The sequence below is a fragment of the Tauraco erythrolophus genome, chromosome 5 (genome assembly GCF_009769465.1).
Source record: "Tauraco erythrolophus isolate bTauEry1 chromosome 5, bTauEry1.pri, whole genome shotgun sequence".
Classification (NCBI taxonomy): domain Eukaryota; kingdom Metazoa; phylum Chordata; class Aves; order Musophagiformes; family Musophagidae; genus Tauraco; species Tauraco erythrolophus.
The window spans coordinates 77,217,244-77,268,695 of record NC_141469.1 but is presented as its reverse complement, the minus strand read 5'-3'; the positions used below and the strand labels follow the sequence as shown (position 1 = coordinate 77,268,695).

At 42.6% G+C, this 51,452-nt stretch overlaps 2 protein-coding genes across 5 annotated transcripts; one reads left to right on the top strand and one right to left on the bottom strand.

Moving 5' to 3' along the window:
- The first annotated feature begins 5,708 nt into the window (after positions 1 to 5,708).
- Positions 5,709 to 11,197, top strand: HGSNAT (heparan-alpha-glucosaminide N-acetyltransferase). The gene is made up of 9 exons (XM_086612101.1): positions 5,709 to 5,869; positions 6,235 to 6,350; positions 7,055 to 7,176; positions 7,772 to 7,898; positions 8,045 to 8,131; positions 9,483 to 9,560; positions 9,678 to 9,748; positions 9,888 to 10,000; positions 10,969 to 11,197. The coding sequence occupies exons 1-9, from the start codon at positions 5,722 to 5,724 to the stop codon at positions 11,148 to 11,150; spliced, it is 1,044 nt and encodes a 347-aa protein (XP_086468227.1). The 5' UTR covers positions 5,709 to 5,721; the 3' UTR covers positions 11,151 to 11,197.
- Positions 11,198 to 12,353: 1,156 nt separating this feature from the next.
- Positions 12,354 to 34,172, bottom strand: INTS10 (integrator complex subunit 10). 4 transcript variants are annotated; one of them, XM_086611359.1, is made up of 18 exons: positions 34,011 to 34,172; positions 32,875 to 32,942; positions 32,510 to 32,613; positions 31,364 to 31,503; positions 30,405 to 30,486; positions 29,947 to 30,087; positions 29,357 to 29,528; positions 28,731 to 28,900; positions 25,007 to 25,140; positions 24,069 to 24,225; positions 23,148 to 23,230; positions 22,144 to 22,296; positions 20,892 to 21,000; positions 20,467 to 20,546; positions 19,839 to 20,001; positions 18,702 to 18,795; positions 14,689 to 14,766; positions 12,354 to 12,754 (listed from the first exon to the last, which is right to left on the bottom strand). In XM_086611359.1, exons 1-18 carry the CDS (start codon positions 34,170 to 34,172, stop codon positions 12,598 to 12,600), a joined length of 2,247 nt encoding a protein of 748 aa, XP_086467485.1. In that variant the 3' UTR covers positions 12,354 to 12,597. The 4 variants fall into 4 exon arrangements, with proteins under 4 accessions (XP_086467485.1, XP_086467486.1, XP_086467487.1 ...); XM_086611360.1 differs by having other exon boundaries at positions 24,069 to 24,222; positions 34,011 to 34,139; XM_086611361.1 differs by lacking the exon at positions 14,689 to 14,766 and having other exon boundaries at positions 34,011 to 34,139.
- Positions 34,173 to 51,452: the final 17,280 nt, after the last annotated feature.

The window sequence follows — 51,452 nt, the reverse complement described above, 5'->3', positions numbered from 1 at the left end:
TGTGAGTGACAGAGAGCTCTGCAAGTACGTGCCCTAGCCCCAGGGAACACCTGAATAGCTCTATCCACTATTTTGGGTATTTTTCTGGAAGCCATGCACCTATTTATTACCTGCTCATCACCTCCTTTTTCCTGACTGTTTAGACCTAGAGTTTGGTCTTCCCTGCACTGCTGTAACAGTGGTGTACGTTGTAATTGTGCTGGAAGGATCTCGGCACACGCAGGAGCTGAAATGGTGTGCGTTGAGCCAGCACGTGCAAGCGCCTGGTTTCTCCTGCAGAGAGCCTGTAGTTCAGGAAGACAGGTGATGTAGTCAGCAGTGCACGTGTGGTGGATCATCTGCGTTGGGATAGCGGAGGGTAATGCTCGGCAGAGGCAGAACCAGGCAGCTCCTTGCTGGATCAGGCTGTTAGGCCGAGTTTTCACCCTGCCTTTCCTACAAGCGTGCAGGCTTACAGCCCCCCAAATGCTGCTGTGGTACCTGCATGTAACAGTGATGGCTCAGCAAGTTTTGTTTCCTTTATCCTTTGCAGGATTCAGTATCATTTTGGAGAGTTTGGCAATTATTCCCTTGTGGTAAAGACCCTAAGTACAAGCACCAAAACTGTTTCTTGTGACCTAGTCATCAATGAAGGCCCTATCAACAGCTACCTCCGTATGTAATGCTCTGTTTTCCCCTTTCATTCTACAACTCACATGTCTCCCAGCAGAACCAACTTCCCCAAAAGTCTGTGCAGCCACTCATGCTGTGCTGAAGATGTGTCATGGGCTTGCTCCTCTTCCCTCTCAGCATCTTACCTCCTTACGTTTTATACACCCGTCCTGAGGTCTTGACCAGGATCAGGCCTCTTCACATGATAAACTGTATGACTACAACCTTTTTGCAGCAGGGATTAGCCCAGAAAAATCAGTGAGTATGTGTCCAGAGGGAGATATTTTCAGTTAGTTCCTGTTTCCCTGCATGTTTATGTATGTACCCAGAATCCTCCCTCTTCTTCCCTCTGTCTTGCTTCTCTCACAAAAAGGGAAACAATTCATCCAGTGTTTGGATTTTTGTTTGTTGTTGCACTTTTAATTTTAAACCTCACGTCTTGCTTTTTTGTTCATCTCTTTTCCAGGGCTGTTTCAAACTCTCGTCTACATCTCTTCCATTCTTTTCCTTTACATTAGGTTAATCTTCAGTCTTTCCAGTTTTCCAGCTGTAAAGAAAAATTCTCCATGCTTGCAAACTTGGTGTTTTACCCTCTCCCCTGCCTTCTTCATGTTGAGACTGTTTCCAAATCTCTAGTTTCTTCTTCAGAACGCGTGGCATTCTGACTCTTTTCTCACCGTTGCCTTGTGATGCAGTACGGTTTTATTTTGCCTTTTTTATACTGAGGTGTGCAGTCACTGAGCTGCACTTTGAAACCAGTCTGCTCTTGTTTTGGGTTGTTTTGGGGTTTTTTTGTGCTCATTTTTTTCCTCTGAGACTCAGGCTGGGGATATGTATTGCATGGAGAAGGTGGTGTGATGATTGGTGGGTTGGGCTTTTTGTCATGTTTGTGTCACGCTTGGCCAAGCCCAGGCTGCTGGATGGTTTTGTTAGATCATTTATAAAGTTGTGTTCTTCTGTCTTTCACGTAGCTATTCTCTTTGCTTTCCTGGTTTACATGGGGATCCTTGCTATCCTGATTGTTGGGCGCCTTTTTATGAAGTAAGTGAACAGTACTGTAACACCTTCTCGCACATCAAGTGGGGCCGCCAGCTTGAAACCACACGTCACAATGTGATAGTGCTCCAGAGTCCCACTGCAGCCCTGCTTTAGGTCAGATTCTGTTATCAGGCTGCCATGTACAAGTGAAGCTGTGATAGCTGTCCGTGTGATAATAAATACAGAGTGGTATGATTTCCCTGTTACCTTGTGTGTGGAGCAGTTACTGCCGACCAGCTGACGTCCGCTGTAAGCTCGCACACACCCTGCCTTACCCTCCTGAGACCTGTTCCTGGTCTAGCCCTGAACTGGCAATACAAGTCAGTGGGACCTAAGCGTGTGCAGCATATGCAGCCTTCCATCCTGTGTACTGAATGACCTGAGTCATCCCTACCTGTAAACAACCTTGGAATAAAGCCCCCGGACCTGACCTTGTGGCAGTGTAATTACGTAGCTGGAGTTAACTGAGGTCCCGGGTACTGGTGAATCTCAGTATTACGTATGTGAGCTGGGGAAACAGAAATGGAGACTGTCCCAACTTCTGATTTCTGCTGCTAAATGGTTGATACTAAGATGAAACTGGCCATAAAGTATTTCTTGTTTTCTTTTGTGTTTTTAACTGTTACTCATTTTCAGAATTGATCCAGTCAGAAATTGGGTTTACAAGAAACTGAACCCCAGAGAAACTGATCATCTGATTAATTCTGTGAGTGACCACAATATCTTTAATTTGCATTCTGTAGTGTTGTCATCTCTGAGGAACACACACTATCCAGACATCTGGGGACTTGTTTATTGCTAATCGTCTTCCCCTTTTTGCATATTCCCCTTGGCAACTCTGGTACTGATGCCAGACAGGCGATTCTATGTCAATGGAGAGTGCTAGACTGGGTTTCCACGCAAGTTTGGTGGATTCCCAGTAGAGCTCTTGCAAGTCTTGAACATACGGCTTTGTGTCCTCTTTAGTTCCCTTGAAGCAAATGCGCTGGTGAAAATACTGTCCGCTTCTGACATGGATAATGTAAGGGAAGGGAAGAAATGTCAGCTTCTGTGTCTGCTTCCAGCACAGTAGGAATTTTAGCAGGATCTACACTTAAGTCAGGATTTCTCTGGCAGCCCTAGGGCTGGCATTTCTGTGTGAGCCGTGTTTTGTACTAGAATAGATAGATCATAGTCTGGGCTTCACATCTAGGAGGTCCAAACCTGTCTAGCATCAAAAGACTTGGGAGCAGAACTCTGCAGCAATTCTTGTAGTTGTTCATCTCCATAGCTGTGTTACAGTGATGTCTGCTTCTTTCTGCTGTCGCTGGGGCTGATCAGAGTGATTTAGGGAAGTCAATTGGAAAGAAGCCACTCCTGCATTTAAAAGGATTCATTTTCTGCTGGTTTAGCTCTCTAAACAGTCTCTCTGTGGTATCAGACAAGTACCGATGGGATCGGATGGATCCTGTTTGAGTCAGCAACTGGATCTGCTCAGCTCTGTTGTGAAGCAGCGCTCACAGTGACGGGAAGTCTGTGGCTGATTTGGACTGGACCCAGCTCTTCTGAGTCTCAAACACAAGTCTCTTTTCACTGCATTGTTGTTTCCACTCTGGTTAAAGGTGGAGTGTGGAGCATCTGCAAATATTATTGCAATATGGTGGAGCCTTGAAGGGGTTAGAAGTAGCAAGTGGGGAAACAAGGAGGAAGATGGGGAGAACAAAGACAAACACAGTATGTGAAGTTTGCTGACCTCTCTTCCCTAGGCAGCTGATGCAGTTGCTGACTTGCCTTTTGGTGTCTGGTTTATTCCCAAAGGAGCTTGGGTCCCCGAACACAACAGACTCCGTTAGCAGTGATCCCACCCACGTTTGTGGAGCAGAGCCTCTCGGCAGCGGCTGCGTTCCCTGGACACGTTCCGAGGGTAAGCATAAGATCTTGCTCAAAAGCAACTCTTCCAAGGGGAAAGAGATTTTTCCAGTGGCAGTTTGACAGTGCATGGAAATATGTAGCAGATGGACAGTTCAAAGGGGTCTGTTTTACCTGGAAGATAATCAAGGTTTTAATTCTTGGATTTTCTGAAACACTTTGCAGTTGATCTAGTTTGAGGAAACATTAAAGTTATGGCAGAGGGTGGAAAAGAACAACATATGTTCAGCGCGAAAATGCTATGTGAAGGAGCATAGCTCCTTACTTTGGTTTGCTGCCACCCCCAATCCTTGAAACGCTGCTTCCTGATTGGCAAAGCTGGAGATGTTGTAGTACATAATCTTGCTTTTAAAATAAAATAAACCAGATCTCGCAGTTAGAAATGTTTTAATGGGGGTAAACTTTAACTGCGCGTTCATATTTGTGTACTTCATTGACATGTGATACTTCGTGTGTGTTTTTGTATTTGTCTCTTTAGGCTCTCTCTTATAATTATGGTGTTTGTTAACTATGGAGGAGGAAAATACTGGTTCTTCAAGCACGAGAGTTGGAACGGTAAAGTACGATGGAGACAGTTAATCTGGTTTTCAGCTGCAGCGGTGTCCAGATACGGTTAGCTTTGCAGCTTCTGCAGCAAGCTGCTGCTCAGCTGAAGGCTGGGACCCTGCGCCAGTTTGCTTCAGCAAGGTATCAGGCCTGTTAGGTTAATGGGCAAAGCAGCTTGTGCTCCTGCTTATCACCTAGTGACGGGATCGTTTCAGAGCGCAATCTGTGCGTAACCTTTTCTTTTTGGACACAGGTTCATATCTTTAACTTTTCTGTTTTGCTTAATGACCACAGTCAAGCTGACGGTGCTCAATGCTGTACAAACATAATGCCTTGATTGGCAAGCTGTTGGGGAAGGGCTCGGGCATCATGCTGCCCTAGTGGAGAATAGCAAGGATCCCATCCCCGAAATCTTTCCCAAGACCCAGCAATCAGTTCTGACCCTACTTTTGAAGTATGGTAAAAGCAGTGAATCAAGATGATTAGCTCTTTGTAAGTTTTGTTTATAATGTGGTTTAGATTTTGGGGCATCAGATAATTGCAAGTGGCCTGCAATTCCTCTGGAAACTCAACAGCAATGTTTTTAAAATTTAGGGAGAGTTCAAGGTAAATAATGTGTTCCTTCGTATTTTTCTGTAGGATTAACAGTGGCAGATCTGGTGTTTCCATGGTAAGTCTTCCTGAAGCACAGTTCTTGTGTCAAGTGATTATGTTAAGGATGGCAAGGAGAGCATTGTGTGCACCTCACCTCCATGTGGAAATGTATTTGGAGGGGTGGATGGTTGATAGGAGTCTGCCCCTCCAGGTAACAGCCTCATCCTTATGAAGCAGTAGAAGAGCTAAGTGCTTCTGGCTGCCCTATGTCCTCCGTCCTCCCCACACACAATGTCGGTGGGAGGCCCAGGCTTACCGTGCCGGTGGAAGTGCAGTATCCCTGAGGAGCTCATTGCCACACTACTATGTTGAAGGCGGTCGATCTGACAATATTCAAAGCTGGACTGATGTGTATCCAGGGATACACATAGCCAACGGAATTTTGGATTAAGCTAATCTCACTATAACCAGACAGTAGTCTTACGGGGATGCAATTATCCCATCTGCCCCTAGCAAGCTTCTCTAAGTTACACACTGGTTGTGGTTACTCTTGGAGATGGGAGCTGGACTTGGACTGTGAACCTAATCTACAGGAGGGGAGCTGGTCAGTTCTCAATTTGAATCTTAAAGTTGCAGCTTGTGTTTTACTGCTCTGAAGATGATGATTTAATTTTGGGTAATGGAATTTTTTGGTGGCATATGTATTGCTGCAGAAAGACCAGAATGCAGTTACTTCCCTGAACTTTATTGCCTGAACTGACCACGGAAAGAGGTAGAAAGGTCCCCTAGTGCAAGCTTAATTGTCTGGAAATTCCTAGCAATCAGAGGAAGTAAAAGTTGTCCAGTTTCACTCAATGCATGCATTTCTGTTGGGCCAAAGCAGGCTACTCTGTCAGCTCTAGTGTTTGCTGTCACGCACATGTGTGATGAGCCATCTGTCAGCTCCATTTCCCATCTGCTCTGTTCTCCAGGTTTGTGTTCATAATGGGGACATCGGTATCGTTGTCACTGAGCTCTATGCTGAGGTGGGGAAGTTCCAAGGAGAAAGTGCTCGGGAAAATCCTCTGGAGGAGTTTTCTGCTAATCCTGCTGGGAATCATAGTCGTGAATCCCAATTACTGCCTTGGACCATGTGAGTGGAACTTGCTCTCTTCCTTGTATTTCTGCAACTGTTGTTCCTGCCTCCTGGGCTGGGCTGTTGAGAAAACAGTGTGGGCCTTGCTGTACTGATCAGTTGCACGCGGGCAGTTCGATAGTAGAGTGCTGTTCAGTTCTGCACTGACGCAGTTCTTTCTGACCCCTCTGCCCATCACTGTTAATCATCTTAGTGGTGCCTGTCCCAGGGTCAAGATGTACAGAAAGTGGGGTGGCAGAGTGGAGGTGTCCCTTGTACCTGAAGGGGCAGTGGGTCTCAGCTCTCCCTGGAGAAGGGTAGCTTTCCTATTTACAAAAGAACCCATGTCTGCTCCTCTTCCACATTGCTTGCTTGTTTTCCAGTGTCCTGGGATAACCTGCGTATTCCTGGGGTGCTCCAAAGGCTGGGTTTCACGTACCTGGTGGTTGCTGCTCTCGAACTCATGTTTACAAGAGCTGGGGCTGAGAGTGGGACCTTGGTGAGTTATGCGGGGAGATCGCAAGTGATACTGAAGTAAGGTTTGGGAGCTTCTGCTCTTCGTTGGGCACAAAGAACACATGAGACATGACAAGAACACATGTAGCATCTTACCTGATGCATAGTGCAGTGTGACCTGGCAAAAATTTCAGGGAACATGCACCCTTCAGTGTCCCAGTCTGCATTTTATCACATCTAGCTTTGCTGTGTTTGAGGATTTCACCGATCCATTCAGATGGTGCTTAGAAATAGGCATTCTCAGGCACTTTTGATGACTTTTCACCACCAAGGGACCCCAGGGACAGGCATCTCTATGCTGACTCCTGTGGCCTGTGTTTTGTCCGGTTAATTTTGGCAGTGTTTTTTCACAGCAGGGGAAAGTAATACTGCTTTTTGGCCTTTCTGGAGTCTGTTTTCCCAAAAGGCTTTTGTTCTACTCATGAATCAAAATTCCTTTTGACATTTTCCAAGCTAAAAAACATTGTGGGCTTTTGTTTTGGTTTGTTTCTCCCCCTCCCCCACGTAACTGAGTGCCTGGAAATCATTCGTGAAGATGAAAGGTCTATTGGTAGAACCCAGTTTTGTAATGACAACAGCTCCCTCTTGTATCTGGGGAGCTGCCTGCCAGGAAGTACAGGATGTCCCCAAGGGCATGGTTTTTACTTGCCAGCTAATACCCACCCCCCCCTCCTCCATCTCATGCAGGAGACGCCATGTCCTGCTCTGCAGGATATTCTCCCCTACTGGCCACAGTGGATTTTCATTCTGATGCTAGAAATGATTTGGCTCTGCCTGACCTTTTTGTTACCAGTGCCAGGTTGTCCCAGGTAAGATTGTGCACTCAGAATACTTTCTGTGGAGCATCAGATTATTTTTCTTCTACTGAGTAGAAAATTCATTTTATTAGCCATAGGGAGAGTATGAAGAGGAGAGCTTTTAGGCCAGCGGGGTTAAGGGAAGCATTCTTCATGTGAAAAAACTTTACTTTGGTACTGAAGTACCAGGTGTTATTGAGGTGACATCATTGTTCCTTTGTATCTAAAGAAGAGGATGAAAATCTCCCTGAGGTCTGTGTAGAGCGATATATGATCGTTGCAATGTCATCCCTGTCTCTGTCTTTGCCCCTTTAGAAGGACACGTCTGCAGGACAAGTAGAGCAGCTGACTGGGTAGCCAGGGCTGAACTGAAGCATTGCTTTAGGCTCCGGATACTGCCTGTCCCCTCATGACCCATCTGCTCATGGCATCGCGATGATGAGAACAGGGTGGCCACCAGCCAGCTGTCATGTAGGACCTGTGTTTCGCTGAGTGCCTCTGGCCAGGGAAACCATCGGGCATTTAGTGTGCTGGGCTGGTGGACCAGCTACTCTTCAGGTGGAACGTACTAATGCTTTGTGCTAGAACCTGTTTGCTTCTGTCCTAGGGGCTATCTTGGTCCTGGGGGCATTGGAGACTTTGGAAAGTATCCCAACTGCACTGGAGGAGCAGCTGGTTACATTGATCGTTTGCTTCTTGGAGAAAACCATATATATCAGCATCCCTCTTCAAGTGTAAGTAGCTTTTGGTTTGTGGTATGAAGCTGCAGGTGAGCACTGAACATAGGTGTCGGGAGGGGCTTAGGAATGATACATGCAGGGGTGGAAGAGAAAGGAGGTCGATTGCTCAGGTGCCCTGTAACAACTGTTTTCTCTCTAAGGTGATTTACCAAACAACGATGCCATATGATCCTGAAGGGATCCTGGGGACCATAAATACCATTTTCATGGCATTTCTGGGACTGCAGGTACCTCTTTTCTTTCTGACTGTGTGCTATAACAGGAAGATTAGGAGGAGTCCTGGAAGTGCGGAGGCAACTTGGTTTTATTTAAGGCTGAGACTGGTTCTAACAAAACCTTTTCCAGACCAGTGCTTTCAGTCTGACTTAGCCTAAGGTGAGTGTCAGAGAAGTGGAATCTAACCTGGCAGTAGCTTGCATTAGATAAACCAAGACTTTTTCTCAGTTTTTGTTAAGAGACAGACACCAGAAGTTTGCAAAATATCCACCCGGAAACTTCCTTTGCTTGTTTTAAGGTTGAGCTTGAGCTGAGGCTCTGCATGTTGGAAAATAGGGCCAAGAAATGCATAGACTTCCCAGCTTCATTTTAAACACACAATTCTAAAGGTCGCAGCTGTACGTGTTCCCCGTTGCTAATTTTCTGCTTGACGTGCAATGTCAGCCATCTTGCATAGGTGCTATGGGTGTGCTTACCTTCCCAGACACGAGGGAGGCAGGGGTCACGTTGGTGTTACCAACATCCAAAGCTCACAGCTCAGCACCGTGTTTAAAATAGGGCATCATGATGCTTTTTGATGCGGTTCTAGTCATTGCTGGCTTTTGTCTTTGCAGCAGCTGTTAAACAAAGTGAAATTCTTGTGCTGGGAAAGCAATGTTACTGCAGGTAGCGCTGGGTAAAAATTGAGTTGGAATCTCTGCGGGGCAGAGCTTGGAACAGAAGGGTGGCAGTGCGGAATGAGCCATCAAGACGCGTTTCACAGCGGTGCGTGAAGAGGAGCGTGTGCTCCAAGCAGGCCAGGCAGTGACACGGCACTGCGGAGACGCTGCTGGGGCTGCTGGGGAGTTGACATGGCGCTGCTGGGGCTGCTGGGGAGTCGACATGGCATGGTTCATAGATTCATAGATTCATAGATTTCTAGGTTGGAAAAGACCTTAGAGATCATCGAGTCCAACCATCCCTAATCCCCATTAAACCATATCGCTAAGTAGATCATCCACCCTATTCTTAAACACATCCAGGGATGGGGACTCAACCACCTCCCTGGGCAATCCTTCCTGAGGGAGGTGGAGCTTGAGTCACGTTGTGTTAACCTACTGAAGCTGCTTGTCCCCTTCCTCAGTGTTAATGTAGCAAAGAAGGGACAAAAGGTGCACCTCTATTGCCGAGTGGGTTGCATTTATGTATTTTCCCCATCGGTGTCAATTCTTTGCAAAGAGTTCCCATTCTGAGCCTTTCAGCCCCTTAGTCGATACAAACCCTGTATGTCTGTGTTAGCACACGGTGGCAAACGTATCTGGCTCTTGAAATGTAGCTACATTTATGGGCGTTAATTCATTTTTTGTATTCTTTTTATATTAGGCAGGAAAAATTATCTTGTTCTACAAAGACCAGCACAAACAAATCATGAGTCGGTTCGTCATATGGAGCATAGTAATGGTAAGTCAGACAGCTCTGCAGCTCTTTAATAGACATGTATTTTTCTTCAATGCAAACTTTGTATTTCTAGAAACATGTTGCAGTGGTTATATAAACTTTAGCAACTTTCTATTTCAGGGAATTATTTCTGCTATCTTGACAAAGTGTTCTAAAGAAGAAGGGTTTATTCCCATCAACAAGAACTTATGGTAAGCAGAGAGAGAGAACTTTTAGTATGATTTCATTAAAGTACTATTTTATCGTGGAGAATGTTTTACCTGTCTTATATTCAGATCTGTCTGTATCACATAGTTTTGTAAATAATCTTTCTACTGAAAACGTGTGTAGGTCAATATCATATGTGACAACCATGAGCTGCTTTGCCTTCATCCTCTTACTGCTGATATATTACCTTGTGGATGTCAAAAGACTGTGGTCGGGTGCTCCATTTTTCTACCCAGGTCAGTAAAATCATGGCAGGAAATGTATTCCTTCCAATTCTTTCTGCACTGATACTATCCTTTTATGTTTTCTGTGCTTCCCTTGTCTTTTAAGAGTTGAGATTTGAGAATGAGGTAACCTGAAGGACACCAGAATGATTAACTTGAGCTGAATTTTTGCGTAGAACTGGGACACTGGAGACCAGGTATTTAAGAGAGAGGGACTGGAAGCTTCTATTGCCCAGTGACCGTTCTCAGTTTGGTGTTAAGGTCCCAGGGAACAGCTGCCTAGTACCAAGCAAAATACCACAGCTGGTTCGTAGTTGGTTTTGGAAAGGACTGCTGAGACTTGGGTAACCACTTCTGAAGATGTGGAAGATGAAATCCCCTGGGCAGCTGTGTAGGTTCTGCCTCTGTGTTTTTAGATAAGCCTGTCTCACAAAGCATCCCACTGCGGTTTTAACCACACTGGGCTCTTGACAAACCTTTGAGTACAGAATGCAAACCCACAGCAGAGGGAACCTTTCAGCAACTTTGCTGTCTGGTGTCTGGACAGGAAGACGGGTAGGGTGACAGCATGGTATCGTATCTCCTACCAGAAATACCAGAGCTTTGAAGGGCAGTCAGCATTTGTTTGTAAAGGCAGCAGATCGGACCAAATAGGTTGGCACTCGGCCACCCTGAAGACAATAACTGTGATTATTCTCCTTGTCAATAAAATTGCAGGATAGTGATTTGGTTGTATTCTCAATTTAGCATATAGGTTGTCTGTATTTGTTTTCAGTAAACATTTTGGGGGAAGAGAACCCCTCAGACTGTATTTGAAACCACACGTGTGTAGCATCTTTGGGGCAAGTAACAGCTGCTGTGATTAGCTGTTGTCCTCTTGGTGCCGCTCTGTTCCATAAGCCTGGCAAGCTTCTGCCTGCTTAGTCTGAAGCAAGCTCATACCTGCTCTTTCCGACGGTATGACCTGTCCTTACTTTCAGGAATGAACTCAATTCTGGTCTACATTGGACACGAAGTGTTTGAAAACTACTTCCCTTTTAAGTGGAAGATGCAAGACAGTCAATCCCACGCAGAGCATCTGACTCAAAACCTCACTGCGACAACTCTTTGGGTCATAATATCGTATTTACTTTACAGGAAAAGGATATTCTGGAAAATCTGATAGAGGTGGTCAAGGTATAGCAGGCCTAGATTCTGATGGGGCATGTGCATAAGGTGGATTGGCCTGAAACACTGCCACTCATGCTAGGCTGTGTTACTAAAAAGGGACACTAGTTTAAGTTTACGGTGCCGTGGAAGTTATCAAGACTTTCATGTGACTTAAGGGACAGTATTTTCCTATTTAGCAAAAACCTACTAGTCTGCTGCAGTTGCTCTCTTTCTGTTTTCTGTATTTTGTAAATATTTTACTGATCTCCCTCCTTCTAATAGAGAAAGTGAACATACTGCAACAGTTGGGCAGTCAAAGACAGCCTGATGGTGCTTACAAAAGGAACTGCAAGGGATGGGGGCAGTGACTGCAAGGGGTTATCAGAACGGGACTCTGGCAACAGTCGTTGCATCTGACGAGGCACCCCCTAGCTCAGAGATCTGGGGTTTGTATATACCCTTGGCACCTGCCGCATGCCTGTGCCATGCTGCTGCTGGCACACGTTTAACTGGGCTGGTTTTGGACTGAGGAGCACTGGCAGCATCCTCAGCCCTGCACTCGGGTCAGCAGTGCAGTGACTGTCTGGGAAAGCTCAGGGGCACCTCTGTGCTACAGCGTGCTGCGGAAAGCGGTGACTCAACTGATCATTCTCCATTGTGTTCTTCCAATTTGGTCTTGGATCAAAACCTTAGGTTTAGGATCCTGCTGCCAAAGATCTGTTCTGTTGGCTTATTAATCGGCATGCTGCTGCTACAGGTTTAGCAGCCCATCTGTGCACGTTCTGGGCCTTTGTGTTACATTCCTCCCACATGGATGAGGTCCAAATTTCACATGCTGCACTCTAAGAGCGCAGAAAAGCCAGTTCCCATTGACTTTGTATAATCACTTAGATATTACCAAGGGTCAATCAAAGCAGTTCTCTTCATAAATGGATTTACGTAAGGGCCCTGAATCTGAAAACCAGCAATATAGGTAGAACTCAGCCAAAAAGGAAGAGCGAGCAGACCAATTCAATGTAAGATAATAGTTTTTGGAAACTAAGGAAATTCATTCATGCTGTGATTTCCAAACGAGTGTTAATAAAAAGCCTGAAATACCCTGCTGTATCCTCTGTGTATGCGTAAAGACAAAAAGAACCAAGACGCACACCTTAGTATAATGCTATGGGAAAAAAAACCAACAATTTTTGGGGACATTAAGGATGTTACAGAAGACTTCTTAAACAAAGTTTTATTTATAAAGTTTGATCTACCCACATAAGAAAACTAAGCCGTGAACCAACACTGAATAGTGTTTGTGTATTGCAGAACCTGTAGCTCATAGGGAACTTCTCTGACCCTCTGGACAAGCGATTTTCCAGTGCCACACTGCTGTTCATTTCCAGTGCCAAGCTGCTGTTCAGGCAATAAAGAGCCTTCCCCTCTTGCCGGAAGAGACACTGCATCATGGTCCAGTCCACTCAAGCCAGAGTCTGCAGCAGCAGTATTTTCTCATTAATGCAGAACCTATGCAAGACCACCATGAGGTTTTCCCCACAGCGTGAGACCTGGCGCTCCATGGCCAGGCGGAAATCTTCTTTCACTCCTTTAGTTATACCCCGGGTAACTGTATGATGCCTTAAGCCACGAAGGAAAGAGAGACAGACAAAATCAAACAACGGTTATCTGGTGCACTGCAGTAATGTAAAAGGTGCTGCCCATCACTATGTAGCTACTGTTCATACCTGAGTTTACATAAGGGGAGCCAAACAGCCCATGCTATACTATTTTTTTAAAATCATGTGTTTAGTAGCTTACAAGTCTTTCAACAGTTAGAAGTTCCATAAAAATCTATGCTCTCACTGCATAGTTATGCTTTGGTTATGACTGTTGAGGGGAAGAAAAACGTTGCTGTTGGGGCTAACAGGAAAATCTGTTCTCTTAACCCAGCATGTACAGAGTTCTCCTTGCTCAGGGAAAGGAATTATTTTTTTTCTCTCTCTACTGCCCAGGCCTCTTCCTCCTTGTAATCGCTTCTGTAAGTGGCTGGGGTTGAAAGAAGAGTGAAAAGATGAACCTCCTTTCTCTGGAGGAAGGGGACAGATGGCTGCCACTGTAAAGAGCAGAAGGCATCTTGTACCAGTAGGAAAGTGCAGGAAGGAGCTATATAATCCTGTGGGCACCGGTAACTCTGACTAATGAAAGGTGCAGTGAACACTTCACAGACCAACAAACAGCCCACATCACGTCAGGCTGTGAGTCTGCGTCGACAGAAGCCAGCTCTTGTGGAGATACTAGACACCAGGCAGGGATTACATTTATTCTGCGTGGAAGTTCAGGACTTGTTTTCAAACAGAACAAAGGTCCAGCTACTGAGCAAGCTAAGCGATGCTGGCTGGGGAAACTCTTGGGATATTGCCCTGTTAAAGGCCATTCTTATGAACCGTTCTTTATCCTCACACTGGCCTGCAGCACTCGATACCTAAATCTTGTCCTTAAAACAACGTTATGCAGCGCCAAAGCACTACATTTACTTGCACTGGTCCAGAACTGGGTAAGTAAGGTCAAGACTTCGTAACATCTACCTGCAAGCCCTACTTGGGAAAGGAAGCAAAAGATAGGCCCTGAAATGAGAGCCTTAGGACTACTAAAGGAGCAGCATAAATTAGAGATAAAAATCATAATGCTAATGTTGAGACAAGTCCTGAGTCATGGACAAGAAGGGAAGAGCTGGGCCGAACCCAGCAAACACACTGAAAGACAGAAAGGAAATAAAAAATAAAAGGTGAGGACATCTATGTCAATCCAGAGATGCTGGAAATGAGAAAGGGATAAGTCTGGGAATTACCCTCACCAACAATACCACCCCACCGTCATGTAAATCAGCAAGTCCAGCATTTGAGAAGAGACTTCTCTGCCAAAACAGTAGAGACCTCTGTAACACACGGAAAAGGCAAAGAAGAGACTAGCCTGGAGCCTCCTGGGCAATTGATAAGCTAGGCTGAGTGAAGCAAAACTGTACCGAAAACACTCCAGTGTATTCACAGGTTATGGGGTAAGCCCTGTTTTCCATCTTTATTGTCTTAAACATTGCTGGCAGCCAAGTGCTGTGGTCAGTTATAGCCTAAAGGAAAATACGCAACCTACAGCTACTGAATAAGCCAGCAGCGCCTTTGAAGATGTGTGTCATGTAACAGCTGGAAAACAGAAAACAGAACTACTTAAATGAAGAAAAGTAGCTACAAATGGATCCAGTAACTAGCATCTTGAAAAGAAAGGGTTATACTGTTGCTAATACGTGACTGAACATCGGTATCGTTTTGGGGATTTCTAAATTTTTCTTTAAATTCAACAGTGATTAATTATTAAATTGAAAGGACACGGATACTGGCAACTTATGGGAAAAAGAAAAAGAAATGTTATAATAGAACAACATGGTTTGCCAGGCAATGTAGGCACAAATGGAGAAAAAAAAAAGATAAATATTGAGTAACAAATTGCTGAAAACCATGGGCAGTAAAACATGTTGACAAAACACAGCACACTATGAGCAGGGTTTTTCCACTTGGTACCTGTCAGCAGTCTGTATGCTGGGCTGTAGCACAGGTATGAATTCCTGCTGCAGTAACCCCATGGGAGGGCTAGAAGTCCTTTAAAAAACAGCAAATAGCAGCATTCAAACACCCACACACCAACTCCCCCTCCGGTGCAAAACAACTCTCCAGAAAAAGGAGCATCAAAGAACGAGGGTGCGACTGCGTAGCTGTATGATCGCCGAGCAGCCGAAGGGGTGCGGGACCCTGACAGCATCAAACATGCAAACATCCCCAGCTTTCATTGCAACTGTGGCCTAAATACAGACACACATTTTTGGACAGGTACACGGGGAGAAAGGGCAGCAGTAGGTGCAAAACCAATTCACAGTTGTACTAGGATGAACTGTCATAGCTCTTCTAAGGAAGCATGTCAATCAGAAAAGATTCAATCAGTGGAGCAGTGCAGATACCAGAGCTTCCCTGCAGAGCCAGCAAGAGCACGTCAGCGAACCAGGAGAGCCCACAACTTGGAGTTAAGGGATTTGCTGCTGAGCCCAAGCCGAGTGCATGCACAGCGGGTATCGGCCAAGTTGAGTACATGACAGTGTTTGTTACAGGTTGCCTAAGTATCTTTTCATTAGCCCACAGATGGCCTTTTTCACCTTTTCAAATTCAAACTGCATACAAAAATGGCTGTTAGAGGATGGCACAATGTTAGAGCACAAATGGCCACTCAGAGCAACCTCTCATTTATGACCAGAGCCACACAAATTAGCCACCAAAAGGTATCTCAGCTGAAAGACAGTTTGTCTTCTCTGTGAAGAGCTTATCTCTGTGCGCTATGTGCTACATAACAACCTCACATGTCCAGCCTAGAGCAAATCCAATGCCCCACCTAGGGAGAAATGAGAAATTTGGTATACAGAGAACAGGTCTAGTTTCTTAATCTATGTCTCTCAGAATAGAGAGACACCTAAATCTTATCAGGCACCTGAGTACTGAGTGCACCGTTCACCCCTAGAGATGCCAGGAAGGGAGCAGAGAAGCAAGACTCGCACTTACATGCCTGTCATGTCAAGTCAGGTGCCTACCTTCAGATCTCACAGGTGGGCATTTTGTTAGCATCTATAATTTATTAGTAAATGTGGATGGAGGCTATGCTTATAAAAGTCAAAGACAGGACATTTTAGTACAGAAGCACCCTACAATACAGCTACAATACCTGAAATAAAGTATTCACAAGAATTATTCAATCAAAACCGATAATTTTGCATTTGGCATGAATGAGTCCAGTACTTGCAAAAATGGACACAGGGAACAGAAAATACAAAGGAACAGCAAGATGTTATTGGTCCCAGGGTGGCAGATGTTTGCAAAAGGATTCTGCGCAACTGTGTCTTCATTACTGTTTACAAGATCCACCGTCAGAACTAAACACAGCCAAGTGCACAATCAGAATAAAAACTACACTTTCAAGATACTTTGTTTCACTTCAACTGAGCTTTTCCTCCTCTGTCCCTGAGGGAAGACGGGATGGGAATGCGAGCAGAGGCAGAACACTCAACAGCTTTCATATCAAGTTCACGCAGTTTGGTGGGCTAAGATTAGACTAATTTTAGTGAGATTTATCAAAAAGGAGCACAATATTAATCAATCATTTCTTGAATATTGTTCTTTTTCCTCTTTAACCTCACTAGCTAACGCTGCCACTACTGATACTTAGCAAAACTATGAAACTTGGCTTGGCTTGTCTAGAATGGAGTTCAGAAGCATTTAGTGGTTGAATTCAGAGCTCATCGAAGTCTTGTTGACACTGCAAACAGAATGAGCTGGCTGTAACGCCAGTAAAAAACAAAACCATGGACCTTCATATTGCCACAATGAATATAAGCAAAGGGAAAGCTTACAAGCTGTATATATATTTTGCAGGACTCGATTGTAAGTCTGCAGGCTACCAGCATCTTACTTCCGCTGTTGAAAACCACATTGCAGTTTGCTTTCCTGGGTTCAGAGAAATGAATTTCCTATAAAGTATAAGGTTCTGAGGAAAATTACTGAAGAAGAATGTGGAATTCACCTGGGGAGAAAGTGTCCTATAAGTCACAAACCAGAAAGTAGTCCTTATAAAAACCCATATAATATCTGTAAGACGTTTCCCGTTGATTAAGATGCAGGATTGCCACGTACATTTATGCTGAGGGAAGATCAGGCAAAAGAGCAAGTGTTCCATCTTTGGGCTGCTGTGGCAAACTCGCAGAGTCTTCCTGTGTTTGACTGAACAGATCTGAGCTGCCTCTGCTAACAGTTACTGGGAGGGTGGTACAACAGCTCATACAACCAGAACTGGTGACAGTTTTGAAAGATGAAAGCCAGTCAGATTTTGAGCCTACCAACCACTGTCCCAGGAAGCAGGGCTGTGCTGGTCCACTTTATCTACAGCCCCAGCTGGAGGAGGCCGTGATCTAACCAGTACTGCTGAGGTCAACGCTGCTGGGTGAAACCATCCCCTAGCCTCACAGCCAGTCCAGCTAAAAAAATATCTGGGGTACGAAGGGAGTAGACATCATCCCTGATTAGCGGACTACATCCTGAACTCTCCCTCCCATCAGCTCTCTGATCGAAGTAGTTCCTGTCCTACACATCTCAGCCACATAAAAGACACTGCACATGGCTTTCAGCTGGATGGGATATTTGACTGTTTTGGCTCAATAAGCACAAGGAAAAGGACCTCTCTTCTACAAGCGTTTCCATCATTCAGGAAACATAATGCTGGTCAAAAGGAGATCAAAGAGAGATTTGTCTTGTGAGAAACACTGCTCACTACCTACTTCCTGACTGGTGGGGTCAGAACAGTAACTAACAGCTACTGCGCCAATCAAAATACAAGCCGCGATGCAGAGAAACAGTGCTGAACCATTACAACTGACTTGACATAGCAGCTAAGAAGGTACCAGGTGTGATCTTCAGCACTCAGCCCTCCTGCTGACAAAGCTTATTACTTAACATCACACACAGAACAGCATACCCCGATTCTTGTTTTCATACAGCTGGTTAGAAGCACTGAGATACAGCAAGGTTAAGAGTCTGAAAATCTAGAGCTTAAAAGAGAAAATCCTCTGCCACATCATCATGCATGTGTATTTCTTCTTTTTCTTTTCTTTAAGTACACCTAGTACCTCATTTTTGAATCGATTACCTAGAACTCTGGAAAATCTATTACCAGTCCAAATTTGGATCCAGTTGCCTAATGTTAGGCTCTCATTTTTTGAAAACTCTAGCCCATTTCTAGTCAGTGAATAGCCAGAATACACTGACCCAAACTGGAATTTCAACAAACTTCAGCAGTCCCCCTCTTATAAAGCAAAATACCACAAGTTCTAATAAACAACCACGATATTCCAAAACATTCTGCCACTAAAACCCTGCAGCAGATACTTGTTCAGTCTTGTCTCAAAACCAAGAACACCTAGGAAGTTAATCCAAATTATTAATTTCCTTCAGCATCTCATAATAAGCTAAGCAGAATAAGCTTGTTCAGTACATGGCAAGAGATGATCTGCTACTTCTGACAGAAAGGTTATTAGAGTTTACCTGGAGTGTAATTTAATTTATGTTTTTCACCTAAGTTCTTCATCATTCAGTGGTCTTTCATAACTTTGTTTACAACAAATAGTGGCTTCTGTTCAGCAAAATTAACACCACATTGCACTCATGCCTAATTATTTAAAGAATTCCTGCAAAGTGCAAGTGTCTAGTTGAAAGAGCAATACTGTAATCACTTTAATAGGAATCATTCTAAAGCAAACGACTTGAAAATAAAGTTCTGTAAAAGTAGAAGTTTAAAGTTGAAGAACCCTAAAAGGAATTCACAGATCAACAGGAGAGTCAGAAAAAGAAACTTGTTTGAACTCCTTAGCTAACTCCTTAAATTTAAACTCAAAGACATGACAAACTTACTATCCAGAAGATTACATGAAAGCAAAGACAAGCAGAACATACTCCCTTTTTTTTTTTTCCAAAGAAAACAGTAAATGCTTTTTTATCCTTACTTGATCAACATTGCTTGATTTGGCAGCAATTCCAGATGAATTTTCCCTCCTTCCTGTGTTCTTAAATAAGCAAATTCCTCTAACATATCAATATCTGAAGAAAACGTTAAAGATTTGAGTAGGCAAAAAATAATAGAGAACATTCCTTTTTGTCCCTCACATCTGAACCTGCACTGCTGAAAGGACAGTCAAAATGAACAGCTATTGAAGTTTATTCTGAAAAGTGATAAAGATCACAGCATGTATTCCTAATCCTCCACAAATTCACGAGAAATGGCTTTTTGAAGTGCAAAATACACACATCAGCCAATTAATTGTCTTTCTTCATTTCTTTGTTTGTACAGTCAGATAGAAGTAAAGAAAGCTCATCTCTCCCAACAAATTCCCTGCTTGTTTTTACTTCCTTTTCCTGCACTGCAGGTTATCAAAGCAGTGCATACTGAGGCTGGGACTGAAGGAAACACCACCATGGTGGCACACAGTACCCGTTTTAGTTTTCTATTGTGATCCCTTGTTTAGCTTTTCTTTTTATTCTCTTTCCTTTAACAAGAGCTTTTTTTGTTGTCTCAGGTAGGAGTTAGACCCCTTGCTTCCTGAGGATCATGTCTATTTAGGTTAAACACTAAACTGCCCACGTGCGTGTATCCTGATCAAAGCAAACGTCAGATATCAGAACACAGAAATCAGACATGCTTTGCGTGAACTTTGAGACAGCTCATTATCTTACTTAACCCAAAGATCTTACATGTACAAGGCATTTCATAAACAGTAGCCCAAATCATTCAACTCTCTGAAGCACAGGTACAGCTTTGTCGTTTTTGTTAACCACCCCGTTGTATAACGCCCTACTGACAAGGCTGCCATCACTGGCACGAGCAGCCTCAGCTGCTGCTGTTTTTGTGAAGTGCAACTGCAGTGTACCTAAGGGTACTCTCAAGTGCCAGTGCAGGTGACAGGAGCCATATTTATAGTCCACTGTGCACTGCCACCTATGACAAGAGGCTTGCATGGTATGAAAACATATAGAGCATATGATTCATGAATAAAAGCTGCTGCTGAAACTATCTTAACAGCTTTTTCAACACCACAGCACTCAGTTTTGGATGTGAAATACATTCTTGGTTAGAGAAAGGATACTTGTGACATAGTTGAAAAAATTCTCATACTGGAAGTTTCCTTGTTGGCAGATTTTGTTGATAGCTTTCAGGAACAAGTTCTCACCCCTTGGCCACTCATGCTGAAGCAGAACAACTACGTGGCCCAGCGCCATATCATCTCTGCTGTCTGTAAAAGCTCTGAGCTTCAGGGAAAAAAAACGACATTGAGACAATCAGGAAACACGTGTTGCTTTTATAAATACATGGGATTCATCTCACCTACATCTATGCAAATACAAAAGTTCTTTAGGAGCGTATTTCATTCTGCCCTAATATATGCATTTAAAATAGGCTGGAAATTTCCAGCAAAACCACCAAATTCTCTCCGGTGACCTAGAAGGGAAGTCTGAATACAGGCAAAAATATTTATCTCCTCCGCCCAAAACTAAAATGAATAGAAGAAAAAAATGAGAGAACAAACTCTCCCCCATCAACACTTCCTGCCTCTCCCAAAAAAGACCTTCCACAAACCCATTTAGGTGAGAAGCACTTGAGGCACAGCCCTTCACACCTCATCACACCAGTGGGATAAAGCAGTTTCAGGACCCCAGATATGTAAACTAGGCCTTAGAGACAAAAGAGAACTTGAAGCCTTGGCTGTAGCTTACCTTGAAAGAAGCTAACAATAGATGAAGGCAGTAAGGCATGATAGCTCTACTGGTACATGGCCAAAGCTTCAAATCAGACCCTGCAACAGAACAGTTTATCACACACTTCAGAGCTCTCACGATTATTTAAGTTTGAAAGAAATTAGAATGGAACAAAACAAATCTACAATTTTCAAATCTCAGGTAGGGAGGAAAACTTAGAAAGTAAATCGTGATTAATTCAAAACGTGTAGTTAGACATTGTAAAATTTTTCCTTCATTTCTCTTTTCCTGTGGTAGGACTTTGTCACAAATATACTTTAATAGGTACCAGCAGGAAAACCACTCACGAAAACAAGAGGGGATGAAGAATTTCCTCCCTTTTTGTAACACAAAAAGAGAAGAATTGAGCTGATGCTGAGTTTAGGGTAGTAGCAACTCCATACCTTTCCTGAATTTAGACTTTACTTTAGGTTGCTCCTCTTGTACTTTACCTCCTTCTTGTATTGGAAGTAAAATACAGCACATGAGGTCGAGCACTTTTTCGCATGATTGCTATAAAAGGAAGAAGAGAGACATGATAATGCTAAGTCTAAATTAAAGTTCTTAAAATTCAGGGATGTTAATAATGATTAAAAATTTCAGACACCACAAAGGAAAAAAACACAGTCACAAAATTCTCTGCTAGAACTTGAGTGAACTTAATGTGTAACTTAGTTTGGCTGAGGAAAAAGATGTAGCTGCCATTAAACAATTCTGAGAACCTACCTAAGTCATTTTAATTGTGAAGAAATATGTATCGTCATTCTTCATTTCAGGAGTGTAAGATCAATACAGCTGCAATCAAAAACTATTTTATTTTGAAGGATTAAGTTTTCAAATGAATTCTTAGAATAGTTTTTTTAAGCTTGTTCTGGCCATGGTAAAAATAGAAAGGAAAATGGCAATCTGACAGCATGACAGAAACGCGATGAATTTTTAATGCTATTTCCTAGAGACAGTAAGAGGTCTGTGGGAATATATTACCACATTTCCAATGAAAAAGGAGCAAACTGGAAGGGACAAAAAGACTTCTTCAGTTGTACTAGGATGACATCAGATCCTAAGAGACCCAGCCTTTATTATTAGTGCTGACACTGACTGACCTCAGACCACCACGCACTCCTGTAACACTAAAATCACAAAATACGTATCACAAAGGTAAAGCAAGTTCAGAGGTCAGGCCGAGCAACATTGTTCTCTCGTCTCTTATACTGTGAGTTGATAACCAATTATTTTCTAAGATAATCACAGAAGTTTCTTTTTTATAAACCTTTTCTCTCCCCTGCCACACGAAGCCTATACCTAGGAATTTTCCCTCCATATTTAAAACTGTTTCAATAAAGTTAAGGAAATCAAATTTAAGGTTACATTTACAGATAACTCAAACACTTGTAGCTATGGAAAAATCACACCTAAGCCTCCCAAATCATAACTACCAAACAGTCAAAATTTTTAGGTCTATTTGCTAATGGACAGTCAGTTAATGTGCCAGGAGATGCAATTTTTCTCCCTGTGAAGCACAGAGTTTTCAGTAGACCCTGGCTTATGTTCGATACCCTGCTGAAAACAGGCTAATGGCAAAAGTCAAAGGAGGAAACCAAACAGGAACCACAGGGCCAGATGATGAAGGACCAGTGTGTGGAATGCTCTACGTACCCGATACTCTCCAAGGGCAAAGTGGCAGGTTGCTAATTGGATTAGTGCTCTCTGGCTTTCTAGTGATCCTTGTCCTGTAATTTGCTGTGGAGAATGAGAGCCCTGAAGAGCTGCCAAGTGATGGAGGCTGCTGATGGCTTTTTTGTACTGCCCCTTTAAAAAAAAAGGTATAAGACAACAGCGTTAGGGTCTTCTGTAAAATGGGTAGAGAGATAGAAATAAAATTCCCTTACAGAAAGGGAATTTCTTCAAAACAGAGCATGTCCAAGTAACAGGGCCTCAAAATTTTCATCTATCAGAACACTCTCCAGTGATGTGCTGTGTACAGGAGTGTGGATCGATCGCTTGCAAGGCAGTGAGAAGACAAACAGAATGCTGTTTTAAAAAGCCTCTTACAAAATCACATTTCTAACTGAAACAAATAATCATGTTCTTCAGAGTTAATAATTACTTTATTTAGACTAATAAAGTTTGAAATAGCTCTTGTTCAGGTGCAAGTATAGGAAAAAAAATCCCAAGACCCCCAAAGGAAAAATATAAAAGAACAAGCTTTGTTCTTTAGCTGGTACTTGGAATTAGTACAGTCAGCCTAATGTATGAGGAGAATGATAAATTTTAACTGAGACATGTTAAAGTCTTGTGCTGTTTGAAAATTCTTCTCTCTGATTGTGTTCTAATAGAATGCACTGACAGACGAATAAAATGCAGTTTTCTTCCATGACACTATGTATTATCTACTGGTTAAAACGCCCATGCAGAGGTCTTTTCCATATGGCAAAACTATCTGGACTCAACAAACAGCTACTGAGACAGGAATATCCTAAGTAGGGTACTTAGACTGTGGTAGGAATGGTATGATTTCATCCCCACAAGGGTCATGCTTTAAAGTGTGAAATCAGTAGACACTTAAAAGCAGTCAAACTGGCTAATCAGAATAGCTATTGACTAGAAGGAAGAGAAACATAATGGTGTCATTTCTACCAGGTTGTTTTTTTTTTTTTTACCTGGTAGATGATCATGTCTGTAAGAAAGATTCTTAACCAAAGCCAGGTGTCTGTCTTCCATGACAAACAAATTCTGGTGAACTCTGCGTAAGTGGTCAGAGAAGACAAAATAAAAGAGAAAATGAAGCACTTTGGGTTAAAAATCAACTCCCTAGAAAAAAACAGCTGAATTTAAAAATGAAAAAACAAAACAGTAAGAGTGAAATCTTTCACATGTAGGATACTCTCTTCCTAGACAACCGTATTCTCATTATACTTCTCTTCACAGTGTCCAACAAATCTAATAGCAGCTAGGTGGTACTATTTGCCTGCTTTTTAGAAGAGAAATTTGTTTTCCAGATTATCACACCAGATATTGAGAGTTGTAGAACACTGGAACAGGTTGCCCAGAGAGGTGGTGGATGCTCCATCCCTGGAGACGTTCAAGGCCAGGTTGGATGAGGCCCTGAGCAACCTGATCTAGTTGGAGATATCCCTGTTCCTTGCAGGGGCGTTGGACTAGATGACCTTTGAAGGTCCCTTCCAGCCCTAACGATTCTATGATTCTATGATATCATCAGAAAGGGAGAGACACAGTAAAGACACATCTTCTTGGGCATGAAGTAAAGCAGCCATTAGCAGCACATCCTCACTGAGTATTATCAGCACTACTACTAACCAACTGCTCCTTCAGTAAAAGCTGCTTCCAAGAGAAGTGAGGGTGAAGGAACAAAAATGCATGAAGAAAGAAACAAAATCCAGGAACAAAACATTCAGAAATGCAACAACTGATAAAGCTTCTTATTGGAATTTAGATCAAAAATACTCAGGACTCAAAGTAAATTTAATTTTAAGAATTCACAATGACAGGAATTTTATTTTAACAACAGTAGAATTACAGCAATGAAGCCTAAACGTGACTCTGCCTGCAGTCAGCCTTACCTTTGTCGAGTGACTCCAGAGAATAGAGCAGCTCCCAGCTCTCTCTTGCCAGTTTAAAGCTCTCTAATACTTCAATAGAGTTTGCAAGATCTGCCTTGTTTACTGTAATATGGCGACTTCGTGCCTTCCCAGAAGGATCCTCATCATCTGAGCTCTGCTTAAGAGTCAGGATTAAACAAACAGATTCACTTCCTAATTTACACTTATTTCACAGGATTCTGAAGTCACATAAGTTCTGCTGAACACAAGAAAACAATTCTGTACTAGGGATGCCGAGGTCCTAGTTTAAGTGCCTGTAAGTGACTTTTCGCTGAGCTTGTTGTAACATGGGAACAATCTGGTTTGCTACCAAGAAACTCAGTCGCACAGGGTGATAAACAGTATCCCAAAGGGATTCATTCTGTTAAATGCAGGATACCACCACTGAGCTCCAGCCAGATTACCCGTTAAAGTACATACATACGTTATGCTTTATCACTCAGTGTAAACCTACAATGGCATAATGCAAAGGAAATTTAGTTCTTGTGTAGGTGCATATTTCTACCAGCAAAGAAGTTCCATAAAACAGTGGGTCTCTACTATTAAAGAAATAGATGTATTCACAGTTCCAATCATGAAAAGTCAATTAATTTGGAGGTTTAGCTGTAGAACATGACTGCTACAGGTACCATTTCTAGCAGCTTCTGCAGTCTCTGCTGAACTCCTTCAAGTTACAGTATACAGATCAGCACATACGTGTCTACACAATTGCTACAAAAATTGTTTTATTCTTGCTGACTTTAGCAAAAAAAAAAATCTGTTTGCAACTTGTGGTCATAAATAGCTATTCCACGGTAGCTCTAAAAATACGTCTATTACATCTGCGTCAAAACCACTATTACCTAAATTCCAGTACCAATATCATTCTTGTTACAAACAAAAAGGTCTAGAAAAGTTACCATTGTTTTTTCTCTTCCTTCAGCAAGTTTCCTCTTTTTGTGTATGTGTTTGTTACGATCAATATCTGTATCACCATAGATGTTGGTCACGTCCTCGAGAAGAACCAGTGGAGCTTGGTTTGGAGCATTTGGACCTGGATTTAAAGATAAATTATTCAATTCAAGATTGCTCTAAACTGATCTGAAAGGTCTCATGACTGCATCAAGCTGGTTTTGTTTCCTTCACAAGTAATGATTATAATGCTAGAGGAAACAATCTGAAATTAATTCACTTAAGTTGCATAAGCTTAAAATATGCTGGTAAAGCTATGGTTTTCTCAAAGCAACCTTACAGTAAAGGTCAGAATGCATTTAGCACACATCATAAGAGTTTGCTCGAGAGCTTCAGAATATCTTTGAATCCTTGTCTTATGGAGCAGTCACAAGATATACTCAGGCAGCAGGTGTTCTCTCATCAAGCATTATTTGATTTTATGTAAGTACAACTACTCAAGAGGTACACAGAACAAACGGCTCTGAAGTTAACAGCCACAAACATGGCGAAGCACAGCAATATTCTCAAACTGTTCTCATGAGAAACCAAAGCAATATGCTGACAGGCACTGATGCCTCAAAGGAGTGAGTGTATTTTATCACAAGATTTCCCCGGTAGGATCACTCAGTGTCAGCTTTGCCCCCACTGATTTCAGTGTACAGAATTAAACCTTTAACTGATTGCTAGAGCCCATCATCACTCCCCAAAGACTCTAGAGAAGCCTCATTTTGAAGCACAGAAGACTTAATTTCTACTTCCACTGGTGTCACAGAACATCTGGTGGGATCTGGTACCTGTTATTTCAGACCTCAGTGCTCAGGTTTCATTAGCTATAAAATAGGAATGACATTTCTTAAGCTCAAACAGCATTGGTGCATGGCCACTACTGAGAAAGTTTTTCTTCCAAAAACATTTTCTTGTTTTGTACAGTCAACTTGTATATAGATGTGCAAAGCTGAGATAAAAAGAGAAATATAAAGGAAAGAGGAAATCCATAAATCTGTTTTCCCATTTTGAAACCTGCAGACAAGTATTTTCAGTATGCGCATTTCTTCTGTTTCTATTTGCAGAAAGATACGAGGCTTAAGGCCTCATTCATAATTGCAAAGAACTAATCTGAGAGCTTAGTATAAGGACAATCCATTTCATCTCCTGACATAAAAGAACCCGTACTAAGCTTTTCCCATCTACTCAGAAGTGATGTGTAAGGAGTCCACTACAACACAAGTTAACATTACAGGAATCAACCAACCTGGCGTTGGTTGACCAACCAAATAATATTATCTCCTTTGAGTAAGTTCAAACTAAATACCACCATTGAAACGTCCCCTACACAAAGGCTACAACACATGGAAATCACCTCTCCTGTACCATCATGTATTCCATTGTGTTGGAATCTAAGCCGTGTGAACTGAAAATAGAGCCAAGTCATAACGTAGAAAACAGCATCCGTGAGAAACAGATACGAAAATACCACAACTGGGATGCTGGAAGTCTTACCACTAGAATCTTAAGAGCTGCCTACTTCTAACACCTGAGAAGAAGAGAGTAGTTTTTCTTTTACTCATACCGATGTGAATACCAGTTAAGTGCTTGCTTTCCAAAGAAATAGGCTCTTCTCAGTAGCAAACAAGCACACTGTAGCCTTTATTCCAAAACCTCCAGTCCTAAAACAAAACAAAAACTAACCTCACCCTTGACTTGGGCTGCAAACCTGCTCTTACATTACTGAAAGTTACACAGCCATACAAAGAGCAATATTGTGGTTTTCTGTCTAACCAAGATCTAGAATTTAAGCTTACAGAGGTTTTAATTGATTTTTAGCACACAGTGTTATAAATAAACCCCTAAAAGCATCAGCCCAAATAGCAACTCCTGCCAAGCCTGCAGGCAGCCTGAAAGTTACGAGAAGTGTGAATTGTCTCATTCATTTCTCAAGTCTCCAGCAAGGCAGATATGAATTACGTGTAAGAAATGTATTGAAAAGTTTCCTCTCAAGAGGTTTCTTGCAAGTCCATGCACATGAGAAGAAAGTCACAGATCAAAACTCAGAACTACTGGATTAAGGAGGAGACAGCTTTTTTCCCCACCACGACACTTCCAAAATACATAGGATTCTACATTTCTACAGTGAGCTCTCCACAGAGAAGGAGGAAAAACCCTAATGATTGAAAAGATATGAAAGGCACTGAATACCACTGGACTTAAACACTAAAGCAGAAATGAGGAAAAGAGATCTTGGAAATATTTCTAGATGTCAAGAAACAATAAAGGATACCAGAAATGCTGCGCTGAAGGAATCGCGCTCTGTTGTCTCAGTATACATTCTTTTTTGGTGGATCAGTCTGAAAACACGAGCTTTAACACACTCAGTTGCACAACTTAGAAAGGAACATTTTCACCAGTGCTTTACTTCCTTTCTTCCTCAACTCAGAATCAATCACCTAAAACTGTATGCACAGCTAAAGTACCCCACTGTCCCACCATAACTCTTCTTTCCTCCGGATAAAACAAGAAAACGCAATTAGTTCCTGTATTTTTTTAAAGTGACTACATGTTGTCATGTCATTTGTCTTCTGTGCTTAACTACCTACTGACATTGTTCAACTGATTACTGAACTTTCTGTAAAGTTGTTTAAAACCCATCATTTGTATTGAGTGTTTCATTACTCAAATGATCATTTGCTCCATGCAGGAAATTGTGATGAAATTTATGAACACAACATAAAGAATTAAAATTAAAATTGTAATTCTATCACAAATCAGTAATTGCAGTATTACTAAGTATTAATTACCTGTGGTGTCAATTGTTACTGTTGCAAGGAATTCCCTAGCAGTGAGTGAAGCAGCAGGAAATGCACACTATCAAGATTTGAAAACTCCTTTTTATGATGCTGTTTATTTCAGTAAGTTCTAAACAAACTGGAGGTTAAAGGACTTCCCTCAGCTTCTGGGCCATGTCTGAAAAATCCAGTCAATCCCTGAAGAAGCAATCCAAGGTGCTCCAAGCAATTTGATATGGCCCAAATGCAGATTTGAGTGGGTAGGAAAAAGCACAGGTAACATTCATATTTTAAATGTTCAATTTACAAATTAATTACGAATTAGGATTAACGTACAAAGTAGACCTTAAAGATTACACTTAAATTATACAAAGAAAGCCAAGTTGGAAGCTTGTGAATTTCAGGAAATCTTTTCCTATTCAGTTTTTATTTGATTAATTATAAATTTGTTGTGTGTTCCTAATGCGAAAATATCTTCACTTATTTTGTGGAAGCTTTTTGTACAATCTTTTGACTGAAGGAAGCCAAGAAAACGTCAGCTTCGAAGAAACAGAATCAGAGCAGAAAACAAAACAAACATGATGCTGATGGAAGAGCAGGAATCAACCCTAGGGATGTTTCTCATAACTTCTGATCTGTTAACTTTTCTCTTTGCTAGACAGCTAACTGCTGCTGGCCAAGGCTGAATCCACAGTGCTAAGTTAGATTGATCTTTGGTCTGATCCACTACAGCAGTTGTCAGGAACTACTTCTGCTGGTAAAACCAATGGCTTGGGAGAATTGTAAAAAAGACCCATGTCACTTTGTGAGGTGATGGTTTCAAAAGACTAATGAGAAAAGATCTTTCAGACATTAGCAATGAAATCACAAAGAACTCTTTACAAAAGTTGAAACATTAGAAACTAACCTTGAAAGAGCGATGGCTGGATGTTGCTGACATACTGGAATGCATTTTTAAAGAAGACCAACATCGTGGAATACACTACTTGATTCTTGTATTTAGCGTGTGCATCACTATCAAAGTTACTGATATATCTGCACAGGTCTTTCATTCGATGCAAAATATCACCAAAACTTCTGAGGAAGAAAGACAAAAAGAATTCAGGATGTTACACAGACGCCAAAACTAAAGGAAATAATGCACAGTGAATATGAAAAACTAATGTTTTGGCTGAGGAAATCCCCCAGCTGCAAGTCAGTGGAGGCAGGGAATGCACGGCAGAGAAACTTCACTAAACATTTACCATGTTTCTCTTTGCGGAGGCACCTAGGGAAGGATACCCCACAGTACTGTAGTTCTTACAGGGCATGAATCTCATCAATGAAGATTAAGATTACGGACTAGTTTGAAAGAGCTCCCTGGATCCACGTTTTTCCTTTGCATTGTACAGTCTTGAAAAACAAGCTGCACTGAATTTACACAACATGTCCTCGTGTTAAAATCCTTCTTCAACCCTTCCTCCCATCTCCTTAAGAATTCAAAAGCCAAATTCCCCTTGAGAAGAAATACTCAGAAAAGTACACATTTCTCACCTTCTTCCCTTATCCATTTGCCATTCACACCTCATTCCCACCACAGAAAGTATTTTAAATAGCCTCTCCCAAGGATCTGTAATCTGGGATGATTTCTCTGTGAGACCATCTATTACATATTTCTGAGAGCTACGCTTGCTTGGAGACATAATATCAGAGGAATCTTGTGAACCTAGGAAAACCAGCACATTTTTCTCTTCATAAAAAAATCAAACCAACTGATTTACTTTCAAGGAGACATGTAAAACTGTACATGGGAGCTTTCAGGGTAACCATTCTTCACTGAGAAGGCTAAGAGGGAGCAGGAGGCATTTCTGCCTCCTCATACAAGAGAGCTGATAGGCTCGATAAGGAGATCTTGGACATTCTGTCCTACTTCTCAGTACATACACTGAAGCATCATGAGCATCCTAAGTAGCTGAAGTATCATGAAGTATTTTCGTATCAAAGAACTAGGAAACATCAAATACGACTATTAATCCTTGTCTATGGGATACATTACGTAAAAGTAATGCATTCTTTTATGGATGTCACTTCAGTAACACTAAAATACCTTCTACAAAAGGTTAATTCTGGAAAAATATTCTTACCTTGATACTGGCTTTCCGTTTGTGTAGATCTAGTTACATAGTTAATATAAAATTCTGCTGCTTTATTCAGATATTTATATAACAAGCTGGCAGGAAGTCGAACATCAGGGTTGTTAATTATTAGAGGAAGAACGTCACAAACTAAAATAGAAAACAAACCAAAAAATCCTTTAGGTTTGTGGGTTTTCTTCTTCTATTTGTCCTAAGTCAGGTTCTCAATCAGCAATGTAGGCCTCCATCTCTGGCTGACCATACACCACAAAGGACCACACAGAACCTCACATGAATGACTATAATGCCAAGTTGTACCGTATGGTCAGGCTCGTCTAATATGGCCCAAGCCTCGCCTGACTAAAGTGGTTTTCTGATCTTCACATCTTAAAATTAGTTTACTGAACTCAGAATCCTGCTGTATTAAAAAGGTGTATAATAAAGCAAGAACGTTAATATTTTCTTACCAAATAATTTTCTAAAACAATTCACTGGCGATTCTTGGTCTTCGATACTTTCGGCATCTAACAACGTTTCCCCAAGGCCTACCTGTGCAAGCAAAGTGAAAATTAAACACTGGACCAGCGCCTTTAGAAACTTTCTAAACTGTGATTCAGTGGGGCTGAACAATGGCTCAGCGGACGCGTGAGTAAAAGCAATTCACTATACGGCAACTGCACGTGCTAGTCTCTCAATAATTAGTGAAAGTCTCCCTACTTAATAACAGGTGAAAAGCAATGCCAGAAGGCAGAAAAACAAGACCAAGAGGAAAACTGGGCGTGTGACTGTATCGGTAAAGACGTGCGCAGACAGGTGAAAGCGATGGAGGTACCAAGCCTCAAAGTTACAGCTTGTCACCTGAGCCGTAGTAACTGACTGTGCACTCTGCCTGATGCTAGTACAACTAGAACACGTTAGTGTAAGTCAGTCTCAGAACAGGTTTTGTAGTCTTTAAACTATTTTTAAACTATCCTTAAACCCTCCTTAAATAAAGCAGATCATCATTTACAGAGCTCCAACTGTAGTTCTGCAAGTCAAAGTAAACATGCTGCTCGTTAAAGAGTCCAGTCATAACCTCAAAGCACTCTGCCCTCAATGAGAGTTTACTGACAAAAAGCTGAAGCTTTATTCTTTCTTAGACGATAATACTCCTCTAGACACTTTTTTGTGCCATTCTGATTTTTCAAAAAGCATGGAATATTCTTTGCATTTACAAAACAAGAAAATGTTTCATTTGCTTCCATTTGTTTTCTGCCCAATTCTTTCCTGGTGGTAACCTCAAAAGACAGCAATCTGAACTATGAGCCACAATTAAACATGAATAAAAAGACTCACCCTCTCACCAGGCAAAGGAAAATACATTTCAGCCAAAATCTCAAGAACAGAATGCCAGTATCCTGAGTACTATAAGTTTCTCTTCTCTTACCCCGTGTTGCACCACAGTCTCTGGGAAACGTCGCAGAAGCAGTAGCAGCATTTCTGCCCTTTCTAATGTGTTAAAGCACTGCTCAGTGGCCTTCAGTAACATCTCACACTGGACCCGACCAGGAAGGGTTTCAAATAAGCCTTTAAAAAAAAATTAAAATGTTTAACTTGTCATGTCTGAATTGTGAAGATGACTGACAAAAGGTGAAGGACTAGCCAACATCACCTTGCCACGCAGCGTGAAAGAGATTTCCTTATACTTTTTTCTGCTTTTAGTATCTATGCCTGAAAAAAATGGCTGTTTCTTTCAGAGAAGACCATGTGAATATTTATCTGTGTTTATTTGGGTGCACAGAACTTCAATTAACAATTAAGACCGCTCATGAGTGGAATACTGAAAATCCTAATACTTAAATATTGGACATTTTAAGATGCTTTTTCAAGAATGTTAATTTACTTTTTTACTTACATTCCGCTTCTACAATTAATACTTTCATTGTTAAAAGGTAGTTTTTCAATTTAAACTTCCAATGAGATACTAGAAAGAAACCAACAGACTATCCCTGTAAGTTTTACGTATTCTCTCTGAAAAATAAACACATCCCATGAAAACGCAAATGGTTTCCTTAACTGGAATAGCCTCTACTCTGACTTACACACTACTTACCCCTAGAGCTTCTGAAGCACATATTCAAGCAGCAGATTATAATTTGACAGGTGTAAATTCTGCTTTCAAAACTGCCTGTGGTTGCCAGCAGTGAGCGCCAAGCCCTTCTGGTCACTGTTCATTTTCATAACCCTCACTTCATACGTATGAATTCACCCCATTTTTATGATCATTCATTGTTCTCTGCAACCAGTGGGACAATGATTCATAAGTCCCATTCCACTTATTCCCTATTTCTAAGTGCTTAGTCTACCCATATCAGAGATAAAACAATGAGAATCAACTTCTCCTGTCCCTTTGTGTTTCCTAGGCCCAGCGCACTGAGTGAAGTCTCTAAGGCTTAACTAAGCAAAAAAAAATCTGCAGCCCACAAGCAAAGTTAAAAAGACTGATGTTTACTTGCCACCTCAGATATGTAACCAGAGGGCTTATCTTTAGATTCCTTCAGGACTCTCCCTATTGACTGAACAGAATCCTTACCTCTCAAAAATTGCGTCTGCTTGTCCTGCGAGTCGTTCCTTAATGCTGATGTAATAACACTAATCTCCCTCCATACAGCAGGTTGGTCTGGAAAATTCACAAACCTGTAATAAAGTTTGAGGCAACGAATGCACAACGATCTCAAAATCTGTTTCCAAGACAAAAACTTCCTATGAAAGAATATGCGTGGGCAAATGGAAAATAAAATTTTCCTTTTTACTATATAGTTTTAATTAATAAGACCTTTTCTGCTTAATTTATCCACGCAGATTTCCAAGAACACTCACATCATGTTTTTGGAAACTCTGACATTCGTGGAAACAAGCACCTTGTATAATTGTAGAGTTACAGCTCGGATCACTTACATGTCATAGAGCAGCCTGCCCGCAGATGCTGTCCTTTCAGCATTCCTCTCAATAGTGTACATCTCATACTGCAGGATGGAAGAACAGAGCGTTACCTTTCTTGAATACATTTATGAATCAAATTAGTCCTTCCACTCTAAAAAACGGTCCCAAAATTGCCACAGCAGACTGAATAATGGAAAATGAAAGGATTGCAACATCTGCTGTAGAAACGAGGAGCTAAGTTTAAACTATCTAATCATATATTAAATTAAGCATAAACTTCTGTATGATAAGAACTCCAATATTAACACGCTGGCTTTACTTTTACACAAATATGAAACTTCCTGAGAATTCAAAAAGCTCTTTGACCTGGGTTTGTTTCCAGTCAGATGCAATGTAAAACCCAAGCTGATATAAAAGCCATAGGTAAAAGAGGTACTTTAAATCTCTGTAAGAAACGGCTATTTTTTGCAACAGAAAACCCCAATATTTCACCACGTGCAAACACAAGAGGCTGAAAGGGACCTTCCCCTCAGTTATTAAAACCCAACGCTTTCACAGAGCATTCACAGGAGTGGATTTTATTGCAGTGAAACACATGGACCAGTTACAAGCTCGCCGCTTTACTTTTAAACATCGGTCACCACGGCCAGAGGCTGGGCACCTGCGGCGCCGCTGCCGCACGGCTCTGCGTTTCCCAACAGCCGTCCTGGGCGTTCAAGGGGGAGTGAAAAGCGACAAAGAAAGTCTGCAAAAGAGTGTTCGGCTGCGGAACAGGGGTGCAGAGTCCGGACCCTGTCACGGGTGCGGGGTCGGACCACTCTGGCCATGCTGGGCCAGGCCTCTAGCCGGGTGCTAGGCCCGGCCGCCTGTCGGGGAGCTCCGCCGCGGGTGCGGTGCCTGGCCCCCGCCAGGAGACCCGCCCTCCTCCGCGCCCCCTGACAAGGCCCGGCCGCCGTGAGTGACGGACGAAACGGCGCCGTTCAGACGCTTCCGGGCCCCCGGCACCGCGGCAGCCGGCCGCCCCACCCCTCCGGCCGCTACTGGCCGAGGCGCCAGTCAGTCAGTCAGTCAGTGAGGCAGCGCCCGCCGTACGGCCGTGCGGGAGAGCGGCGCCCCGCGCCTCTGCATTACCTCGGGGCGGCGGCGCTCACCTGTATGTTGAAGTCGGCGGGGTAGAGGCTCCGTGCCGTGATGAGCCAGGCCTTGGCCGCCCACAGGTCTCCCGGCACCAGCTCGCGGGCCCGCTTCACCAGGAACTCGCAATCCCCCTGCGCCGACATCTTGGCGCGGCGCGGCCGCCGGGCGGCGCGCATGCGCCCCACTGCCCCGGGGCGGGCTCGCGCTCGCTCCTCCGCCCCGCCCCGCCCCGGCCGCCATGTCGGGAGCGGGCGGGCAGCGGGGCGGGCTGGTGGTGCCGGCAGGGGGGGTGCGGCGGGTGCCGGTGCTCCGTCTCCCTCCATTTCACCACAGAAATGCACCTCGCCCCCAGCGGCCCGGAACTGAGATCCGCTCGTTACCATCAGTCTCCAGGGTTAAGATGCTTGATTGCAAGCCTGTCTCTTTCCGATGCTTCCCTAAAATGTAAATTTCTCCATTTTTATCCTTGTCACTTGTTCGCTCCTTTGGAGTAGGCTGTGCCTTTCTGGTGTAGCAACAGACCTTAGTAGGCTTTGAGCTTGGGAACTTCCACTGAGCAAATCCACACATTTCCATGTCTGGGAGTTGGTGTAATACTCCAATTAGCAAACAGTTTTAACAGACTGTCGACCTCTGCTGCGGGTAAGGGGCAAGGTCCCTGTTTTCCTGCTGAGGTGACTGTGCTATGTTTTTGCCTCGTCCTTCTTCAGTTATTGCACAAGGCCCACAGATGCCTCTTGTTATTCCGATGGGAGTGAAAATGTGTTCTCACGGCGCTGGGCTGCCACAGATTTGCGACTGTAGAGTCCCTGTTGAGGGCTGGGAACTTGGCTTCTCAGCTCCTCTTCTTCATGCCCTTGTCAGTTCCTCCTGTTCCACCAGCAGTGTTATGTGAGGAACTTCCCATGCTCTTTTGGTGGGAATCTTACTTTGATTTCGCTCTGTGGCTGCAATGTTGGGCTGTGCCTGAGGGAGAGAGGCTGCGTGGGAATTGGCAGACTTCAGGGAGAAGTACACTTGCAAGGGCTCTGTCCTCTGAGGGAGGGGGCCGAGTTCACACCAACTTTGAGCTGTCTTTACTCCATGCCCCGTTTTGTTTTCCCGCTGCTGTACTGACAAATACGAGCCGAAGATCCATCAGAAACAATGGCAGTAACAGCTACTGCACGAGTGCCTCATGGACAGCAGTTGACCCTACCTGTCAAGAGCCAGCAGTGCGTGCTGGCTGCAACAGGATCCTTAGGGATCTCGCCGTACACTGGTCAGTTGCAATTTGAAGGAGCACAAAATACGTGATTGATTTGCTGTTCAGAGAGGTGACAAAGCCGCAGCAGAAAGTCAGCAGTCCCTCATAAAACAGACGCCTCTTCCTCTTCCTCTTCCTCTTCTGCCCCTGCTATCAAATCTACGAACGGCTGTAGGATGGCACTTGTATTTAGAAATTACTTCACAGCCCTGCGATCCACTGCAAATGCAGCAATGCTGATCACTGCCTGGTATGTAGGTCCATTCAGAACTCTTCCCTATCTGCTTGCGCAGATGCATACATCCAAATTTGAGTTTAAATAAAAGTTGCATTGTGGCGCTGAATACAGTAACAAGGTTGTGTATTCTGTTCCTTCAGAAACTGCCCAGCAAGGACTGATGGGCTGGTTGTCGCTGCCCATATACTGCTTGCGAGGCCAGGACCAGGATGCTACAAGAGTGAAATGAATGAGAGTGGGTTATCAGAAGTTGATTTTGAAGAATAATTAATGTGTGAGGAGTCCCCTGAAGAATTTCTGGTGCAGAATCACCCCTAAGACACCAGCTAGGCAGAAAGATGGCAGATTTTGAACCAGCTTCATAACGTGTCCTGAAAGCAGGATGTAGCTGTATGTAATCTACTAGGCAAAGGGGAATACCTCCAGTGATTTAGGAACATTCTTTTTTTTTTTTCCGCTTTATTTTTTTGGTGACTGTGTGTTAGCTGGACACTTTGGGGTTTTTTATTTCATTTAAAGATGTGAATAATCTTTTTTATTTTTTTTTTCAAATGAAGTACTCTGCTGCCTCTTGCAGAGATTTGTTGCCTCTGCATCTATCCCTAAAGCTATACCTGTTTGCCAGTCTACTCAGGCCCTCCAGACCAGAGGAGATGAGAGTCCAAGTTTTTCGTCATGCAAACAGTGTAACTTAACAGCAGGCAAGAAGTCTGAAGGGAACCTAGATGAAAGTATGAGCCACCTGAAGAGTGTTCAGCCTTGGAAGAGTTTGCTGATAGACATAGCAGAGCTGATAGATGTAACAGAGCACTTACGTTAAGGGTGCCCGACCCCTGGACTGAGGAAGTAAAACTGTTTGCTCTGTGATAACCTCATAGATACAGGGCGGGTAGCAGGATCAAAAGAATTGCAGGGCATTGGGGCAAGTGATGTCAGTGAGAGAGTGGAAAACACCACTTATGTTTTATTTGTGAATGAGAGGAAGGGGAGTACTGTAGGTTTTGAGAATATAGGTACTGAGTCTCTGTCAGGTGAGACAGAAGTAGTATTTGAAGGTGCCGGTGAACGTAAATTATAGGTTTTGGCTGAGCAGGTCAGTGTGCTCTGTTTAGAGCTGTTACTGTACTAAACCTGAACCACTGATGTGCCAATGGCACTGTGTTCTCGTCTCCCATCCCAAGAGCCAAGCCTCTAGGTGGTTGTGCGACTGGACTTGCTATGGCAGGATCTGAAGTTTCCTCCCTGCCTAAAGTGACTTTCCCAAGTTCTTGCACAGATTATGCTGTTTTGATTTCCACAGTGCAATGTTTTAGCCAGCCAACTAGAAGTGCACACAGCCTCCTTCCTGCAGGAAGAGGAATTCAAGACCTAGCTGAAATGCCTACATGAGCCTTGTTTATCAGGAAGAGGCTTTGTAACCTTCTGTAACAGGAAATAGGCAGCAATGACCTCAAGGCAGTTTAGTCATCTGACGCTGTGAAGGCTGATTTTTCCCTAGGAAGATTGTCCCATTTCTTGAGGAAGGCCTCTGAGTGACAGAGATAACACATGCAGTGGTTTCAGGCAGTGTAGCTGACAGAGCACAGGGACAGAGATACAAGGTGCGTGCAAAGGCGGCGTTGCAGACCTTGGCTGTAGCTCACTGAATTGTGTCTGTGCCACAGCTGAGGGGCTCCGCTAGGGCTGCTGTGACTCTAGCCAATGCAGAGAGTGTTCAGAAAGCATTAAGTTGGCACTGAACAGTGGCAGAGGGCTTTGAATGTCATTCTCCACCTTCTAAATTTCTGGCAGATAACACCCATTCTGTGTGGGCTTTCCTGACTTGGTCCATCCTGTTATCACTTATGCAGGACTGGTGTATTAACAACAAGTGCTAGGAACTGGTAAGTTAGGTTTGTGGTATGGGATAAAGCAGTCTATGATGTGGAGGTGCAAAGGTTAGGGTAACTGCTGTGCTGCATGATGTGAGCCTGACTTGCTAGCCATTCCTTAGGCTTGGGGACCAGGAGCTGCTGTCTGGCATGGGTAACAAGGAAGCTACTCTCTTTTCTCAAGCTTTGCATAAATACTGAAAAGATCTGAAAAGGATCAGTCTCCTTAGTGTCTTTTGAGTGAGGACTTGGAGAAGAGAGTCTATGTTAGGCTAGCACTGCAGTGCGGTCTACACAGAAACTGGTGATTGCTTGGAAGGTTTTGTTGTTTTGTGGATTTTTTCACCGTTCTGTGTCCTTGGGCTTTTTGCAGAGTGATTTCTACAGCTGATATGAGTTGTCTGGGCTACCAGTCACTGAGAATTTGAGGCTAAGATGAAGTATCTTGTTTGTCCCTTGGAGCTGAAGGACAGTTGATTGTACATCTGGGTGACAGACCAGAAGGAAAAACAAAAGCAGATTGGGAATGCAAGAGTGGAACAGCACGGGATGTGTGGGCTCCAATACAGCCCACTCCACAGAGTGGTATCTATTAATGACTTCATAGGTGGCAATGTCAGTACAAATGCCCATGTTTCAGTAGATCTGGTAGCTTCTCATGAAACAACAGAATGGAGATCTTTGACTCCGGGGTTGTCTATAGTCTTCACAGGTGAATCCAAATTCTGGCTTCAAAACACTAGAATTGGGCACAATCCACTTCATTTCTGTAATAGCCTAAGGCAGCTTTTAATAATGGACCTCATTTTCACAGAATCATAAAATAATTTAGGTTGAAAGGCACCTCAGGAGATCATATCTGGTCCAGCCACCTGCTCAAAGTGCAAATAGCTGTTTTTTTTGTGGTTGTGAGATAAACAAAAATCCGTTTCAAGCAAAGAGCAAACATGATCGGTTGTGTTCAGCCTGGAATTTGGCAATGATGAGCAGTGGGAAGTCAACATTTGTAGAGGGAAACATGTAGATAGTCTTATGAGCTGGTATTGTTATGACGTGTTAAAACACTTGCCCAGCCTTTAGGTCTGGGAAACTGAACCAGATTGTGATTATCTTTCACACAGCAGGGACAGAATTATTGATCACCGTGCTATCATACAGCCAAAGCTGTGCCCGTATGACTCCAGTGACACCACAGCTGGAACTTTGAACACAGTGAGTTGTTGATGTGGTGATAGCAAGACAGAGCAGCACACTGCTTGGTGCACAAGTAAGACCTTGCATTCAGTTTACTGAGCTAAAAGCTTAGAAAATGCCGTATTTCACTTGTAATTTGGGTGTACTTTGTCCAGAAAATTATTCTGCCATTTATGAAAACAATTTTTTAGGAGAGAAATTAATTTTCACCTGGATTTGAAGAGAAGGAGTTAAAGAAATAATTTTTCCCTGTACAAGTTTTGTTAGTAGAAAAAGAACATGGGTAGGGAGAATTTGTCTCCTGGACATACTTCCTTTCCTCCTGCTGCCTTCCCACATATTCAGGCTCATGATGTCCCTGTGGCAACTCTAGAAGATGTAGAAATAGAAAAGAAATTCTAAATTAACCAGCTGCATATGTTTGTCTCTGCTTTTAATCCTGCAGTCACATAAAAAACTACATTCCACAGTTTATATTTCCCCTTTTCCATTCCTGTCTTTTACCAATCTCGTTCCTCTTCCTTGCGGGTTCTTTCTGTGCACATTTCACAGGTGTGCGTTGCCTTGTCACTCAGAGCGGCACTCATGGCAGAAAACACTGGTGTCTGCAACCTTCTTTTGAGAAAGCCATCACAGGTTCCCTTTGTAGGCAGTGAAGCCCAGCTGAGCAGATACAGATTGGAATAGGTTGAACTGTGCTCTGCATGCCTTTGCTTAGGTCTCCATGGCATGTAGAAGGGATGCAGGGTGGTCTCCTCGCTGGCAGAGACCTGCGTAGTAATTCCCTGTGTGCAGTGATGAAGGTGGCTTTATTAACGTTTCACCAGGTTGCTCGGTTTCCTTGCTCTATTCCCAGTGCAGACACTGCTTCAGCCTCTGAAGATGTCTTCAGTCATGTAGTGTTCACTCCCAGGAGGGGCAGCAAGCTCATTGCTCGTAGCTACAGTCTCTGGTGGCTATCCAAGCTCTCTGTGCTAAGCACAAAGCAAGTCAGCAGCGTGTGACTACTGATTTCCTTTCATCAGTGAACACTGGTTGGACTACAACATCCCCATGGAATTGCATTAGAGGTTTCCTCTGTGAGCACTGTGGCTTTCAGAATCACTCTCTGGATGGTGTAAGCAGGGAACAGGGCTTTAGCAGGCAGTCAATCAATAGCATCCTGCTCCCACACCGAGGTAACGACCGCCAGTTCGAATATGCCTGCGTTTTCCCTGGGAGCATGCAGTTCTGATCGGGAATGTGGAGGTGGGTATATGTGCACAGTTACCCTCGCTGAGCTGTGAAAAGTCTGAGACAGTTTCCAGTCTGTGGAAACTGTCCTTGAGGGCGGTTGCCTCTCAAAGGAGCGGAGCTCCTGTGAGAGGAGTGGGACTGTCTCCAGCCAGCCCTGGGAGACGATGCCGAGAGCATATTGAAAAGCTGTCTCCAGCAAGAGCTTGCCAGTTTAACAACACCGTTCACTGTTCCAATTGCACAGTGGGCTCTTTGACGCAACAGAGAGCTGCCTTTTTTTTTTTTTTTTTGCTTCCTCTTAAATCCGCCTGGCCAATTTAAAGCTTGTGGATATTTCTTCCCCCTCGGGGAAAGCTCATGTGAGGATTTTCTTTTTTAACAGTTCATTCTGTGAAACCATTTTTTTCTTGTTTGCTGTTACAAAATGTTGGAGCTGAACACAGGGCTTTCATTGCAGGTCAGTGGATGAACTCTTGACCAAAGCATTTAACGTTTGAGTGTTGCTTTAGCAAGCACTGTAGTTTGGGAGGAAAAAGCAAGTTAACGAGGTTATATCGTGTGATCCTATGTGTGCCTACTACTGCAATAGGAATCTTCTCAAGTCTTCAGTGACTGAGTTCTATGCAGATGAATTTACCATCTTTCTTTTGTAGACAAATGTACCAAATCAGTATTTTACTCAGAATTGGGGTGACATCACAGTTATATCTATATTATTTAATTTCTGAATGTCTCTGCTCCTTCAAAATGCACTGAATCTTACTGTGAGTTTCAAGTATAAAGTTTTTGCCTTTATATTTCGCAAGGATTGTCTTTTTGAGTTATAATTATTTTTTTTCACTTCTTTTCAGCACGCTTTACTGTGAAGTATGTTACTCCTGGGCACATGCTGTCTGCAGGGAAGATAGTTATTTGCTATTTTGTATTTCTCCTTAGATTGCTATCGAGGGAACTAAGAAAGGATGTAGACATCTTGTTAATGTCTCTCTTCAAGCTATATTTGAGGTAAGGCAATCTTCTTTCCCTATTTCTGAAATTAGAATATGAAGTAGATGCAGTATTTCTTCTGTTTATAGTTACTAAGATTATCCTGTTGCTATTTGTTTTTCTTGTTGATAAAGTGTGTCCATATTTGTCACAAAACTGTTACTTGTCTGTTCGACACTTAAAATCCTTTTTATTTCAACAGTATCTACTGCATATCTGCTTGTTTCTATTATCTCGTGTACCCTCGATCAACAAGAGATCATTTTTGTAATTACTTCAGTTTTCTTCTTTATTATTATCACATTAAGTGTGTGAGTGAGTGGATTGCTTGCCCTGGGTAGGCAATTCTTATGCAAACTTTGTAAAACTGAGTTACAAATTGTTTCCACTGTGAATCACTTTCCTCGTAAGATTATGACTTTTATAGTAATGTTTAACTTGAGTAGAATTGTTTTGAAACACATACAGTGCATTTTTGGTGTATTCTTTTTTTAACAGCACTCCAAAATAAACCAGAAAAATAATAATTCATATCAGACTGTTTATTTCCTCCTCCACTTAACGTTGCCTGTTATGGGAAGTGAGTAGCTTTGAAAGGTTGAATCGTTATTTATGAGGATCTGGACAGCTGAAAGGTGTCACTGCAACATTGGCCGTATGCAACTGCATTGGAAATGGAATTTGTATGGGATACCACTGTTGGTAAGTTATGATTAGTGCCTGGGGAATTAGAAAATACTACTTCTTGTTTATGTTTCTTTTCAAGCAAATAAGAACTTGCCATTCAAGGGAGATTAATTTTTCTTTTACTCTTTTATGTAGCAAGGTTACAGTCTTTATAATTCAAAATTTTGACACACTTTCTATAATTTCACCGTTGTTTAAATCAATCAGTCAGAATCTTTGTGGCATGTCTTACAAGGAGAAGCATGTTTTAAGACAGTCATGCTGTACTTCAGGTCCAGAAACTTTTTTAATTTAGAAAAATGTTCTAAATCTATCTTGTTTAGCTCCTCACATCTCTGAAACTGTTTGCTGTTTGAATTCCAAATAGTGTTGGCTCCATTCAAGAGATCCATCTTTTAACGGTTTGTCAAGAGGTTTTTCGCTTGGGATGGGGTAGGGAATGATACAGGGTGGAGTTACAAAGCTACAGTGAACTATTTTTAATTGTACAGAGCAGAAGTATTTGCTACTAGTAACATTTTTAATACTCAAATGAATAAAATCATTCAAAGGTGGTTTTAAAATCCATCGAAGCTTAACTTTCTTTAATCAATATCACATCAAATCTTCTTAGCATTTTCTGTCACATATTTTTTGGAGTTATAAATCCGTATCCTGTCACAGTGCAAATATACAACTTACATCTGCAACTTGTTTTCTACTGTCAAAAAAAACCAAAAAAGCTTACTCCCTACTGTCAAAGTTATTATCTCAAGTTGAATGTGTCTTAAAAACCTTAAAATTAAGCAGTATAACAAACTAATGTGATCTTTATATAACACATTTTCTGAACCCGTTTCTTAGCAAATGAGATGCCATCTGTGATCCACCATCCCTGGCAGAGGGTGTATTGGACTGCATTCCTTCCCTTCTGATCTCTAGTTTGTGATGTAGGCAGTCCTGCTTCTTGAAAGGAGTCTCTTGAGTAACACACCATGGTGTGTTGACGTTTCTACTGATACTACTTTGCCTGGAAGCATGAATGGGGAAGGAAGATAAATGATGTGGATGCCTTGGTGTGTTCTTTGGGACCTTTGGAGTTGAAGCATATGCTGCAATATCTTACTGGATTCCAGCCTTCTTGCTTAACAACAGTTACTGGGAGGTATTTGTTTCTCCTGATGTTTGTGGTGCCAGCTTTCTACCTCGCCAATGTAGCAGATAACTTGTGGCTTGGTGTATTTCTTCTTGCATGCCCTGAACAGTGTCAGGTTAACTGGGTGCTTGGTTTATTATCCTAGTGGCCTGGTCTATGGATTGCCATGCCCTTAGCAAGGAAAGACTAGCTGTTGTCTGATGAGTCTAAATCACATGCAACTCAAGCCAGGTTGAGATGAAATGCAGTAAGAACCATATTCATAACAGTTAAAATAAGTAACACACTCACTTAGAAACACTTATGTAAGAGGTAGACAAAAAATGAAAGACAAAAATGCTGAATCTATTTATACCTAGCTTATATTAGAAGGGTTTTTACCCCATCCTTCTGATTTGATCCTCTTTGAAGAAGATTTGCTTGTTTGCACATAGCTTACCTTTCAGGTTACATCTGTTGGAAAAAGCCTGTTCACAAGCCTCCAGCAGTTAGTTACCCCTCTGATGAGAGAAGGTTCCATCACACCATGTCTTTGGGAGCATACCTCAGGCCATTTTCTGATTCTTGAGGAACCTCTCATTTCTTATTCTGTCTTTTCTATAACGTTTTTCAGACAGTGGAGTGTTAGTCTTTCATCCCCAAACCCATTTCTTTTATGTCTATCCAAACAAGGGGTTGTTATTGTTGCTAATTATGTCATTATTAGAGACTGAAAGATATATTTATTAGTGTATGTGTTACCTTCTTATACTTGACAGGTTAGTTGAGAAAGGGGTAAATCTCTTCACCTCACTTTGGGACTTAGTTTTCAAAAAGAAAAATGTCTTCATGGTGAGCTGTAGTCCCTAGCAATGAGTATATAGACATATTGGATGTGTGCAGAGCTCTGCCTGGTGTTCTCCTGACACTGAGATGGAAGGTTTGTTGTCAGAAGACAGCACAGAGCTGTGTGTTACTGGTATCAGGATGGGCCCACTGAAGTAAGTGACAGGATAGAAGACTGGGGGCATCAACTGAAGAGTTTAAGGACCAAGGGCTGAAGAGGAGTGGATCTGTAGCACACTTGGAAAATTGCTTTTCTTTTAACTCTTCAGGGTGCAAGTATTTCACCCAGATTATCTCGTCATGTGTGCGTTTTAGACTGGATGTGTGACTGCAGTCTCTCTGAGGGCCTCTCAGCACTCTTACAATATTACTAGTAAGGAGTCATGTGTGAAGTCATGTCTCGGTTTGAAGAGAGGCCTTTGGCAGAATGCCACACTACTGGAGGGCCTGAGTGAACCCCAGTGGTTTTGCTTATTCATGCAACTGAGTGGGACCCTTTTATTGTGACTTGATTGCATTTAGGCTCAAGAACAAAGACTTGGATACAAATACCACACACTGAATATCTCCCACAGCCTCCAGAGACCTTGCCCAGCTTAATGGCAGTTGTCAGCATCTGCTTCACAAAATGCTGTGAGCCTGTTGATCAAGCTGAAAGAGCTTCATTCCTTGTGTTCTACTTCAGCTGCAGCAGAACATCAGAAGTTACAGCCTTAATAGCAGGTTTCCACTTGTTTTGGTTCATTGACTACTCAGGCTACAGCAATAGGTAGTAAGTGCTCAGGGGTACAAAAAGCCTGTCTTATTGTTTCACCTTTATTAGGAAACACAGACATGGTAGCCTGGTCTTCCAGGCACTGTGTTTGGAATTCTTGATTGTGATGTTCTTTGTATGGATGCCTTTCGTTAAGTTTCTAGTGACTGGAAGGTGTTGGAGAAATCAATGATGAGGCTGTAGAGACTTTGCAGGTTTCTTTTGCTTTTTTCTCAGAAGTACTAATTCTGAGTCCATGAATTGAAAGGTCAGCTGTGCAACCACTTCTAACTACATTTGACTACATGAGCTGGCAGACAGGATTGTGGATTATTTACATCTCCTTGGTAGACTGTCAAAGGCAACTCAGATCACATAGCTTCTTGCCTTTTCTAGAACCTATGGAAGAAATGTAATACTCAGTTCTGTAAAATCGGTACTTTTCCTTATACTGAAAGCAGTTGCTTTTTTTTTTTTTTTTTTTTTTTTTTTTAAATACACAAGCTTAGCTACGCTGTTTTAGAGTAGTTACAGTTCTGAATTCTGTTTTCCGGTTCATCATCAACAGGTTTACGGTTTTTAGGCTACATTGTAATATTCTAACTCTGTTTCATGCCAAGCATCGTTAAAACCAAAGTTCTTAAGAGTATGTTAGCATTAAACATTGTTGAGATCTTCAGCTTGCCCTAAACTCTATGAAATTGCAGTTCTGCTGTCCCATTGAAGCCATACAACCATTCTACCAGTTCAATTGGTGGCCTGCTTCCAGCTCAAAAGAAGGGGCATGCAGAGGTGGTATGAGCTGGGACAACTGGATTGTATGAAATAACACAAGCATCCAAGTACGTTCATTTTTGCTAGTGATGTCTGTGAGCTAGATTGGGCAAAATCTAGCAAAGATGATGGGGAAAATGGGAAAAATTTTGCAGGAAGTTTCATCTTCAATAGCAAATAGAAGAAATGATAGCTTTCGTTTCCAAGTCTGTGCCTGTGACAAAGTGGGCTACCTCTTCATTTACATGAGTAGCCATTGACTTCATGTTACATTGCCTTGATAATAGAGAAACACAAACCAGTCCCTTGGACCAGTCACTTGGACATGGGCATCATCACCCTATTCAGAAGAAAAGAATAACAATAGTGATAGAAACTCTACTGAAGTGAATTCCTGGGGAAAAACAATTTTTTTCTTTTTTCCTCTCCATTGTGTGACTGAAAGTGGTCCTGCAATTTACTGGCAAGAAAACATGGAACAATATGCACTCCAGCAACCTTGGAACAGTGTGCAGATACCCCTGGGAAATGTTTCTACTGGAGAGAGTTGAGGCAGCAATAGGTTTCTGGCTTGCTATTTCTGCAAAACTTTTTTTTTTTTTTATACCCAAGGCTATAAATAGTTGACAGTTCTTAAATTGAATAATCCTCTCTTCCTCTCCAGGATGAGAAACTGGATCAAGATTTTCAAAGCCAAAAGCCTGCAGCCAGATACCCCTATTAATCATCTGTTTGTAATGTTGCTCAGATTTTGAGGGAATTCTCTTATTGTTCCTGTTTTGTGTATGGTGAAAAGACTCACACAGAGTCTTTCCACTGGGCCAGTGGCAGAACCAGAAGCAGGATTTAACTCTCCTGCTTTTCAGCTCAATGTTCTGCCTACTAGATCATATTCTATTGTATAGCCATATTTAGAAATGAGAATCACTTAATTTTCAGAACAGTTGAGCCATCTGCAACTCCACCTGGTTTGGACACAGCTTACTAAGTGGTCAGTGCTTTTGAAAGTTGGGTTGATAAAGAATTACAGGGTAAAATGTTGAAACCACAAGAGTGACTGAATATCCAAAGGGGTCCCAGGCACGTGCATGAAAGCGGATGACTTCAGTGACTTTGACATGTTAGTCAGACCAGCATTGGTGGTCACTGGTTTGTGTTTCACTCACATCTTTTGCCAGGATGTGAATGGTGAAAAGTAGGGAGACATTATGTCACCTGTACTGCCATTTCTGCTACCCACCTGGTACTTCAACTGTATCTGGGAAGGCTTACAAGGCAGAACATTTTAGTCTTAAAAATGAGATTTTAGCCCTCATAGAATTTGAGAGGCTTTTTCAGCGTTTTTCCCTATGGATTTATTTCAGAGAAGATGGCTGTGAAAGTGCTGGCCACAGTGATCATAACAGAATTAGGCAGAGCTGCATGTGCCAGGGATCAGTGGTAATCACTCAGTGTTGGAATGAGGGGGCTTCCAGTTATGAAGGATGCCTTGCATACATTTTTATTTTTTACCTTTTGTAACCAGTCACCCAGCCCCTGATAGGGCTGTCATATTTCAACTCGTTCAGTCCAGAGTATGCTTGGGTTCTTTGCCTTCATGTATCCTACAACTGATGTTTTCATTAATATTTAGGATGATCACGTAGGTACTGACATCCTTCACAGTGGGAAACTTTAAGAGTTGTATTGATTTGGAAAGAAGGAGCTTTACTCTGGCACATCAAACAGTCTTTCCTATATGCCCTTTTAATGCAGAGCCAGTATTTAAGAAAACCATTCCTCTTCAGTTTAGTCTGAAAATAAAGGTAATAGTTTTGAAACATGCTTTTTACAGGTAACTTTTTGTTATTTTATTTGTGAGAAGGTGAAGCCTCTTAATTTCAGGGAAGAGATTTTAAGTCAACTTTTGGAAAGTTTGTATAAAGCTATTAGCAAAATATACAGTAGTGTGTATTGTGAATCAGGTTACCTGCACTGTTTTTTTTTTTTCTCATCAGACTGTTATTAAGTAAAAAAATTCACTGAGGGAAACATATAACACACCAGAATATTCACTCAGACCCTAGAAAATTGAAACAGAAATATTTTAGATTGATGCATTTGATGAAAGGGGTGGTTACTAGTTTAGAATCTGATGTAGAGACTTGTTTGAGCCACAGGAATAAAAAACAGCCCAGAGAACATCTCACTTACCTTTCAGTTTGCAGGATAGTGTAAGGTGATCCTATAAGATAAAAGTCAGTGGTGAAGTTTTCTCATGCTTAATTGAACCAAGTGTACCTATATATGAATGAATTAATAAGATATTCCATAGATATCCTAGCTTTCTCTGAGAATCGTTCAGGAAATGAATAGCACTTATGTAATGTTAAAGGAATGAAAGGAAAATTTGTTAGCATTAGAGAAGGGAAAATAAAGCTTCACTCTAAAATCCTTCAGAGCTCACTATACTAAGAAACTAGATCGTTGCAAATGTAAAGTACATGCAAAAGCGTGTTTTGAAAGCACATCTCAGAACCTCCTAGAAGTATTGTAACGAGTCAGGAGCCCAAACTTTTAGATGTGGCCAAGAAGAGTTTAGAACTGTGCGTGCATGTGTGTTTACATTTGTCCAAATGTGGTTTAAACTTCCTTTTTCTCCCTTGATTCTGGATCCGCCTTTTGCTGTGGCCACCAGGTAGAAGCTGAAGAAAGTTGCTTCCTTTGTAACATCCCTTGTTTGCCAGCAATTCCAGGGAGCGGTATATGTCTCATGAGGGCCAGAGCTATACGGGATGCCTGAATGTGCCTTGTACTCCAGCTGCAGGGAGTATGTGGGAAGCAGACCACTTCTGCTTCATCAGAAGCACCTCTTACACTAGCCTGCAAAGTATTCTTGGTTAGCACAGGTGGGAGAGTGAGCCATGTCCAAGGAAAATGAAGGCTTTTTTTTAGAGATTTAAGAGAGGTATGTTACAGATTTTTTCCAGTTAGTGCAGGGCTGTAATTTTCTTACTTTCTTGGTGGTTCATTTGCTTGAGTTGTTGAAAACAGGCTCATCTGGTGGTAAAACTTTTTTTTTTTTCTAATGTAATTGTCCATTTCTTATATTCCAATTAGAATCTTTTTGGCTATGAACTACTAGAAAAGTCCTAGCTTCAGAGCCCAGGTCAAAGAACATTGGCTGGCAACTGCTTGGTAATCTTGTAAATCTAACCTTAACAGCGAAAGAGACATAAAGGTCTAGATTAGAGTTAGGAACTGAGACTTTAAAAATTCTCAGTTTCACCTCTTTCCTAGGATGACAGCTTGTAAAGAGCTTTTGAAAAGGCTTTGCATTTCTGTTGGAACCCTCTGGCATCTTACTGAAGTCATCTTTATTTGTTCTTTAACCTCTATTCCTAATACCAAGGATTTTTCACTTGTTTGATATAACACTATGATAATTTTACTTTCAGGCAACTCCAGCGTGCCCTTTATGTGGGCCACATATTCCTCCTCCTCTATATTGGTCTAGCGTTTCCAATTATTTCCATATTCATCGAGCTCAGTGACTACGCAGCCAATGGAAACAGGCAGGCTGCTCAATGTCTTTTCCACTCCAGGAGTAATTGAATCAGGGAGTGACTGCATTATTTTTTCAGAGAGCTGAGCTGTGCATGCCAGGTGACCTGCAGCGGAGAGCAGCATCGTTATTAAAAAGGCTTAGGCATTTCATGCCGTTCTGTGCTCCCGCAGCTTGTAGTGCAGCTAACGGTACTGTCTTGATGTTTTTTTTCTAATATGCGTGATTCAAATGTAATCATTTAGAGGAGGTGTAGGAAAGAGAATTAATGAGTCATGGACTGTATGTATATTGTGTGAGATTGAGTTTCAAAGCTGTTGGGTCCTGCAAGATCCTTAATTGCTGCTGTATTTGTTTTACAGAAGTGCTGGTACTCACAGAGCAGATTAGTTTCTGTCCAGAGTTCCATCCGAGAGTTAAAAAGTCCTTCATGGAAGTTTGATATTGGTACATTCCAGCAGAAATATTTCTACTTTCATAAAACAGCAAGAGATGGAATTGGCTGTGAGGGGAAGGTCTTCAGGGAGTCCTTGAGTCTGTTATAGTCTTCATCTTAGTTGACTAACGTGCTCTTCTCCAGACAACCAGAGAGAATAGGTGAGCCTTTGCTGTTATGGGGAACCTGAGGTTCCTTCCACTGGGAAGAGCTAACTGGATGACCCTTGCTATCAAGGGGAGGCCAAGAGAAGGGTAAGCTCTTTTCCAGAGTTACTATGGAAAGAGAGAAAGTGGGAGTGAGACAGATCACAGAGTCCCAGCGTGATAAATATCTGTGCTGTGGTAATTTCTTGCTGCTGAGCACTGTTATTTAGGTGAACATCAGCTTGAGGTGACAACTGCATTTTTCTTTAGAGTCCTTGGGTCATATTTTGATCTGGAGGTCATGATTTCATGCTGATGGAATCGCACTTGGTCAGCTGAGCATCACCTGCTGGGAGCACCACTGCCAAACTGTCCTGCTCAGTAAGACTTTCCTGATGCTTCTTTTAACAGTTTTGTTTTCACCTTTTTTTATTTTTTTTAAATAATCATAGAATCATAGAATGGTTAGGGTTGGAAGGGACCTCAAAGATCATCTAGTTCCAACCCCCCTGCCATGGGCAGGGAAACCATTGACCACAACTCTTTGAGTGTGACCATCCAGCCAATTCCTTATCCACCGAGTGGTCCATCCATCAAAACCATGTCTTTCCAGTTTAGAGACAAGAACATTGTGTGGGACAGTATCAAATGCTTTGGATAAGTCCAGGTAGATGATGTCAATTGCTCTTCCCCTATCCATCAATGCTGTAACCTCGTCATAGAAGGCCACCAAATTAGTCAAGCAGGATTTGCCCTTAGTGAAGCCATGTTGGCTGTCACCAATCACCTCCTTATTTTCTATGTCCCTTAGCATAGCCGCAAGGAGGATCTGCTCGAGGATCTGCTCCATGATCTTGCTGGGCACAGAGGTGAGACTGACTGTCCTGTAGTTCCCTGGGTCTTCTTTTTTCCCCTTTTTAAAGATGGGGGCTATGTTTCCCCTTTTCCAGTCATTGGGAACTTCACCAGATTGCCACGACTTCTGAAATATGATGGATAGTGGCTTAGCAACTTCATCTGCCAGTTCCCTCAGGACCCGCGGATGCACCTCATCAGGTCCCATGGACTTGTCCAACTTCAGGTTCTTTAGATGGTCTTGAACCTGATCTTCTCCTACAGTGGACGGCTCTTCATTCTCCCAGTCCCTGCCTTTGCCTTCTGTGGCTTGGGCTGTGCAGCTGGAGCTCTTGCCAGTGAAGACTGAGGCAAAGAAGTCATTGAGAACCTCAGCCTTCTCCATATCCTGGGTAGCCAGGTCCCCCGTTTCCTTCTGGAGAGGGCCTACATTTTCCCTAGATCTCTTTTTATCACTGACATATCTATAGAAGTTTTTCTTGTTGCCCTTGATGTCCCTGGCCAGATTTAACTCTATCAGGGCTTTAGCTTTCCTAACCTGATCTCTGGTTGCTCGGACAATCACTCTGTATTCTTCCCAGGCTACCTGTCCTTGCTTCCACCCTCTATAGGCCTTTTTTTTTGTGTGGGAGTTGGTCCAGGAGCTCCTTGTTCATCCATGCAGGCCTCCTGGTGTTCCTACCTGACTTTCTCTTTGTTGGGATGCACCCTCCTGGGCTTGGAGGGCGTGATCCTTGAATATTAGCCAACTTTCTTGTGCCTCTCTTCCCTCCGGGGCTTCATCCCATTGTACTCTAGCGAGGAGATCCCTGAAGAGACCAAAGTCTGCTCTCCTGAAATCCAGGGTAGTGAGCTTGCTGTGCACCCTCCTTACTTAGAATCATAGAATCATAGAATCGTTAGGGCTGGAAGGGACCTTCAAAGGTCATCTAGTCCAACCCCCCTGCAAGGAACAGGGATATCTCCAACTAGATCAGGTTGCTCAGGGCCTCATCCAACCTGGCCTTGAACGTCTCCAGGGATGGAGCATCCACCACCTCTCTGGGCAACCTGTTCCAGTGTTCTACAACTCTCATGGTAAAAAATTTTTTCCTAATATCCAACCTGAATCTACCTCCCTCTATTTTAAAACCATTACCCCTTGTCCTATCACAACTGGCCCTCCTGAACAGCCTCTCCCCATCTTTCTTGTAGGCCCCCTTGAGGTACTGGAAGACCGCTATAAGGTCACCCCGGAGCCTCCTCTTCTCCAGGCTGAACAGCCCCAACTCTTTCAGCCTGTAAAGAATTCCCTAAGAATCTTGAAATCCACCATTTCATGACCACTGCAGCCAAGGCTGTCCTTGAGCATCACGTTCCCCACCAGCCCTTCTTTGTTGGTGAAAACAAGGTCCAGCAAAGCACCTCTCTATGGCATCCAATCATTATTAGCCAGCTGGACTGAGTTGAAGATAATGAACTAATTAACCAATTAACTCAAGGTACAGATCCTGCCTACAAGAGGCAGGCCATTTCCTCCTGGCTGGGG

Excerpts from the sequence above, each read along its gene's own strand:
- INTS10 (XM_086611359.1), bottom strand. The coding sequence starts at position 34,172 with ATGCGCGCCGCCCGGCGGCCGCGCCGCGCCAAGATGTCGGCGCAGGGG. Across the intron at positions 31,504-32,509 it reads GCAGACGCAATTTTTGAGAG|GCTTATTTGAAACCCTTCCT; the intron begins GTAAGGATTCTG and ends TTTTTTTTAAAG. Across the intron at positions 29,529-29,946 it reads AACGGAAAGCCAGTATCAAG|GTTCACAAGATTCCTCTGAT; the intron begins GTAAGAATATTT and ends TGGTTTTCCTAG.
- HGSNAT (XM_086612101.1), top strand. The coding sequence starts at position 5,722 with ATGGGGACATCGGTATCGTTGTCACTGAGCTCTATGCTGAGGTGGGGA. Across the intron at positions 6,351-7,054 it reads GGGCTGAGAGTGGGACCTTG|GAGACGCCATGTCCTGCTCT; the intron begins GTGAGTTATGCG and ends CATCTCATGCAG. Across the intron at positions 9,749-9,887 it reads CCCATCAACAAGAACTTATG|GTCAATATCATATGTGACAA; the intron begins GTAAGCAGAGAG and ends AAACGTGTGTAG.